Here is a 72089-nt window from a genome sequence, read left to right as displayed (position 1 = left end):
TCTAAGCAATATTCCACTTCAGCTCAGCCTCCGTAGGCTTCAGGGCCAGAACAGCCTAACGTCGAGTCTGGTGATTTAGCGTCAGTGTCTACTTTATTCATGATTATTCCGACAAGAAGTTGAGCGAGTTGTAGTGTCATATTCAAGAGGATTCATTAGCAATACCGACTTGGTTGCCAAAAAGCTGAAAGAAGATTCCAAAATCTCCGTCAGATTCGAGGGAAACAAGAAGCAGTTTTATTTCAACTCCAATCATGCAGAGAAGATGAAGTCGGCATCCAACACTCTCAGTAAACGGAAATTTGACTTATTAAAAAAGTTGCCTGGAAGAACGGGACTCTGACATAAAGAAGTGCAACAAACTTATCAGATTGGCGGATAAGTGCGCCGCTAGCTGGGATTTATTCAACAAGTATCTATCGAACGAATTGGCTAGCGGGTCGGAGGATGAAAAGTGCATACGTCGGGCCAAACAGAGGGCTCTTCGCAAACAGAATCAGCACCTTCATCGAAAAGCGAAGCCTACCAAACAAGGCCTTTTTGAGCCTCAGCCATCTACTACCTCAACCGCCGCGTTTGCTCGTTAGTCTCAGCCAAACGCCAGGTCTGATTCTCGCACCTTTGGCGCTTTCAGAAAACCAAGGCCAAGTGATATTTGTTTCGCCTGTGGTCAACAAGGCCATTGGAGATCCCATTGTCAAATTGTTACTCAAGCCAAATCGTCTGGCTCTAGTCTGTTCTTTTCTGGTTCTGGTTGTCCATCGGCCCTTGGATGTAAATAGGAGGCTGCATCTGAACTTGTAACGCAAGATTAGGTAATCTGTTAGCTTAACGTTCTATAAGTATTAGATATGTATCCTTCCAATTTAGAATCTTTTGGGGAAAGGGACTCTAGCTTATTAGTCGATTTTGATTTTGATCGCAATCTTTTTTAATTCGAACAGAATCATGCATTGCTTGTACTAAAGGCCAAATTGGAATATTGGCACACTGGCACACTACTGATGCCAATAAGTTGGTCATCGACACCATTAAATTCGGTCATCGGATTCCTTTCATTAGTACACCTTGTGAGGCAACAATAGATCTGCTTTGGATAATGTGTCTTTCGTGAAGTCGGCCATATATTAATTACTCCCGCCCACACGGTTGTCGACGTGCCCTTTGTTCCATATGTTGTTAAGCCGCTCTCTGTGTCTATACAATCTTCAAGAAAGAAAAGGCTTATTCTGGATTTGTGTCATGTCAATCGATGTATTTGGAAGCAGAAGTTTAAGTGTGAGGATTGGAGAGTTCTACCATCATATATTAACAAAAGCAATGACATTTGCAGTTTTGATCTTAAGGCTGGATATTATTATATTGATATTTTCCTGAATCACCAAGTTATTTTTTGGTTTTTCCTAGATTTTCTTAGGTACTGTTCGGTATTTTTGCTTTCCAGTACTTTCGCTTGGTCTTAGTTCAGCCCCATATGTTTTAACCATGTGCCTTGGACCGCTCGTGAAGTTTAGGAAGTTTAACCGTATAAAATAGTTGCGTTCCTTAGCGACGGCTGTGGCAAGGGAAATTATTTTTCTACTGCCAAGCGGCATTCATTGTTTGCACAATCATCCTGAAGCAGTGCAGGCTGTAGCTAACTCTATCAAATCACAATGAAACCCCACTCGTGCACTTGTTTGGCTGGGTTTAAACTGGGACTTAGTAATTGGCTATATTTCTATTACCGATAGATAGATCGCTAAGTTTTGGGTAACTTGACGTCTCAAAACTCGCTTTCTCTGCATGGTCATTGAATCCATTCCTAGTTAAGATTCTCATTTCAATATCGGACTTGATAACGATTGCCTTTCGGAAATATTTTTCCGGAAAAACAATATTGTTAAACTTAACTCGAGAGCTAATTTGCCTTATAAGGCTCCCCTTTTAATTAGCTATTCGGACGCCAGCAAAGTTGGCTATGGGGCTTTTGTCGTTGGTACTAATGAAGTGACTCATTGCATGTGGAGCACGCAAGAAATTGCTGAGAGCTCTATATGGAGAAAACTTAAGGCAATACAATTTTCTTTAAACTCATTTAAAGCTTTGGTTCGAGGAAAGTGCATCAAATGGCATTCCGACAACCGGAGGGCTGTTCGTATCATGGATACAGGGAGTCCTAATGCAAAATTGCATTTCATTGCATTTGATATTTTCGATTTTTGTCAAACTCACAATGTTACACTTATGCCTCAATGGATTCCCCCGGGAACTTAATGTTTGTGCTGATGCTATCAGTGATATTGTGGATTTCGATGACTGGTATACTACCCTGTGGTTCTTTGCATACTTGCCTCTGGGGCCCGCATACCATCGATAGGTATGTGAATGTTACCATTACCCATCTTCCCAGATTTAATTCCAGGTTTCGTGTGCCAGGTAGTGGAGCTGTTGACGCTTTTCAGTCTCGTGGAAGGGAGAGAATAATTGGCTTGGTCTAGCATCTCCTTGTATGCGGTGCTGTCGGTATTTTGGTCGCGCCTTATTGGCCGTCGAATGCGTTTTGGCCTTTCTTGTTTGCAAATGCAGTTGAAAGCCAACCATACGTTATTGCGTCCATCAATTTTTCCGACCCCTCAGGGATTTTTGCCCTCAGGTGTTATGAAGACTCGCTCCTAGGTTCAGACAGATTCAACAGTGCAGTACTGGCAGTCCGAACTGACGCTAGGAGCCTTAGGGCTGGAGGCTGAGTGGCTTAATTCTGGTTCACAAGTTCTCGACAGTTTTTTTCCTCATATTTCAAAGGAAACTATGCGACAGATACAACCGCGTCAAAATGGAAAATGAAGTCAATTCGCATCAACTAGTAAATGGAATACCTTTCAGAACGACCTCCCTCTGTGCGTAGCGACTGACATATCAATGTTTGTGGATGACCATCAAATGTATCATAGTGGTCATAATCAAGAAGAGGTCACATCTAAGCTAGGTGGGAGCGTGGATCAGGGAACTAAATGGTACAAGTCCAATCTGCTGGTAGAGAACCTTAAGGAATACCAGACGTTGAACATCGGCTACCAAATGGAAACAACTGGCTCGGAAAGAGCAAGTGGAGGGATCCGCCTAAATAATGAGTAAATTAAGACCGCGGAAACTCTCAAACTTTTTGGGGTAACAATAGATTCCAGATTAAGTTTCTCTGAACATGTAAACTCAGCGTGCAAGAAGGCTAGTCAAAGAATTGCTGTCCTCATGCGACTAAGAAATCGAATCCCTATTAAGGCCAAACTCCAACTGCACAAGGCAGCTGTGTTACCTTACCTTACATACTGCCACCTAGTGTGGCACTTTTGTGCAAATGATTCGCGCAAAACAAATGGTTGTTGACCTGTCAAGTCTGTCTCCTCTTCCGACTAATTTTGTGATTTTATCTAAAAGACCTTTCCAGGATTTTTTTCCATCTTTTGAGTTTGATCAGGTAGCGAAAATCTATCGACACTGCTAGAAATAGCACCTAAAAGCTGGTAAACATAATTAATGGCCAGGTTGAGAGAAAGTTTTACAGACATATCACTTGTGTGTGCTGGGGGGCACAAACCCCCCCTCACCACGAAAAAAATTTTTCGACTTTGCGATGCTATAACTTTGTGATTTTAAAGGATATAACTACAAAACTTAGCCATTTCTACAAATTTTAAGGTGCTCTTTCCAGCAGTGTAGAGAGATTTTCATTACATGGCCAATATCAAAAGTTAAAATAACCATGGAAAGGTCTATTTCATCAGACTCCATATCACGTTCAACTTAGGAGTCTGAGAGAATCTTGCAGAATTTTTCCTCAATGAGTTGTGATCGGCTATCAGTCTTCCATGTACAGACCTTTTACTGCCGCACTGAAAAATACTAACGTGTACTAAGACCTAATAAAATGGTCTTTGACGAAATAGAGTTGAGAAACTTTTCTAACCAAGTCAAGCACTCAGACTTGCTTATAATACGCGACAAACGTGCACTCGTCCTGCTTGACGTAACCACTGTAAAAGGGTTTACATTTTCGCCGAAAGTAACCCTCTTTCAGCCCAAGCGCGAATTTTCGTTTCCTCGATTGCTCAGAAGATGCTAAATACACGTCAAATAACATTTTTGGTTCATGTTTTCGACATTATTTTAACGTATTAATAAATGACAATGATTAGCGTTTTGCATTTCTCTCCCGCTTCCTGCCCTCTTAGAACTCCCACTTCCCGCCCTTTCCTCTCCTGCCTCCTGTACCCTTCCCACCCCTATTCTCCCGGGCTCCCGCCCCCTGTCCCCCCCTTCCCACTATTCACGGGAAATTGACTATAATAAGAAAAGTTGATTGTACCTGTGTCTCCAAAAAGGTCCAAAATGTTGACCTATCTTATTTGCCCAAGTGTGCACTGATTAGTTTTATATAAAATAAGAACATGTTTCAAATGTTAGGCTAAAGAGCATTGTACATTTCATGCATGGGCTGGGTGGGTGAGTGAGATCAAATATGGACTGATAGCGGCAGCCAGAGGCGCCTTTACAAGCTGACGTTCGATCTTACTCAATTAGAATTGTAAACCGCCTTGAGACAGTATGTGATATGTGCGGTATATAAATACACATTCATTCATTCATTCATTCATTCATTCATTAAAGAGGTTCTTGTAGAGAGGGGGTGTAATTAGCAAATTTCAGCCTAACATGTTCTTAAAAAGTAGGTTCTTACTTGTGAGTTTTTACCGTAAACCTACTCAAGTGTCTGCAATAATTACAAGCGTCTTATTAAAATGTTCTTTTCAGCACCGTATAATCAGTGGCCCATTTAACATGAAAGGTCTATTTGAAACTTCAGAATCTTCCTCCCCTCCCCTTTCAAATTTCTAAACATTTTATTTTCCGTAGTTCTTGGTATATCTTGCACCGCATTGCAGACTCCACTAATTTCAAAGAGGATTCTGCTCAGCAATATCTTGCAAAAGATGCTGAAAACATCCATTTGGGTGAGTATCACCATACCATCTCCTTCACATAAATTCATGAAGGTATTCTATCAGGAAGTTAGGGTTTGTATTACCCTTCATTTTTTTTAACTTTTCTTTTGTTGCCGACCAATTGCTTTCCGCGTGTTGTGTGTGTACCCCAGTGACCGTATCGATGAAATGCAAGGAATGATTGACTGTTATGTGATTCATTGTGTTATGTGAGTCTCCTCTTTTGTCTGAATCATCCAATGATTTACTTACGCTGCTTCACTTGTATAATTCGGAGTTATGTAGTGTTTTGGATAAGCATGCGCCATTAAAATCGCGCATGGTTACCATTCGTCCCGCTGCTCCATGGTTTAGTGAGGAGATTAAACTGGAGAGAAGAGTTCGTCGCCGACTGGAAAGGAGATGGCGTAGGACTAGATTGCCCGAAGATCGTCTGCGTCTTATTGAACAAAATCGTACTGTCAATGAGCTATTACTCTCTGTCCGCTCACAATATGACACCAAACTTATTGATGATAATTGCCTTAATCAGAGGAAACTGCAGCTGTTTGGCATTGTCGGTAAGTTGTTACATCGGAGTCCTGCATCGCAGTATCCATCTTGCTCTTCCGTGGCGGATCTTGCAAATAGATTCATTGGCTTTTTTGGTGAGAAGATTATTACTATTCGACATGAACTGGAATCGAACCCTATGCAGGGAACTTATTTATTTAATGAAGCCACAGTAGCAACAACTAGACTCCATCGTTTGAGCTGTCCTTCATATTCGACCTTACTTCAGATTGTGCACCCTTTGGCATCAAAGTCTTGTGAACTTGATCCTGTCCCATCTAGAATACTCCTTGGTTGTCTTGATCTCCTTTGCCCTGTGATCTGGAAAATTGTTAAGCTGTCTTTGGAGACCTCTGTCATGCCCACTGAACTTAAACAAGCTGTAATTCGTCCTTTGTTGAAAAAGCAGAGTCTTGATTATCAAGAATTTAAGAACTTTCGGCCGATCTCTAACCTCACCTTCTTGTCCAAAGTCATTGAGAAAGTAGTGGCTTTGCAGCTTGTTGACTACATTGACAACAATGGTCTGTGTGAAGTCTTTCAGTCTGCCTACCGTGCTCACCATAGCACCGAAACGGCTCTTCTCAGAGTCTACAATGACATTGCTATGTCCATTGACAATCAAAAATCTGTTGTTTTGGTTCTACTGGACCTGTCTGCTGCTTTTGATACAGTTGATCATTCTCTTCTCCTTGCTAGACTATCTACCCATTTTGGCATTTGTGACCAGGCACTGGACTGGTTTCGCTCATATCTATCTGATCGCACTCAGTATGTCAGAATCCAAGATGTCTCTTCTGATGTGCATGCCTTACCTTATGGTGTACCTCAGGGTTCCGTTTTGGGCCCCTTGTTGTATTCTTTGTACACTTCCCCTTTAGGTGATATTGCAAGATCTCATGGTCTATCTTATCACTTTTATGCTGATGATACACAGCTATATTTATCTTTTGAAACGTCATCGCCTGAGGATATGTCAACATGTACATCTGCTCTTGAAGATTGTGTTAAAGATATTGACCTTTGGATGTTAAATAACAAGCTGAAGCTGAACAGTGGGAAGACTGAAATTATAGTTTTTTCATCCTCCTATCGCCCACGTCCTGCGTTAACAAACCTGGTGATTGCCTCTGACACTGTTGACTGTTCAACTATGGCTAAAAATATTGGAGTTATTTTTAATAACTCTCTATCGATGTTGCCGCACGTTACTGCTGTTTGCAAGTCTTCGTTTTTTCATTTACGCAATATTTTTTAAGATTCGCAAGTTTCTTTCTTACGATACATGTAGAACTCTAATTCATGCCTTTGTTACTGCAAGGATCGACTATTGTAACTCACTGCTCTACGGTCAGCCTAAATGTATCTTGAAACGTTTACAGAGTGTCCTAAATAGTGCTGCTAGGCTTATTCACCTTACTAGTAGATATGAGCATGTTACGCCGTTGCTTATTCAACTTCATTGGCTACCAATTGAACAAAGAATAACTTTCAAAATTACAGTAATTACATTTAAGGCGCTTCATGGTGCTGCACCTAGCTATATCACTGATCTCATCAAGCCTTATACACCTGGTAGACTTCTTAGATCCTCCAATCAATTTTTACTTTCTACATCTAAATTTAATCTTAAAACTTATGGTGGCCGGTCTTTTACTATTGCCGCACCTTCTGTTTGGAATGCACTTCCATTCGAACTTAGATCTTGTAATTCCCTTTCTTCTTTTAAATCTAAGCTCAAGACGTGGCTTTTTAAAATTGGTTATGATGTTGTATAGAATGATGATGTTTTTATAGGATGACAATGTAGTTTTGTAGTTTTGTAGGTTTAGGATTTTGTTCTTATTTTTATTATGTAAAGCGCTTTTGGACCATTGGGAATTTTTATAGAATGACAATGTAGTTTTGTAGGTTTAGGATTTTGTTATTTTTATTATGTAAAGCGCTTTTGGACCATTGGGAATTAGCGCTCTATAAATACTGTATATTATTATTATTATTATTATTATTATTATTATTATTATTAAACTCAGTTGTCTCTGTATCTGGTGATATGCTGCCCACTGGTTGGTGTGCAAAATGGAACCGGGTTGTTCTTGGTGTTGTATAGCACCCAAAAGAGTGGCCTTAAGAGCTGTAGGTATGGACAGGCTGGCACGTACTGTGTATCGAACCAGCCAAGTACTCATTTTTCTCTTCTAGGGCGGCGTCCTCTATGAAACTGCGAAAGAAGTACAGTCCCATATGATCGACAAGATTTTTGGTAATGCACCACTTAACGATATCAGACAAGTGAATAATGCTTTTTTGAGGGAGCTATCAAATAATAGTGAACCGTTATGTTAAGAAGAAAGTACCGGACAGGCGTGTCGTGGAATTAGCGTGTGCGCGCTGAGACATTTAACGTTAATCAGTTCGTAAGCAAGTTACACGTACGATTCCTCGCGTGTGAATTTTTTCAGTTTTAGGCGCATTTAGGACATTTTCGTTATCGCTTCCGAACACGTTCTCTGTTTTAAAAATAAAACCACATGTAGTGTTATCCCTAACAATTAACAACCGTAGAATTTACTGGTTAATAGGCCATCTATCTGGCTGCCCGCTCCTTTTGTAAGACAATATATTTTGGTCCTTAAAAACAAATTAGTTATCATAATCATCGATACATAATTGTTCTGTTGTAGTTAACTGACGTGAAAATGCTCTGGTTGCTATAGTTAAGTGAAATGATAATACTACTACAGTAAACAAGAGCTTCTGAACAGAGCGAATTTTTATTATTGGGAATGAAAATTTGCCGGAGTTCCTACCCTTGCAACGTGATTTTCTTAGTTTGGGATTTGAAAGTTAGGAGAAATGTTTAAAGTTGATTAACACTTTTAATCTTACCATATTGTTTTCCCTTGATTTAGCCGGGGTCAATTTGTAGATCGGACAATCTCCTTTCACTTTTATTAATGGTGCGTTTTTAATCCTATAATTTTTTGGCATCAAAGTTTAGCAACAGTTTGGGATATTTTGATATGCGTTCAACCTATCAAATGAGCACTCTACAGTGGCAGTATTGGCTACTTACCGATGTATTCAAACCTTTTTTACTCATCTTTGACTTGTGGTTAAATTTTGACTCGTCAATTTGAATAATGACCCCTGGTCCACCAAGCCTTGGGATTGGGTGTAAGATTACAGCGTGCCCGGCTACTTCTATACATTTTCTCGCCATTTTGATAAGAACTTTGCGCGGCGCAATTCCCTCGAAAAACATGGCTCTCAAGGAATCTTTCTGAGCCCATTTCTAGAGAAACTGAACATGCCGCTGTAATGAGAGCCTGCTACCTTCAAAAAGCGATCTGCTCCGGGTGATTTCGTTGGTCCACATCAGTTGCATTTCCTGTCAATCCAATCATACCTGTGGTCACAAAACAACCCTTTTCATCTTTTTTATGGCTAGGAATAAATACCTTGCGAATTATCTGTTATCTACTGGCTTTTTACCTACCACTGATATCCACCGGGTTTCCGTCGGCAAATAATAATGTTCATCTGGTGTGCACATCTAGAGCAATTAACATTTCTTTTCAGTAGCCTTTTCCTCTGTAACCAATGTATGAGAACCAATTTCTTCCTTAAATCATTTGAGTAAATAAGAGGAGCAAGTCTCTCGCGGAAAAATTTTGGCATTTCCAAGTGAGTGATATGTCGACCGAGTGATCACCGCTAGTATCGATCGACACTAAATGGAGTGTCTGCAAAAAGTAGGATTCTATTCTATCGACCGACTGTCAACTGACATGTCGACCGAGTGTTGATCGACAGGTCGATCGAGTGTGGTTGACACTTGATTGACCTGTCGAGTGTCGATCGCTGGTATCGATCAACACTCGACCGCGGGTGCCTTTAGTAAACATGATCCAAAACCACAGAAGCTTTTGGAAAAGATTTTGCTTGTTACTCGCTTTCATTGTGCACCTGCATGTCGGCACTTTTGTCATTTATTACTGTTTTTTTGGTAAATATAAGTGTTGATGGTCTTTCTGGGAAAATTGGTTCTCATGGTAGTTAGCAGCTGCGTTTATACTCGTAACTTTAATTTCTTTTCATACGATAGTTTCCACACCAACCTTACATAGCTAAGCAGAAACTTTTAATTGCTTTTCCATTTTTATTTCCTAAGCTGCGCTACTGCAATTAAGATAGGTATATTTTCTATACCAGAGCTGTGAATTTGCAGCTAAGTTTTCTATTTTTAATGGCCTCGAGTTTATTGTACCCGTCTTTTTAATTTTGAAATTCCTTTCATCGTAGAAACAGATGGAATATTTAAGTAGTTTCCGTTTCACTTCAAAGAGACTTTTTTCTGTCCCTTTGTGTCCTTATTCAAATATTTTGATTTGGGTAACAATAGCACCTTACACCAGTTAGTATTTAAGCAAGTACTTGGAAAAGCTTTTTCGATTACATACACGACGGCGTGCCGATTACACAGACAACCACATGACGATTTCAGATCGGCAGAGGGCAGGAACTGCAAACCTCTCTACATCAAGATGATTTGCAAGTTAGTTGTCTAGGTAGTTAGTTATCCTATTTGTTATAGAATTAATCTTTTTATTATAATTATTTATTAATGTAGTTTGCTCAAAGATATTAGCACCCGAGTGCTACACTGTAAATTCGATCCATCGAGCTGATTCAGCGCTACAGTTATCAGTACAACATAAAGATCGTCGCTCTCCCTGAAATAAAGGCAAGTGAGTAAGCCTCCGACATAAATATATTATGTCTTAGCCTCTGTCAAGCTGCAGGAATTGAAATTTCTATTCAAGATAGCAATATTGCTCATCGTACTCCCACCAGAGACGCCACTCTTGGCCCGAGACCAGTCGTTTGCAAGTTCACAAGAAGGATTGCTGTAGAGAAGGTTATGAATGTACGGAAAGATGCATGCAAAATTACAGCTTCTTCAATTGGTTTACCTGCCGATTGCACACTAGAGAACCTGAAGCTTTTTTGTTAGGAACCACAGCTGTAAGAATACAGTGATAAAACTTAAAGAAGACTGGAAACTAACTGTGGATGAAAAGCGATATGTAGGAGTCCTCTCTACAGACATGAGCAAAGCATTTGACTCCTTGAACCCACCACTCATGATAAATAACCTCAAGGAATGTGATGTCTCTACAGAATCACTTCAATTGATTATATCATACTTTGCCAACAGATTGAATCGCGTTAAGCTAGATTCTGCTGTTAGTACCTGGAAAAATATAACTAGAGGTTGCCCACAAGGGTAATCATTTGGCCCTCTTTTGTGGAATATCTTTCAGAGTGACTTAACGTACAAATTAGAGGATACAACATTAGGGAATAAGACATGCCTGTTAATGTATGCTGGTGATTACCAATTATCAGTCAAAGAAATTCTGTAAAAGGTGTCGAACAAATACTGAATGAGGGAGGAAAGAAAATATCCACATGGTACAAGGACAACTTTCTGTCAGGTAATTATGAAAAACACAAAGCAATGCTTCTAGGAAGAACAAGATAAACAGTTTAACAGACAGAAATCAATATTGGCATTGATGGAAACACTATACGACGATCCAAGAAGATAAAAGAAGAAATTTTGCGAATTTCATAGAGAGTATCCTGAGTCAGAGTTGTGCTATACTGCTAAGTTCTTTGCAGAAATTAATGGGAAAGTGTATATCTTTCTCCTTGGCGTTCCCAGGTGCAAAGTTATACATTCGTAAACTGGCGAACGCGATCGGAATAGTGTCAAAAAAAGGGCAGATCCAAATGCTATCCGCCCTTCGCAAAAAGATTGAGTTCTGGCGGCTCCTTTATCCCCTTTTCTTTCATGGTGGCCCACATTAAAGGTAATGTCGTCCAAGGAATTACTGTTAGCAAGGCGAGGCTCTTAAGGGGCTTCCCTCTGCCCAATGAAGCACAGTTTTCTACCATCAGCGTTCTTGTGGGATCTCTGGGCCTTCTGCATTGATCGATTTTAAATGAATCCAATCCAAGTTTTCGGTCATTTAATTTAATTAACAGCCATCACCATTTGTCACGAGATTGTTCATACCTGCGGTAAGCTGTCTTCAGTGTCATTATCCAAACGAAAAAGATTTTCGCTTTTGCCAAAGATGTGGGTACAAGCATCGGGAGGCTTCAGCGTCGAAGCTCCTACCACTAAAGGTGCCAGTAGATATGGGCCATATCGAGAAAAGGAAAAAAGAACTTCGTGATAAACATTTGGCGATCCCCTGCATGAAACAGAAGTCAGGTCCAAAGAAGGAAAGGAGTTGGCGAGTTTTTCGGATAACTCGGCGCCAACCCGGGATGTAATTTCAGCGATGCCACAAGACATAATAAGCTACCTGATTTGGAAGGATAACTTTGGGACAACAAAGATTCATCAGGACGGATGCCAGTTTTTCGGCACCAAAGTCAAGTCAGCTTGTTCTTGTCCGAAAAGATTAGCCCTCTAGGGGAAACTGCACTCGATATTCTCTGCAGCTGGGAGAGGCGGGGACGACTCTACTATTCTGGGATACGGGAAGCCAGTGGAATTGGGGGTAGTGTAGGACTACTTAGCGGCTATGAGTGACACATCTTCAAAAAGACACTGTGTGGGGCAATGGGAACAAAGTCGTGTGGTGAACCTACGTCTTCCGCCAGCAATCCAGCTACGCCAAAAGGCCAAAAAGGAAGGGGAAGACCTCGAAAATCTTTAACAAAGGAGGCCAGGCTCCTTGTTGTGGTACTTGAGGGTGGCAAGACGGTCGAACGAAATGAATGACAATCAAAGGATCTGGAAAACTTAAAAGCAGGTGCGTATAATGAAACTTTGCAGGCCTCGGCATAACTATATTTTAAGTAATTAAAATTAATAATTACTTAGTTACTTTAATTAATTTACGTCCCTCCTTATTCCGCATGCTTAGATTTGTTATCGTTTCTCAGAATTGCAGAAACATGGTAACGCCTATGATATTAATTAAATCAGTGCAAGGTGTGGCACCTGTAAAAGCGTCATTTCCTTACCCGCTGATCGGCAAGTTAGAATTGTTATGTTTTGGTGAATATCATTAGCCGTATACTGTGACATACGCTGATAAAAAAGCTAAAACATTAAAATTACTATTAGAAATTAAATTATAGCAATGTATACTGGTGACAACTGCTACTTTGTTTGAACTTTAAGAACATTTTGATATTTGTGAAAAGAGGAATAAAAAAGACCAAAAGCGGAAGTCACAAGCAGACTTAGGGTCCTTTCTTACAAAAAAAAAACCAAGGACCCAGCCAAGGCGCAGTGACAGTTGCACAACTGCGAAAACGCCTACAGAAGGTCTCCAGAATGCCCAAGATACAGCCATTGACTAGGATAAAGATGCTGAACTTCTTATTACAACGGGACAATCCCAGGACATGTAAGGGTCAAGAGTACCTCATTGCAGTTTACGTCAACTATACAGTCCCATGTTTTACGCCACAAAGTCGTTTAAAATTATTGAGCCTAGATGAATTGAACTAGTGTTAAAACCAGTGTAGTTACTTTCCATAATAAGACTGATATCGGCAGAATAAGACAGTCCTTCTCAATGTCCCAAAAAAATTGTATTTGCTTCAAAACTGAAATACAAAACATATGATGATCTGTTATCTCAATAAGATTGATGTAGTCTAATTGTTACTCGGAATTTGCCTTTTTGTTTGACCAAAATGAAAGGTTGTAAGAGCCATTCTCGAAGTTTTAATTTTTTTTAAATACTTTTGCTGATATAAATATAAGAACACAATTCCAATCTATAGGGATTCTGATAACAAACCAAGCAGTGACGTCCAGGATGAGGCAGAAGTCAGGAGTGACCCTCAGAGTGTAAGCTCCATTAATTCTGATACTGAAACCAGTGAAGACGACCAGCAAACAGAAGATTCAGACATGAGTAGAGATTGCCTTGTTTTGCCTATAAATTTAGAGGCTGGTGATGATGTCTGTGTCAAACTCGACCATTTAGTAAGAAATGAAATGTTATCTAAGGACGATATATTTTATAATTACATCAAAGATGTTGTACACTTTTACAGTAATCTACGAAAGCATCAGTATGACGAAGAAGTGGTTAAGTTCTTCAATACCATTCGATACCTTGGTGGTGAAAGTACCGCTAACTTTTTGAGAGGACCAGCTTGTCACAGGCAAGGAAGAAGAGGCAAAGGTCATTTTGAGAGGAAAACAAAAAGGGGAAACTTTCATGGTCCATCTTCAGCTACATGTGCAAAACGGCAGGGGGGTTACACAGTAAAAAGAGGCGTCATCCGAGATCTTGTCACAACAATTATCACCCTTGCCAACAAATCCACTAAAGTGAAACCCATGGTGCAAACTCCCAGTAACATTAGCGAATGATGGTACTGCTTTAAAGGCCAGACTTTAGATATGGACCCTAACAGTTGTGATTATTTTTGCAAGGGGTGTTGGGATAACAAAAGAGTGACAACATGCTTGGAGAAAGGTGAAACATGTAAAATTAGCAGCGTTTGTATATACAAGGAATTGTGAAGAGGGCAACAAGAAAGTCTTGGACAACTTAAATCAACACATAGAAGGAACTATTGAAGTAGAGCTTGCTTTAATGGTTAGATTACCTGATGCTATCCATGTAGGAAAGAGCCTGCAGTGTTCCTTTGCTAATTGGTATATTGTCCTCAAACGGCAGAGGTCAAATTTAGCTTTTCTTAGAACATTGCAAGGTGAAAGCAATCCTGAAACAAAAACTTTGTGCAGAAAACTCCTTACCGACAGTGAAACTGTAAGAAACAAATTTCGCATGGCAGTTGACCCCATACTTGACTTGACAGCTGACAGTGTCATCAGCGCTGTCATTAATGTTAGGGCAGTTGTCCACACTCTCGTACCTGAGCGATTCAAGTTCAAAGAAGATAAGATGTGTTGAACCATGCTCCTTTGAATAACCAGAGTAAAGTTGTGAAACTTCAGCTGCATAATCCAGTTCACGCAACAGTTGTGAAAGAAAAGCTACTAAAGGCTAAGTCATTGTGTACCTCAAATGTATTTGTGTTTATTAGAACTACAGACAGCATTGTTGTGATTGAACACTCTAAAAAAGCAGCTATTCAATTCAGTCTCTCAGAAAAGCAGAGCTTATTACCGAGCTGACAAAGAAGGGGATCCAAGCCACTGGAAATGTCGACGAGCTGAGGGGAAAGTTGAAGGCAGAAGTTGGAAAACTAAAAGCAAAATATTCCACCGAGCAGAAGCAAATGGATGTTGTTCAGTTCAATGAAGTCACCACTTTCAACTCAGTGTGTTCAGCATCAGATGAAATCCTGTTGGGGAGTAGTAACATGGAATGAAAAGTTTACCAGGTTTTGATTGAAAAAGATGGCGTCGGTCTTGTCGGCAGTGTCACTCAGTTGTTTACCTATTCTGACAACGCAGCCAAAGTCACCAGCATGACTACTTTTCATGGAAACCTCTATTTCTCTTCAGAGGGACCACAAGGAGGCCTTTTCCAAGCGAACCTCGACTCCAAGGGGGTCATCTGTCTGGTCAGAGCTTTAGCAAATTGTGAAGTGCATGGAAATGCTCTATTCAACAAAGGGATAGCCTTTTCTGACCCCAAGACACATCAAGTGAAGCACTACACCTGTTCTGCAGGTGTATCCATTCTAGCAGGAAATGGCAAGAAGGAGACAGGAAAAAGGGAGAACCAAATTTGCTAGCTTCGTGCAGCCATCTGATCTTTGTTCAGAGCTGGATAGCAACTTAATGCTGTGCGATTCCCAACTTGGAGAAGTTTCTATAATCACAGGACTACAAGGCACAGCTGAATTCCTTTCATCTGTTGGAAAAATGTACCGATCTTTTGGTATCCATAAGAAACACAGTTCTATGGTACCTTTGCCCACTGACAAGTATGAAGCAAATATCAAGTTGGTTACCGATTACGTCAAGTCTTCAGTTGATGAGGTCAAAGGGTCACTGTAAAGAACACCACAACTGGCCCGGATGGAACCATATCTTCCAAGACAGCCTCCTCGGTTCAAATGCTTTCTGATGGTAGCAAGAAGTTGAATACCAACATTCAATTGGTGAATGGAGATTTCTAAGGAGATTTGAAAAGTTGCATGACTGGACAAGTAGAATCTCTTCATGCTACCCATCATCACAAACATGAAGCAGGTGCTCATGTCATTGACTACGCCAGAGGATTTGGCACAGAGTAAAAGAAGGCCTGAAAAGAACAACTCAGTGGGCTGCCCATTACTTCACAAACAAGAAGTCTTATTATCCTGTGCCATCCAATTCGATCAGATTTTGGAATATCTCATTTCTCCCACCTCTACCAATTGTTCAAATGGACGAGAAGGACCAAGAGCGCATGAAGGAATGGGCGCACAACAACAAAAAAAGTGTACGTCAGAGACCTGTTCGACAAGAAACCACCAGGTACAAGGCAGCCACCCTTAACATGTATGAGAGAAAGCAAACAATCGGTGAAAAAAAATACAGTTTGCGATCCCTTCTGCCCATGATCTTGATGAAACCCAGTTAGACAAAAATTGTCCAATTCTGCTGGAGACCACGATGAAAACCAGGTTGATGAGTACTGTGACAGAAGCGATTCAAGCGATTCGGAGATTGACATTGATAACGAATGTGAGAACATCTTGACCTTCTCGAGAACTACCTTTTCTGGACGCAGCAGAAACATGTGAAGGTCCAGTTTGTTGGAGAATCAGCAATTGATGAAGGTGGACAAAGGCGTGAGCTTTTCTGCTTTGTGGATCATATGGTATCAAATTAGTCAATGCAAGGAGAAGATGACCAAAAAACTTTCCTTTACAACAAGGTTCTTCTTCAGAACAATGAGTACCATCTGTATGGAAAGTGTGTGGTAATGGCATTGCTACGAGGTTCACTAGGTCCTCTAGTTTTTTTCCAGAACTGTAACTGAGTACATTTTGTTTGGAGATTTGAACCCGGTACACCCATCAGGAAGTAAAGTTCCTGATTATGAAGTTAGAAGAACTTGAACCAATCACTAACCCTGAAATGTCTGTACAGGAGGCATCTTTCAATTTCCCAGTGAGATTTTCTGCTGGATATTGTAAATTAGTTGTCAATGGTAAAGATAAGGAAGAATTGATAAGATATGTGTACTATGCTGTTTCTTGCTGTCAAGTAAAGTTGGGTCAGTTTATAGAGGGTCTGGGTGCATGGAATTCTCAATCTCTTTTGAGCATATCCTAATCAAGCAGAGAGAGTGCTACAAGGCAATCTGAAGTTATTGAGTGCAAAACTGATTGATGAGATTTTTAACCTGTCCTTTCTCCTGTGGGAAATATCAAGAGAGACCACGAGGAAGCAATCTTGGTACATTTTCTCCATTTTTCGAAGTAGAGAATAGACTTGTACACTATGTTAGTGACAAAAGTGACTTGCTTTTAACCCATGGAAGTGTTTTCAGCCTCTTTACTTGAGCAACAAACATCCTCACCGTGGGTTTCAGCACTGTTCCTAAAATTGTCTTTGATTATGAAGCAACAGCAGGAAGAAAGATGACAGCAAATACCTGTGCCAATGTTATACCATTTCCTGTTAATAACATATACACAGAATATGAGTCATCCAAGGATGAAGTGATTACCTGCATTTAAGACTGTCAGGGATTTGGAATGGTGTAGGTGAGTAAGAGAGTAATTAACATTGACGGTCAAATGCTGTAAGACTGGTTTCCATAAACGTGCACAACAGAAACTAGATCTTTGTCATTCATGTAACAGGGAAGCCATATTAGTGTACCAACAGTAGAACAGTTTTGCATATTTAAGATCAAACCTTAAAGTTTGTAATGTATTGATAGCATTGTTTACCAGAAGTTGTGTTAGCGGAAGTTGTTGGACATCGAAAACGTGCAAAGGATCGTGGATAGTTGTGCGGGCCATGCTTTCCGGGTGTCATGGCGGCCAAATAAAGTAGAATTTCTTTCTATAGTTAAATCTGGTTTATTATACGGCCATCCGGGCGACATCGTTACATTGGCGACGAGGATTCAATTCGTTTTGTGAGGTAGTGGATGCTTTAGAAGTCATTTGTGCGGAAAGTCCTAGCATTTTGTCAGAAAGGTGATGGACAGTGGAACCAATTCGAGTACAACTTCAAGTTCACAAGCTTCGCCAGCTGCGACGTTTGTTCCTCTTCTTGATGTGGCCAGCATTTCCCCCTTCAATCCAAAGGAAGATCCGAACACCCTTACAGTTTGCTGGAAGTTGTGGAAACACTTGTTTAATCTGTATTTGGTGGCAAAAGGTATTACGAAAGATGAACAGAAAACTGCATTGCCGTTGCATACCGGAGGGTTGAATTTTCAGGAGCTTTATTACATGTTTTTGACTGGTATGGATATCAAGCCATTCGCTGAGAGTGTGGTGTTGTTGGATAACTATTTTGCACCGCAGTCAAACGTTCCATTCAAAACACATCAGTTTAGGCAAATGGAGAAGCGTTAGGAGAGGTGGTGGATCAGTTTGTTTCTCGGTTGAGGCAGAAAGCGATCTCCTGCAAGTTTAAAAATGTCGATGAGGCAATAAGGGATCAGCTTATTGAGAGATGCAGGGATCCTAGACTTTGCCATAAGGTCCTTAAGAAAACAAATGCTACTCTGAAGGATTTACAAGATTTGGCTTGTGTGTAGGAAGCAGTGAACATGCAGGTCAAGGCTATGGATCAGTCGTCCGGTCAGGTGAATGCTGTCTCTGGCAAACCTCACAGCAAAGGAAAGAAAACAGCACCGGGTAGAGGCAGAGGAAATAAGCCTGGTAAACCGTCTACTGGTTCTCAGGAGACAAAAGTGAGAGGCTGTTTTTCGCTGTAATTACACTGAACATATGGCACAAGATCAAAATTGTCCTGCCCATAGCAAGGGATGTAATGCATGCAGCGAGATTGGACAAAAAGTTGTTCGCTTATGGGCAGAAAGACCCTATTGAGGTGATCGGGACATTTGTACCCGAGATTGTGTGCGAGATCAGTGGCAACGGTTGTGTGGACGAATTCACAGTGGTTAAAGGACCAGGAAGGCCTCTACTCGGAAAGAACACTGCAGAAAACTTGGGCGTGTTAAGGGTTGGTCCAGATGTGCGTTCATTAACTGCTGAAGGAAGTGATGCTGACATCCGTGAGAAGTATATAGAGGTTTTTACAGGGGTCAGGAAGCTAAAGGATTTCCACTGACATTTTTCGGTCATGAACTGAGCAGGCAAGGTGTTGCACCCAGTGAAGAGAAAGTAAGTGCCATCTTAAAGGCAAGCCCTCCAAAAGATGCTTCACAGGTCAGAACATTTGTTCAGCTTATACAGTATTCTGCAAAGTTTCATCCCAACTTCGCGCAAGAAGCAGAACCACTCAGGAGCCTCCTGAGAAAGAATGAGCCTTTCATCTGGGGTGAAACACAAGAAAGGTCCTTCCAGAAGTTGAAACAGCTAGTTACACAGGCCACTACACTTGCATATTACAGAGGAGACTGTAACATGTGTGTAAGAGACAGAAAATAAACGTTATATGGTGTGGTCTTCGGTGACCGCACACAAAATATCGCGGGCGCTCTTTCCCACGAAAAGCACATGTTTTGTTATGGAGTTATACTGTCGTTTCGTTAGGACAAGTTTTCCTTTCTATTTAGAAGGCACAATAACTTGTAAGTATGCAGTATTTCGGTTATTCGGTCAATATCATCTTTGTAATAGTCGCGTTGTTGTTATTTCAGCGAATCTTTCTCTTTCACGTGCAATTTGTGAATGGAATGAATACAAGTTGTGCAGATTAGAAACGAACTAGCAAGTGAACAACTGATTAAAGTACAGTTTCAAGTAGCTATGAGTGGACGCTACAATGTGTATTATTGCCGATGCAAGTCCACAGGGGTTAGCTGCAGTGCTGACTCAACTTCAAGACGGCGAGTGGTGAGCAATCTCGTACACGTCCAGAAACCTCACTGAAGTGGAATGTAGATACGGTCAGACTGAGAAAGAGGCCCTTGCCCCAGTATGGGCTTGTGAGAGGTTCAACATTTATGTGTACGGACACAAATTTGAACTTGAAACTGATCACAAGCCACTTGAGTGTATTTTTGGCAGGCTTTGAAAACCATCAGCACGTATCGAACGTTGGGTTCTGAGGTTGCAGGGGTATGACTACAGAGTTGTTTATGGCAAAGCGAACATCGGGGACGCTCTTGAGACTCAATCAATGTGAACTTAATGACACAAGTGGGGAGGAATTTGATTTTTTCAAGGCGGTCGCTGAAACATGGCGGACTCTTGTGAATTTGAAGATTTGAAAGATTCATTGATACGTGACCGCATCGTGTTTGGAATCGCTGATAACAACGTGAGGGAGTGTTTGCTGCAAGTCCCAGATTTGACGCTGAACAAAGCTCTAGAAATTGCACGAGCTGCCGAAACAACCCAAAGCCAGTTGAAACAAATGCAAAACCTTCACGAGGTAAATACAGTGGGGAAGAGGAAAGAAAATTTTTCCAGAAAGAAAGACGAAGAAAAAAAAGAAATCAGCAAACGGAAATACCTAGCAGATCAACCGCAAGTTTTGCGGCAGAAAACATGTACCAGACAGATTAAAGTGCCCTGCATATGGCCAACAGTGTAAAACGTGTGGAAAACGCAACCATTTTGCCGCGAAGTGCACAGGAGGAAAGCAGTCCAGTCGTAACTTACATGCCAATCAACATTTGAATTATGTTCAATAAGATTCAGATGAGAGTCAATTTGAAGAGTATACTATCGATGTAATAACGTATCAAGTCAGTGCTGTTGAAGAAAAGAAACACCCAAAACAGTTGTTTACATCAGTCAAAGTAAATGATGCTAAGGATGTTACATTTCAGTTGGACTGTGAAGCAACTTGTAATTTGTTATCACTAAAAGAATTCTCAAGCATTATGGGGAACCCCAAAGATCTCTATTAGAATAAAACATCTGCAATACTCAAGATGTACAATGGAACCACTATGACTCCCCTTGGAAAGTGCACTCTCAAATGTGTCAAAGGTGAGATGAGTAGAGATGCAGATTTCTTTATAACTGACGAGGATGTCAGACCTCTATTAGGTGCCGAAACATGTCAGGAACTAAACTTAATCAGGGTCATGACAAGTGACATTTCAGAACCAGAAACTGTGAATGCAGTTAATGACAAGGTTCAAACTGCCCACACTGTTCTAACCAGAGATCAAATTTTGAAAGAGTACAGTGATGTTTTTGAGGGATTAGGATGCATGGATGGCCCGTACCATATGGAACTTGATGAAACTGTAAAACCTGTTGTTCAACCCCCTAGGAAAGTACCTGTAGCACTGAGAGACCGTCTAAAGGAAGAACTGGACAAGTTAGTCAGAGAGAAAGTTATCACCCCCGTTACAGAACCTACTAATTGGGTGTCTAGTTTGGTCTTAGTCAACAAGCCAGAGAAGTTAAGAATTTGTATTGACCCACAAGATTTAAACAAAGCCCTGCTGAGAGCCCATTATCCTCTCCCCACCATTGAAGACGTGGCCACAAGGCTATGCAAGGCTAAAGTCTTCTCGGTATTGGATGCAAAGAATGGATTCTGGCAAGTTCAGCTAGACAAACCGTCGTCACTCTTGACCACGTTCAATACACCTTTTGGTCGTTATCGTTGGCTTCGCTTACCGTTTGGAATCAGCACAGCCCCAGCAAGAGTACCAGCGAAGAATCCATGAAAGCCTACAAGGTCTCAAAGGTATAGAAGACATTGTAGATGACATACTCTGTGTTGGCGAGGGTGACACCTATGAAAGTGCGGTTAAGGATCATGAGAGAAACCTAATTGCACTCCTGGAGAGATGTCGTGAGAATAACATCAAGTTGAATTCAAAGAAGTTACAGTTGAGAAAGCAAGAAGTGCCCTACATCGGTCATGTATTAACCCCTGATGGCCTCAAACCGGATCCAAGTAAAGTCAAGGCAATTGTAGCAATGCCTACCCCTTCAGGCAAGAAGGCCCTGCAAAGGCTGCTTGGAATGATTACATATCTTGCAAAATTTCTGCCTAACGTGTCTGATGTGACAGAACCGTTGAGACGTCTTTTAGATAAAGATGTGCAATGGCATTGGAACGATACACAAGAGAAATCATGGAAACAAGTGAAACAGTTGATCACAAGGGAACCAGTGCTGAAGTATTTCGACCCCAGTAAAGAAGTAACTCTGCAGTGCGATGCATCAGAATCAGGACTTGGTGCTATCATCCTGCAAGAGGGTCAGCCTATTGCATTTTCGTCAAGAGCACTTACGAGTACTGAAAGAAATTACGCTCAAATAGAGAAAGAGCCACTCAGCATAGTTCACGGGTGCACACGTTTTGACCAGTACGTTTATGGTAGATCAATTACAGTACAGACAGATCACAAGCCATTAGAGACCATCTTCAAGAAATCTCTCCTTTCAGCACCTAAAAGGCTCCAAAGAATGTTACTACAGCTCCAGAGGTATAGTTTGAATATAGTGTACAAGCCTGGAAAGAAACTGTTCATTGCCGATACACTCAGTCGAGCATTTCTTCCCAATAAGCCGAGTACAGAAGAGTTGAACTCGGAGGTGTTAGCAGTCAGGCAGGAAGAGTATCTAATCAAATCCATTGAAGAAATCAGCATGGTAGAGTTTCTGCCAATCACGAGTGAACACCTTATTGACCTCAGAAAAAAAAATGAATTTGACGAGGGTCTTCAGCAGTTTAAGCATATTATCAAGAATGGTTGGCCAGAAACAAAAGAAGAAGTCCCATCAGAAATTAGGGGATATTTCAACTTCAAAGAAGAGCTCAGCATCCATCGAGTCATTGTACCTATAGCCTTAAGGCCCCACATGATAACGCAGGTACACTCAAGCCACCTTGGTATTGCAAGCTGTTTAAATAAAGCAAGAGATGTCCTGTTTTGGCCAGGCATGACTGCCGAGATCAAGGACTGTGTTTCTAAATGTGAAACATGCAACACTTATCAGACAAACCAGCAGAAAGAAATGCTCATACCTCATGATCCACCTAAACGCCCTTGGTCTCACGTTGCAACAGACCTTTTTGGTTTTGACAACAAAGAGTGGTTCATCATCGTTGGTCAGATTATTTTGGACTGAACCAATTATCCAGTACCAACTCAAGTTCTGTTATCAAGTCTCTCAAGAATCAGTTCGCACGCCATGGCATACCTGATACTCTGTATTCTGACAACGGCCCACAGTTTGCTTGCAGACAATTCAAAGAATTTGCATCCGCTTGGCATTTTGACCACCCAACGTCCTCGCCACACTATCCACAATCAAATGGCAAAATTGAAAATGCTGTAAAGATAGCCAAGAAGTTACTAACCAAAGCAAAGGCAAGTGGACAAGATCCATACCTAGCCATTTTCGACTAGTGCAACACACCTTCACCCAGTATTGGATCATCACCAGTACAAAGATTGTTTGGACGACGCACAAAGACATTGTTACCTAAGCAGGAAAATTGCTACAACCAAGGATCATGGTGGGAACAGAAGACAAGCTCAGAGAAAGAAAGATGAAACAAGCACTTTTTTACAACAAAGGAACAAAAGAGCTTTCTGAGCTTCAATCTGGAGACACAGTGCACATAAAACCGCTGCCGTCAGACAAAGAAAAGCAGTGGAGAAAGGGGACAGTTGCCAAGCAAGTAGCACCTCGCTCCTACGAGGTAGATCTCCAAGGAACTATATTCAGGAGAATTAGAAGACACTTGGTTAAGACCAAGGAACCATCGCCACAGTTGGATTTGGAATCCCAAGCAAACATGTCAGCTAGTAGTAACCCTTTGCCAGTGGAAGGACCACCTGTGATTCAAACAAGATCTGGTAGAATAATTTATAGACCGGGACGACTACGAGACTTTGTTTAAGGACGTTGTTTAGGACTTTGAACTGTCGTCGTCTGACTGATTGTTTGGTTGTTTCATTGCAAACAAGTTTTTTTTTAATGAGAAGGGAGATGTGATGTTATTTATGAAGTAGTAGCCAATACCGCTAATATATAATATTGCGTTTTCAGAAAAAACGTTGCGTTGACGTTCTTGTCAGTTGGTTGAGGTTGATCTGTTTACTTGATTAAAAAAACTGTTTGGTTGAGTTTCTTGTTTGTGCTCATTCGGAGTTTAGGACCAACACAATTGGAATCACAAGTTGATCCACAAGGAACATGCTGACAACAAGCGAGGTGCCACCGAAAGCCCTGTAGCGCCTGAGGATCTGGTTTTACTGAAGAACACAAAAATGGAAAATTTCGAGAGTGAGCCATACACAGTGCAGACTAAGGAAGGTAGTGAGGTGACTGTTAGGTCCAAGGAGGGTGTGGAATATAGGCTCAATGCGAGCAGAACAGTTTTCATGCAGATTTATAATTTTCTTTTGCTGTTATCTGTTTGTTTCTAAAGAAAGGAAAGGATGTAATGTATTGATAGTATTGTTTGCCGGAAGTTGTGTTTGCTTCGATTAGATTCGATTAGATTCGTGTTCCATAACTGTGGGCAATAATCGTATCAGTCCAAGCCCATGTGTTAGAAATCTTGGATCCTGGTTAGACAGCAACTTAAGCATGACTGATCATATAAACAAGGCTTGTAATGCGGCATTTTATCATTTACATGACTTGAGACGTATTAAGAAATACCTGTCGAGAGATTCTTTAACTACTTTGGCTCATGCTTTTATAACCAGCCGTCTTGACTATTGTAATGGTTTATTTTTTGGCTTACCAAATGTGCAGATCGCTAAATTACAGCGTGAACAAAATGCAGCAGCAAGACTTATTCCTGGCTTTGGAAAGTTTTCTCACATTACACCGGCGCTTTATGAGCTGCACTGGCTGCCAGTTTCTTTGCGTATTGACTATAAGATTTTACTTTTGCCTTTCAAATGTATTTATGGCCTAGCGCCAACTTATCTTAGCGATCTTATTAGTATAAAATCGAATTCATTATATAATCTTAGGTCTACTGGTAAGCTCTTATTGGACCATCCCAAGGGAAAGATGCTTACAACATTGGGAGCAAGATCATTCTCAGCAGCAGCTCCGAAACTCTGGAATGAGCTACCTGTGGAGCTTCGTCAAGCAACATCACTTAACAGTTTTAAATCTCGACTTAAAACCTATCTTTTTAAGAAGTATTTTTTTATAGTTTGTAACTTAGCTTATTTTATTCTCACGGTAATGTATTTTCGTTTTCTTTTAAACATATGATTGTAAAGCGCTATTGATCAGCACATGTAAATACGCGCTATATAAATTGGTAAATTATTATTATATTATTATTTGCGGAAGTTCTTGGACATTGAAAACGTGCAAAGGATCGTGGATAGTTTTTTGGGCCATGCTTTCCGGGTGTCATGGTGGCCAAATAAAGTGTAGTTTCTTTCTATAGTTAAATCTAGTTTATTATACGGCCATCCAGGTAACATCGTTACAAAGTCAAATTCCTGGAGGGTAGAAAAGGTGTTGTTAAGGTACAACTGCGTTACGGCTGAAAAATGGTGGATTACAAGAAAACTTATGGGAGTACGATGGGGGATTCACACTCCTAGGAGGTAGTTCACACTAGCAATATGTGCACATGCCACAAACACTGATTCAGAGGTGCAATGCTTATTTGTTAAATTTGCTTGTCTGTTTGATGGGCATATGAAAAAAAAGTTCATCATTAAGAGAAAATATGTGATGGTTTATTAGCACTTAAGTAAAAACAGTCTTTAAGAAGTGTACATTTTACATTTGATAGGTTCCTGTTCATGTAATAGAACTAATACATGATTTCTAAATACCAATTAAAATTCACTATTTTGAAGCATTTGTATCTGTTAGTCATATCCTTGCTTCATTACAGTTACACGGGTACTACAAGCTAGTAAATTTAAAAGATGACATATTAAACACCATACCGAATTGTCGTAATATAACTAAACAATCAGTTTCAATTATGAATTCACTGTCCTCTACCTCACCAATCGATACTGCAGAATCACGTGAGATTGAGCATGTGACTGGCAAACCATACATGAGCAACTAGCAAACCCTTCTATGCAGTGAGGTAATTTGTTCTTCGGGGAGGAATTTACTCTCAACAGTGCGCTGTGGAGGAAAACTCGAATCTTGTACTAGAAGGAGAAACTTCCCTGTCTCCAGCATCTATCCGGCAGGAATCCAGAAACAGGAAACAACCTCATTCATCACAAGACGATTTCGAAGAAGCTGAGGAAGAACCAAGATGGCATTCCCACCGAAACAGACACCAACCTTGGAAACAAAAACAAGCCAGCTGAAGACTCCACTAAAAATTTGTGGGACGAAGACAAATCACCTCAGAGGTATACTTCAACACAACTTGGATCAAAGATTGAAGCTTTAATGGCAAAATTGTTGGGAACAATGCAAACATCCCCCCAACAACAATCAAACGGGCAATCAGAATTGAATACCACACTTGAGGCTATGGGAAAAAGTCTTACATTTCTCAAGGAAGTAGTGTCAGCAAGTTACTTGAACGCTGCCTCTGACAGCACAGACAAAATGTCTGAGTCTGAAATATCACAGGAAGGTGATGATTTATCAGACAACATCACTCAAATACTAGCAGCAAAAACGAGTGTGAAAACCAGACAGACTAAAATGAAGTATTTAATTGGATGCATATACAGGGCTCCAGACGAATCCCTTGAGGTCTTTGATTATTTGAACGATGTTATGAAGCATGCGACTAATAATAGTTTAGAAGTCATTGTTATCGGTGATCTCAACTGTGACATTAGTAGCACCTCAAGGCAGACAGAGAGGCTGCTGGAATGCACCATGGCCAACAAACTTGAACAATTGATTAGAGAACCAACCCATGTGACTTCAACAACATGCACTCTTACTGATGTGTTAATCATCTCAATGGTTGTTTAGGAAGGCAGATGCAATCAAAATCGCTTTTAACGACCATTATCCCATCTACAGTGTCATTCATGGCTCAGTGATGCATGCAAACAAACATTAGATCATAACAACGCGCTCCTGGAAAGAAAAAAAATGTAAACAGTTTTATAGCAGATCTGAAGCGAGTGCCATGGAACATGATCAACTCTCACTGACGTTGACAACATGTGTTCACCCTGGGAATTGCTGATGAAATCCTTGATTGACCAACTTTTTCTGCCAAAGAAGAAGCATATTCGAAGACAGGCGCACCCTTGGCTTGACAGTATTGTTCTTAAACTCATGAAAACACGCGATCAAGTATACAGGAGGGAAAAAAAGTCACAACTATCCTTGGATTGGAATGAATAGAAATCCCTTTGAAACAGAGTCATCGCTATGAACAGAAAAGCAAGGAAGAATTATTTTAGAAATAAGCTCAAGGAAAACTGCGGTAAGCCCAAGGCCTTTTGGGACACATTACGTCAAGTCTTGCCCTCCAAGAAAAACCGCACTGAGATCAACAAGTTAGTGGTTGATGGTGAAGAGCTAATCGACAAGCGTGACATCGCAAATTCACTGAATGAGTTTTTCACAACAATTGCTTTCTTGCTGTTAGCTAGTCAGAAATCCAACAGCTATTCATTTGAGCTACAACAGGTGAGCCCTTTAACAGTTCCCAGTCACAGCTTCATCTTTTGTGCCATGAGTGAAACAACGTCTTCAAGGCTCTATGAACCATGGAGATATCTAAGGCCACGGGTGTACACACCATTCCGCCCAAAGTCATTAGAACTGCTGCACCATACATCAGCAATGTTGTAGCTAAGTTATTCAACACATCCTTCACATGCGGCCGCTTTCTGTCCACCTGTAAAACGGCTAGGGTGACTGCCTTGTTTAAAGGAGGGCCCCAGACTGAATATAATAATTACAGAACAATCTTCATTCCTCCCTGTATCTCAAAAGTGCATGAATCGTTTGCCAACACTGATCTTCAAGGATCTGCAGCAGACACCGGCCTTATCAGTGACCACCAATTTGCATATGCTTATCTTAGCCATTGTCTGTACTTTCTTGGACCTAGGACACTTTTGATGTAATCGAACACAACATCTTGATCAGCAATTGTCAAAACACGGAGTGACTGGAAACGAACTTGAATGATTCAAAAGTTACTTACAGGGGAGAAACCAATTCGTGTCCTATGGAAGTGTCAAGTCTAAACGTCGTTTAATCATGCACAGAGTTCCGCAAGGTTCAGTTCTTGGACCTACTCTATTAAACCTCCATATAAACGACATCACCTACACCTGTACAGATCGTGAAGTAGTGCTATACACTGATGACATGAAAATTCACGTCAGTGCAAAAGATGTTAGTGCAGCAGAAAAACAAGTCAACAAAGACCTAGAAAGTACTGTCACATGGTGGAATAAGAACGGTTGGATAAGTAATCACAAGAAATGTGAGGCCATGCTGGTATCTAAGTACACTGTTAAAAACACCCGAGTGTTACAGAGTATCCTTGACGGTAAACCAATAAAACAGTCAGATTGCTTTAAGTACTTAGGAATTTACAACGATCATTGTCTGACCTTGAGCAAACATGTAGCCAATATACAATCTAGGGTTTACCCTAAACCGAAATTGCTCAATAGGATTTAATATTTCCTCAGTAGCAATATTTTTCTCAGAATTTACAAGCAGACTGCGCTACCTTTGTTAGACCATTTTACAACATGAACAACATTTTTATTTTTATTTGTTTTACACACTTTACACACTTTATTTTTCTTTTTCTTACAAAATAATTTAGATTATGTTGACCCGCAGATAGCAAATTTGCTATTCGAGGCGGGTCAATCATCAACAAGCATTATTTACAATATATAAAGAAAATTAAAAACTAAATAGTTAGATATTGTTAAATTATAAAAAGAAGCATAACTGGCAAATACATCAATAGTTGTTCAATAAAGTATAGAAGCAAATAAATTAGTACTGAAAGGAATCGGATCAATTTGTTTTAATTATGCAGTCCTTAAGTTTAGAGGAGATCTTTTCAACATCAAGATAAGAATCTTCATTATCTAGTATCTGAAATAAAGACGTTTTAATTTGTTTATTAAAGGAATGTTTTGATAACGTTTTGAATTCTTTCTTTCTTTCTTTCTTTCTTTCTTTTTTGGTTGTAATGTATAGGGCAAATGTAGCGAAGTGAATTTCCAATGCTTAGAGCGCTTGCAAAACCAAGCAATGCACATAATGTTGCATGCTGACCACAAGATGTACTCAGGAGATGCGTGCTAAATTTCAATTATTGTCATCAAGCTACAGTATGTTACAAGATTATTAACAACATTAATTGCCCTAAGCAGTTGACAGGTTACTTAATGAAACGATCACAAAGACATTGTCTATCCTTCAGAGATCAAACATTAATAGATCTACTGCACGTTAAGACTAAATATGGACAGACCTCGTTGAAGTTCTCAACTGCAAGTGCCTGGGACAGACTGCCAAGAGATATATGTGAGCTCACAACACTTGCACAGTTTTAGGGCAAAACATGGACAACTCCCATCACATTTGTACGAGTTAAACGTAGACTTTATTTAATAATTCTTACATAAATTTTACGGTAAAAACGAACGATAAAATCCGACGTTTCGGAGTAGTCATGACTCCATTATCAAGGTAAAAGTTTAAAACATGCAAATAACAGTATTTAAGCGATGTGGCGCGAAAAATTAACATAATAGGTGCGAAGATTATACAAATACTTTCGCACGAATAGAGTCCGATTGCACGTTCAGGTTTGGCTTTAAAGTTCTTATATGAAGCATTTCGTACAATAAGCAGTCAAATTTGTTCCTGCACTTCTTAAGAACTTCGAAGCATTTCAGTAGGTCCTGAGGGATCGTCCCGTGTACGTTCTTGCAATGTTTTGAATGAATAAGTCCGAATATCTGCGACTATTATCCGAAGCTTCCATCAATGATTCCAGTAAATTTCAAGCTGTTCCCCTGGAAAGGCCCTCGAGTAAAGGTAGACCGCCAACATATTACCACCCCCTCCTAAAGAAAGAGAAAGATTTAGACGCCATTGTTCGTAGAATTATGCCTAAGTCCATAGCAGATACTGTTCTTCCTACAGGTTCCAGATTAGCGCATTTGTACGGCTTACCGAAAACACACAAGGAGCGCTTGGCGATGCGCCCTATACTATCAGCAACGCAAACTTACAACTATGCACTGGCGAAATGGCTCGACACTAAACTTAAGCCTCTCTCTCTGAATCGCTACACAGTAACTGACATTTTTTAATTTGCCGACGAAATTCGCGAATTGGAAATATCAAACGGCGACATTCTGGTTTCTTACGACGTGTCCTCCCTCTTTACCAACGTACCCTTGGATGAAACAATTGAGATACTCGCGAACAGAGCTTTTGACAACGACTGGTTTAATTCAACCTATGACCTGAACCTGACCAAAACGGACCTTGTTGACCTTCTCAGTGTAGCTACAAAAGGACAACTCTTCCAGTATAATGTAGCACTTTACGAACAGACGGATGGCGTGGCTATGGGTTCCCTTGGTCCCCTGCTAGCTAATGTGTTCATGTCTTCAATTGAAGAAAACCTCGAGCGAGAGGGTAAACTTCCTTCCTTCTATCAAAGGTACGTTGATGATACACTTACTATCATGCCAAATATCGCAACAGCATCTAACTTCCTGGACACTCTTAACAAGGCACATTCTTCCGTAAAATTTACGATGGAAACCGAATGCAATGGCATGCTCCCTTTTTTGGGCATCCAGTTACTGAACCGATCGCCCCAAATGGAGACAAAGGTGTACGTAAAACCCACGAATTCAAGTCTCCTCTTACATTACCAAAGTCACGTTGACAATCGGTACAAACAGGGTTTACTCCGAACTATGCTGGGTCGAGCACATCGTTTATCTTCTTCTTGGTCACACTTCTCAGACGAATGTGACCGATTGAAGACAGTATTCTCGCGTTTAAAGTACCCCAAACACCTCATCGACTCTGCCACCAAAAATTTCGTTGACTCAAAGGTTTGTGACCAGCAGCGACCATTATTACCAACTAAAGAGACGGATGACACAATTCGAGTGGTTCTACCATTTTAAAGACCAAACCTCAGCAAATTTTGTGAAAGGACAACTCAAGGATCTGAGCCTAAAAGTGAACACCAACATCCAGCCCGTATTTGTCAGCCGAAAAATTGATCAAGAACTGAATGTGAAAGAAGCAAAGCCATCGATCGTAAATGAACAGTGTGTTGTTTATAAATACCAATGTGACCTGTGCGATGCAGGTTATATAGGATACACACGCGGACATTTACACAATCGTGTAAAAGGACATAAACAACAGTCCTCAGCCTTTGCCAAACATTGCAAGAACGTACACGGGACGATCCCTCAGGACCTACTGAAATGCTTCGAAGTTCTTAAGAAGTGCAGGAACAAATTTGACTGCTTATTGTACGAAATGCTTCATATAAGAACTTTAAAGCCAACCCTGAACGTGCAATCGGACTCTATTCGTGCGAAAGTATTTGTATAATCTTCGCACCTATTATGTTAATTTTTCGCGCCACATCGCTTAAATACTGTTATTTGCATGTTTTAAACTTTTACCTTGATAATGGAGTCATGACTACTCCGAAACGTCGGATTTTATCGTTCGTTTTTACCTTTTTATCTTTTAAGAAATCTCTTAATACATAGATTTTGTTACTCAATTGTAAACTGCATGCTTTTTATTTTTATTGACTTTTATGTATTTTTTTATTGGTCACCAATTGATACCAGTCAATCACTATTGATTGACTGACTAGTCTTTAATCAGGATAAATTAAGTTATCATTACTATTAGTACAATATAGAAGCAGGAAAGGAGAAAACCTCACCAAACTACTGAGCAGGAAGACAATCTCCTAGCTAAAATCGCTGAAGGGTTCACTCTGGATACAAATGTGAGTCCTGATACAAATTCAAAACAAGCTGATATTATAAATGACTCAGTCTCCAAGAAATTGACTGGAGAAAAAGTCAAAGCACTGCTAGGAAAATATCCCAGGCCAAAGAACTGTAACTCTCAGGTGCCCAAGATATATCCTGAGATCTGGGCAAAACTCCCTTGGCCTTCTAAATTACGTGATATAAGAATGCAAAAGAAATATTTATGTCAGTAGCCTGTTTGGCTAACCACATCTCATCTGCAAAGCTGAAAAAAACTTGGAGAAGAACTTGTTCATCAGAGCCAACACGCTCACTGACACTCAACAGAAAGCCGTCGGGCAACTCCAGCACCACTTACCCCACTACCACCAGACGGTTCATTGCTGGACTGCCGCCCAATCGACCATCAGGTATATACACAGGTGACTCTGGATGAGCATGACAGAGTTTGAGAATTCTGAGCTAGTGATGGGGGGCTTTAAGATCTTGGGTTCCACAATGGAGGAATTGTCCAACTCCAAGAGGGAGTTCTTGCAGATCCAGGACTCTTTATTTACCACCTGCCTCCTTCAGAATGCAAGACGTCCTGTACCACTCGAAAATGCCCTAGTGCAGTGCTTTGAACAGGCTGTCTTCTGTTGGGCCACAAACACACGGATGTTGCTTGTGGATCACCACAAGACAACGTGCCAACAGGGTTCAGCAAAGATAGTCCTGGACAAGGTGCTGCATTGATGGATCACCATCTATGTCAAACACATTCAGCCTCAATTTGCTGGCATAGACTAGGACCACCTTTTTGTAAAAGACAATGAAATGCAGTTTAGTGCTGGCACTATTGGGAAGCGAGTTACCGAGATCTTTAGAGCAGTAGGGATGTTTCCTGACCAAAGGGTCGTTGCAGGCGTACTCACAGTGCATATGCAGGGTCACCATAAATAGTCATGGGCTGGCCTCTCGGGGAAAAGGCATTTCTGTCCAGTTCTAGGAGAAGGTTGGAGTCCACCAACATGCTTGCATTGCGTTTTCTTCCTTCTGAATTCAAAAACATTTGACTCGAAGGTTAACAAATTAAAAGCAAATGAGTTAGCTTATTTATGGCCTACTAGACAACATAACTTATTAGCAGGTCCAAAGATACTTCCGATAAGTCCATTTAGAAGGGCAACCAACAGAGACTTCAGAGAAAGAACACGTTTATGACCATTGCATACAACTCTTTGGTATTGACCAGGGCGAGATATGGGCCTGATTGTTCCATCAACAAATCCAAAGCAGGTGTCTAGAGGTGCACCTTTTGCATGAATAACAGCTGCATATTCTTGTAACATTGCTGGACTCTGAATATCAAAATTCCATCATGAAATTCGATGATCATGGGTGAAAAAAATAAGATCCATCACTGTGTTTGTAATCATGCTTATTTTGGGTGCTGGTCTTGCAAAACGATGAATCATGTCTAAATAGCAGCATGTATGCGAGAAGCACTTCAGATGCATGAAAAGCCCCTCAATTCTACCACAGATTGTTCTTTGCCAAGAACGGTTAGTGATTGGTAACTGGAGTACATTTGCCAGTGATGGAATGTCCTCCTCCAGTCTTAATTATCTGATGAAACAATGTTTAACTCCAGTGTCTGGATGATCCGAGATTCAAAGTCTTACATTAAATTGTCTTGCAAACTTTATATCTTTGAAAGGTGTAAGTATTTAACCTTCAAAAGTATATATTATCATGCCCACGATCTAGATGATTGCGAACTATTTAGTAAGAAAACACCAGAACTTAAGTGGGTATTCTTGGGAGAAAAGAATAAGTGCCTTGGATGTGGACGAATGCCACTCTCACCATATTAAGCAGGAGATTGAAAACACAGTAAACAATGCTTGCACTTATCCTCAAAATGCCTCATCTCATGCCACCAAGCAGCAGAAATCAGTCATTTTACATGCGATCCTGCCTGTGCGAGTCAAAGGGAAAGGCAGTATTGAAACTGTCACTACCTATGCTTTTTATAGTAATGGCAGCGTTGGCTGTTTCTCTAACAACAGTTTGGCATGGACGAAGAAAAGACAGAGCTACAGTAGAGGTCGTAGGTTGTGGGTGTGGGTCGTGGGGAAAAATAGAAGTATGGTTGTAAAATTACAAGAGTCGCCTTATTTTTATGAAATATTTCAATTACTTACCAACCACCTTCCCCACCTGCACAGTCAGTTAGAAGGTGGATCCACAGAACACAGGATCACCAGAAAGGCTTTTAGGCACTTCACAAGATTTTTTTTCACCTTGACGGGTATTGTTGGCCATTTGTTCCAAAATTCAACAACTCGTATAATTATATTTAACAAGATATATTTGCATTCAACAACACTTTCTTGTTCAACTTCAATCTTTCCTCTTTACATTCAACACCTATATTTATTCAACTTCACTGAAATATATTTGTACTCAAAGCTACATTTATTTTCATATTGAGCTCTAACACATAATCTACTTTGCTGCTATGCCATTTGCATTCAACTTCTACCTACGTATTTTGCTTCAAGATTTTAATGCATACATTCATATTCAACTTCAAGGAAGTTTATTGGCATCCAACAACAGGGTTCAACTGTATTAATATTTTGGTTTTGATGGGAAAAAATAGGTTTGGTACTGCTGCAAATACTTCTGAAAACAAATCCAAAATAACCATCTGGAAGTGGTTCCAATGTTGAAGTATTGAATAGTGAGCCCAAAGATTAGAGTTTGCACAATTTATGCGGGTTTTACATTATATATAACACGCACTTCTCCTGGGTGTTTTGCTGTTCACACCCTTGCTGGAATGGAAATTGTACTGTAATGTTTAGCATAAAACTAGTTCCCTACATCAATCTTGTTAAAATCACTGATGAAGTCTGTTTTATTAGACGAAACGGCGCAGATCATAAAGTTAACCAGATCAATTGCTCTTACATGATTAGTGTGACTAACGCACACATCACCAGGGAGCTTAAAAGTACAACTGCATTAGTCACCTGCAAGCAAGCTCTCTTGGGTGCTGGGGGTGAAGGTGGGGGTGGGGAAGACAGGAAAAAATGGAAAGAGCTTGCACTGAATTAAGATCGCAAAACCTCTTTCCTTTTCCCCTGCTACCCCCCTCCTGCCCCCTTCCCAAGAACCTACTCACAGGCTACTGCATATGCCTGTATTTATACCTAAAAACGAATTTTACATTTTATGAAATACACACCTATGGATTTGCGTACATGGACTACAAACTTTGCGGTTATACTCAGCATGCATCAGACAAACAGCAGCAAGTCACCCAAAATTTGCTTTTACTCCTACTTTCATAGTTTGTAGCCCAGTACGTCCTAATAATTGTGGTGTAGTTTTTTTTTGTGAAAATATTTTTTTCAAGAAATGAATTTTTCTGTTCAACCGCTCAAATACGTAAATTTTCACCGCGAATATTACCCAAGTTATGTGACCTCCTGTAATGAATAGACTTGACCTCTGGTATTTCTGTCGCATAATCCTTCGTTTTATCATCTAAACTTAATACCCTGTCATTACTGAAGCTGGCAAAGAAATACTTAATTTTTGGTGAATATTTTTGTGACATACTTTTCCTATGTCAATAAGTAGCATCAAAACAGACAGTTTTAACAATGACCAATGTGACAGAATCTATTGAGCTTCAACCTTTTAAAAGAAAAAAAGGATGGTTATAAAGTTACTGTAAAAATTTCCTTGTGTATCGTAAAAACCCGCAGATAAGCCGCATCTTTTTTCCAAAAATCGTTGCTAGAAACTGGGGGTGCAGTTTATCTGTGGGAACTTTTGAAAAAGGTGTTGTGAATGTCGATGTCAATGGGAAAACGTCACACAGCACGGAATTTCCCTTCCCCTGCAAACCTGTTTGCAGCGTTCACAACAGCCTGTAACTTCAACAGTAATCAATTCTCCACGCACGAAAAAGGATGAATGAATGAAGATTTATCAAAAGACTGGTTGGAAACGGTTTGGAGCAGAGTTGGTGGTTTAAGTTGCCAAAAGTTGATGCTTGTATGGGACTCATTTCATTTGCATCTGTCACCACCAGTCCGGAGGACACTGCAGTCGTAGAACATGGAATACACAGTTATTCCTGGAGGGATGACAGGTTTACTCCAACCTCTTGATGTCTGCATCAACAAGCCATTCAAAGATCACTTAAGAAGCAAGTGGCAGGAGTGGATGATTTTTGGGGAAAACACCTTGACTGCTAGTGGCTGTACACACAAAGCTAAGTTGAATGTGATCTGCGATTGAATTAAGCAAGCATGGGATGATATCCGAACCATGATGACTCAAAAATCCTTCCGCAAGTGTTACATCACTAATGCATTTGACGGAGAGGAAAGTAAGGATCCCTTTGAGGATGTGGATGACGTAGAGCCAATCCATGATGAACTGTACTATGCTGACACTACTATGTTTGGAAGCAGTGATGATGAGGAGGACTTCTATGGCTTCTAATAGTCTTGTACTGAATCTGGTTGAATTACAGAGTTTCATTCCAGAACTTTTAAATTGGCATGAAAATACCCGGCGGTTACTGAACTTTTTATATTTAATATTAAACTGCAAAGAAATTATTCTTCTTGACAAATGTTCCTTCTGGTACTATTATAGATTGTGTCAATAAATAAATGCATTTTGTATTTTAATAAATAGTCTTTTTCCAACTACTGATGAACAAAGAAATAAAGACTCCGCTACACTGGGCAATGTTTCATGCAGTTTATCCATTTGTGTAAACTCTTAAAACATCATAGTGCTTCCAGTCCCAGTTTTCCATTTTCCGAAAGTTCCACTCACTTTCTTGTTGTAATGCAAAAATCTATGTAAAACTGTGTTGAATGAAGTAATTCCTGACAACAAATACCAGAAGATCAGTCATATGTCAAAGTTGGTAGAAACGATGCTCGTTTCATTACAGTGCTAAAACTATGGGTAAGACTTAAGCATTCTCCATTGAAATGTTAATAGTGAGTTTACGTTCAATGAACAGAGGCTGAAGAAGACTTGTCAAGACTCGACTTTGGATTTCTTTTGATTTCTTTCAAAAAACTTTTTTTCCAAAATTTGAGCTGCTCAATTCAGGGTGCGGCTTATCTGCGGGTTTGGCTTATCAGTGGGTTTTTATGGTATTTGTGTTGTTCTTGAGACGAACTCAAAGTCTGGCAAAATTTATTTTCTAGTGACCATGAAATACACATGGTGTGTCTACTTGTCGCCACCGTTTACTGGCATAAATCACTACAATTTGTAAAAAAATCTAACAAACACTCTTACCTTGTTTACTCATGATTTTATTAGCTGTTTTAATGATCATGTTATGCTCTACCACATTGTAGCCAGATTTCAGTTCCAGTTTATGAATCAACCTCCGAAATGCCAAGAGATAGGTTTTTCCTTCCTCTCTGCTTGATATCTAGCAAAACTTTTCAGAAATTACTGCATTCAGAAAAATAAAATGTCCAGATCATGGAACCCATACATTGACTACGATGTATCCAAGGCCAACAGAATGCTTGGCTTAATTAAAAGAACTTGTAAAGGTCTAGATGACCCTATGACCTTGTGAACTCTTTATTGCTCACTGGTTCGCTCAAACCTGGAATACAGTTCGGTGGTGTGGTCTCCCAATACAAAAAGAAATATTGATAAGCTGGAAAGGGTACAGAGAAGAGCAACTAAATTTATCTTAAAGAGCAATGATCCCTATGACATTCGTTTGAAGAAGTTAAACCTCATGTCACTGGAGAAGAGCAGACTACTAACTAAGTAAATAATGACAACATAAATATTGACATCAGTGAAAATTTTAGATTTCCACTCTGACGCAGACCGCTTTTCACTTAGGTCAAAGGACTTTTTTAACATTAAAGAAGAAATATGCCAGAACTAATGTCTTGAAGTATAGTTTTTTTCCATCGAATAATTGACATGTGGAATCAATTACCTTTCAATATTTGTTATTCTAATAATGTAAGTATTTTTAAGTCTAGAGTTAAGAAATTTATTGGTGATTCTTGAGTATTTTTCCTTTTCATAAATGCATTTATTGAATTTATCATCTTCAGTGTATTTATATTAGTCCATAGGTGATCTGTTTTTATTCTGATAATGTAAATATTTTCAAGTCAAGAGTTAAGAAATTGAGCTTAACCCAAACTGCAAACGTTCACAGTGGGAGCTGGTGCTGATTACCGATGTCTTCCCTGTTCATAGTTGCGTTAAGCTCTGTGCTTGTTTATCGTTGTTCAATTCAGGCTCTAATTTCCGCACTGGGGCTGAGTGTTTTGCACTTCATCAACAGATGTTTTTTAATCAAGCATTTTTTGTTTATTTAAGATACAGCATTTTTTTTGTTTAGCTTTTTTTGTCATGTCTGTTTTTGTTACACCTGATATAGGCGATCCTCATGTGTATTTTTTTGCTTTCAGTTGACTAGCTAGCACGTGTGCAAGAGAAAACTTGCTGAATGAACTAGTTCAAAAAATTGGTAGACCCCAAGGACTTTATTTTCCTGGTGAATCTTCAAAACTAGTAGTACCCAAACCTGTGGTGCGACACATTGTCTTTCATTTCATCCATGGGCTTTCACCAGCTGTGGCTTCAAGTACAGGTTGGCTGCTGCAAGTTGATCGTTATTTGCACAGTGTATTGACTGCCTCACTCTGATTTAAATCATTTTGATGCTGAGTTCAGCGATGCTCTTATCTCGGCATTATCACTAAGCCCCGATGTCTACGTCCCAAGAGACCTAAATTGTAACTTGCCGCCAAGATCATGGATCTCTGGTGGTCACAAATTTTGTTCAATTTTCAATCTGACCCAAGTAATTAACAGCCTACAAGGATAACAGAGACATCAGAGACTTTAATCAACGTTATCCTCGCTTCAAGAACAAGTCTCATAAGAGAAGCAAAGGTTGTACCTGTTCCATTTAGCCATCACAATCTGGTCTTCATTTCGCTGGGGTTAAAGAAAAAGCGTTCCAGGCCAGTTTACGTTACTAATAAAAGTTATAAAAATTTCGACCCTGACTCCTTTCTGGACAATTTGAATTGCGCTCCATGGTCAGCTAGCGATTGTTTTGAGGACATAGACAATAAGCTAAATGCGTTCAAGCTATTGTTCAACCCACTCCTAGACTACCATTTGCCTACTAAGAAAATTAAATTGCGAAGCCAACCAAACCCATGTGTCACCGATGAGATCTGCTCCTTAATTAGAACTAAAGATTACTAGAGAAAGATCGCAAGGAAGTCTTTCGATCCTCTGGACTGGGCTGCCTACAAGAATTTTAAGCGGGAAGGTAACTGTGAATTGAGATTAGCTGAATGGAAAGACGTTGAAAACCAGATTAGAAACAATCCCAATAAACCAAGGTGCATCTGGAGAACGATACGATCATGTCTTCCCAGAAAATCTGTGAAGAAAAAGCCTTAGTGACAGTGATGATGCAGTGGCCAAAGAGTTTAATGAATTCTTGAACTCTATGGGTCAAAACACAGTTGAAGAAATTTATTTTATATGCAACTAGTATCTTGATAGTTAATGATAATTTTTGAGTATTTTTTAATTGTCTTAAATCAATTTGTAATGTCATTAATTTTTTAATCAAATTGCGTGGGAAGTCACTGCCGTGGCTAACACCCAAAATAAAGACCCTGATGCAAGAGAGAGAATACTACCACAAAAAGGCCAGCAAAACAAATAACAAGGTTCACTGAAGTGGATGCAAATGGTTATGTAATGCAGTAAACCTCAAACCCCATAAAGAGAAAAACAAGTATTATTCCACTTGCCTCTCTGATGAACAGGACTTGAAAGAAATGTTTAAAACAGTCAATCAGATCCAGCCAGGGAAATCAAAAACAACAAACAAAACTGAGAACCTATCAGCAACCAACTTAAATGAGTTCTTCACAACCATTGCTAGTGGGCAATTTTTCTCCTCCATAAATTAGAGCATAATGGAGTATGAGGCCCAAGCTATAAGTGTTTCCAGTACTATCTCTTCACCTGCTAACAGAGAGTAAAATTTGGGAAGGAATTATCATCTAGCCCTCCCCTGGATTATGGTGTACCTCAGGGTTCACTATTAGGCCCCGTACTCTCTATGCTACTTATTAACGACCTTCCACTGTGCTTATTGCAATCCAACATCGTGTATGCGGATGATACCATCATAAATACCACTGAATCAGAGTGAGACTGCATCGTGACGGAAATCCAAGAAGACCTCAAAAGAGTTGATCAGTGGGTGAAAAACAGCAACCCTGTTCTATATCATGACGACCAAATGTATGCTCTTTGGTACTGAACAGAAACTTGAGAAAGCCTCATTCAAGATCCAGCTTCATGGAAGTGACATTGAAGGGGTGAGCAATTTTTGCTTCTTAGAGTTCACCCTTGACAAACACCTCTCATAGAAAGAGCATGTTAGTAGTTTTCTCTAAGTTTAGCAAGTGCGTGGGAAAGTGTGGGTCTGCCTGGCCACATCCAATCATGTTTGTCTGACAAGATCAGGGTTTTTAGTAGAAGCCAGGTCCTGGGTACCAGCCCCCGTCTACTATGAACAGAGTACCTGCCTACTTAAAGTAGGAAATTAAAAAAAGAATCGTCAAGAAAAAAGTTATCAACCTCAACTACATATTAACTCTTCCCTATTAGTAAAAATTTGACATCACATGGCTTGTACCCTCCAGTCCAGTCAGCGTATGGTAAGTGCCATAGCACTGAGAGTGCTCTTTTAAAAGTGCAAAATGACATCCTAATGGACTTGGATTCTGAACATGTTACCATTCTTGTGTTACTTGATATGAGTGCTGCGTTTGACACAGTTGACCACGGAGTGTTATTGAATCACCTCAGCACAAGCTTTAGAGTTGGGGGATCGGCATTGCAGGGGTTTACATCCTACCTTCTCAACAGATCACAGCGTGTGTCTTTTGACCAAAATTTATTGGAGAAGTTCAATTTGCACTGCAGCGTTCTTCAAGGATCATGCCCAGGTCCATTGCTGTTCACCATCTATGCCAGTAAGCTTTTTCAGGTTATTAAGAACTATCTACCACAAGCGCACAAATATGCAGACGATACTCAGCTGTATCTATCATTCAATGCTGACTCGGCTTTTTCGTAAAATGATACAGTTGAGTCAATGGAGCAATGCATACAGGCTATACGACCATGGATGATCAAGGATAAACTACGCCTGAATGATAATAAGATGGAGTTCATGATTATAGGAACCAGAAAGCAAGTGGCTAAAGTGAACATTGATGGTCTTAGTGTCGGTGAGAGCATTATAGCTCCCTTGACTTCAGTTAGGAACTTGGGATAAAATCCTATTGTTCTCTCTCTGCATTACATCGACGATTTCAGTCGCCCCTTCATATTGATGTTTTGGTACACCAACAATGCAACTGGCAAGCATTGTCCAGTAATAATACAAATTGCATAATCCTTTTTCATTCCCCAATTCAGCCATTGTTAACTACTTGCAAAGATGATATAATCATTGACTCTCATGAAATCCTACTATTTTCTCTCTCCAACAATGCAATTAGCACGTATTGTCTAGTAGTTATACAAATTACATAACCCTTTTCATTTCCCGGAATTTAGTCATTGTTAAATCCTTGTAAAGATTATGTAACTTTCCACATCTTTCAGGTGTGTGATTGAATTTCATGCAAACGTAATTTGCATTGTATATTAACGCAATGCACTTGGTTATTTGAGTTGTTTGTTGGAAGGCAAAGAGTTGCTACTGTTTTGAAGCTTGATGGAGGATTCTTCGGAAGACGAATCTGCCATTTTCATAACGCAGAGCCAGAGGTCGGAAAATGCCGCTGCCGTTGAAGGTAATTACGCTTTAACTTTTTGGGGGTCATTTTTAAACGACTAAGAAAAGCTTTCCTTGTATTTTGTTATTGTTTATAGAAGAGCAAAGATTCAGAAAACCAATTACGTCTGTTGAGTGTGAAAAATTTGAAGAAAGTTGGGTGTCAGACTCAAGTCGTCGAAAATGGGCGTGGGTGCTGAAAGTCTTTGATCAGTGGATGGTTGAGAGAAATAAAGCCGTAAATGAAATGAGTTATAGTGGTGAACCGTTGATAAACGAGAATCTAGATGAAATGTCTGAAGAGCAGCTGGATTTTGTCTTGGCTCGATTTATTGCCGAAGTTAGAAAAGAAGATGGACAAGAATATCCAGGAAAGACTTTATATGAAATGATAAGTAGTATTCAAACGTTTTTACGTGTGAAATGTAAGAGAAATGTAACTTTGATTGACAAAACAGGTTGTAAATTTAGAAGTTTGAATTCAGCTTTGAATTTTCAAATGAAAGAAAAAGCTGGGCAAGGAATAGGCTTAGTTGTCAACAAGGCTAATCTTATTACGGAGGAACAAGGAAACTATTTGTGGGAAAACGGGTTTTTAGGGAGCGACAACGCAGAGCTGCTTTGCCACACTTTGGTCTGGGTTTTTGGCATTCAGTTTGCTCTAAGGGCTGGGCAGGAACACAGGAATTTGAGATTTAAAAACTCACAGTTATCGCTACAAAGTGACGAATCGGGTAATGAATTCTTACAGTATATGGAGGATATCAGTAAAACTAATAATGGCGGTTTGAGCCATTTGCGTATCAAAAGGAAAGTTGTTCGGGCATATAAGAACTTAACCAATGTAGAGCGTTGCCCAGTTGAGCTGTATAAGAAATACGTATCTCACGTGCCGAAAGAAATCAGTGACAACGCATTCTATTTGCGGGCTTTGCCAAAGCCAAAAGGGGACGTATGGTATTATAATAAAGCTATGGGGAGGGAAACGTTAGGGAACGTAGTTAAGAATATTATGCGAAGAGCAGGTTTTGAGGGGCACTTTACAAATCATTCCCTTCGACGAAGTTGCGCCACACGATTGTACGAAGGTGGTGTACCAGAACAAGTTATTGTAGAAACCACTGGTCACCGATCATGTGATGGGGTTAGGGAGTATAAGTGTACCTCATGAACACTTAAAAGGAAAGCAAGTGAAATCTTGCAGGGAGCGACTCCTAAGAGGGCAGAAATAGACGTCAAGGAAAAAAATGAAAAACTGTTTAACAATGATGTTGAGCAAAAATATGATGGACAAAGGGAAGAAACAGGGTTACAGGGGTTAAGCGAAAGGGTTTTAGACGAAAACCAGAGCGAAGATTATAATCAGTCAGTTGTAATTAGTACTCACAGTACGAAAATTGTTATTTCTTACAAGTGAGAAAGACTGTCATTGTCAGATGTGCCCTAAATAAACTGTAAAATGTTTTCGTCTGTACGTCTCCTGGAATGGTACTTCTCATGGTGTATTCATTTACTTTTTAACTTCAGATCTTCATCATAAATTATGCGCGGACATTCGCGAATTTTCAAAAATTACTGAGTGGAAAAGTAACGAAGTAAATACCACAGTCATGCAGCAATATTAAAAATATTGCTGGAAGCAGGCTGCATTATTAAAAATATTGCAGTGCAGCCAGTCCACTGCAATATTGAACGTTTTAGCGCGTTTAGGATTACCCCTGATAATTTCCCTGCTACCAAAAAGGACCGCCACCGTTTTCCTCAGACAGTTGGACTTGACTGAATATGAATACTTTCTCAGGCTGAAATCGCCGATATAATGCTGAGAGAGAACAATAGGATTTTATGAGGGTCAGTAATTATTCTTCTTTATAAAGTTCCCACAGTACACATGAGTAAGTTACAATGCATTCAGAATAGTGCTGCCTGGCTTGTATGCTCAACTCGAAGGTTTAATCATATTATACCCCTCTTATTTTCTTTGCATTGGCTACCTGTTGCCTACCATATTAAGTTTAAAATCCTAATTTTAACGTTTAAAGCAATATATCAACTTGCACCGTCCTATATCTGCAATCTAGTTCCATTAAAGGAGAAATGTAAATACCAGCTTTGTTCTTCTGAAGTTGCAGTTGCCCATGGGAAAAACAAAGAAAACTCTGGGTGACAGATCATCCCAAATAGCTGTCCCTACGCTGTGGAACAGTCTGCCTGCAAGTGTCAGAGACATCGATAACTTTTTGGTTTTTAAACAAACAATAAAGACTTACATATTTAGGAAGGCTTTCGGCTGTTATAGTTAGATTGATTAATTTTAGATTGTAAATTTTAGGTATTCTTAAATATACTTTATTGTAATTATTACAAGTAGTTATAGTTGTAAGGCACATTTGATCATATTCAGATGTCAATTTGCGAATAATAAGAAATAAATAATATTCAATCCAATTTTAATTGGATTACAGCCATTGAAATGGTTTTTTTGAAAAATGAGAAATGCTTTCCATTATTTAAACTGTTCATAAAACGCCTTGTTTTTTTCTGAAATACATCTCAGAATAAAGAGATGAATGTCAGTGTAAAAGATGCTTATCAGATGACACTGCTCAAGCCTGAGAAACAAAACTCGGCAATAGCCAGCATGCCAAAATCTGAAGTGGCAAAGGCAGTACCAGATGATGTGACGTTTGCCCCAATAGAACAAATGGAGTCAGCCGACCTCCATAACTTCTATAACTGCAAACATTAAAGCTGTTAAGAGCATTCTTAAAGGAAGAGGCCAGACGAAAGTTATTAGAGAAGAGGAGGATGCATCACAACTGGCTAGAAGAGAAAGATCTTGCATACTGCAAAACCTCAGGGATTTGGTGGTTGCTGTTCTCAGAAAACCAAGCCATTTTCTGTTTTCTTGTTCAAAAACACAAGTCCCTTAATACCCAGAACATTGCTGCAGTATTTAGCAGCAGCTCAGGTACAAGATACTGGAAAGAGGCATTACGGGAACATGCAGCAACAAAGATGCACAAAGCTGCTATTGAACATTAACCAAGGGTGTCCCTGTTTCAATCACAATATGAAGAAAAGCAAGCTGTTTGCAACAATGTTGTTTTCAATGCCTTTGCTACCTTGTGCTGGCTCACTAAAGAGGCATTGGCCAATGCTAAGTCCTTTTCATTGTTGAAGCTGTTTCATGTCGTGTGTGTAGATAAGATGCAATACTTTAACCACAAGTCGCCTGGTGCCATAAGAGAAATATTCCTGCACATTGGGACTGTATTGAGTTCCATCAAACATAAATCAAAGAAATCAGGGTTCTTTAGGCTGTTGATTAATGAGGTGACTGATATTTCTGTCACGGATTAATTAGAAAATTTAGTGTAGTTTTGGAACGCAACTTCCAGTAAGGAAAGAAATCAAGTTTCTGAGTGCAAATGATTTGCTAGCAGAATCTGATTCTCTGAATGCAGAAACTATCTTCAACTGTCTTTTGACAGAACTAAATAACTGAATTGCCCTTTGCACCAATGGGGTATCAGTGATGACTGGGAAAAACAGTGGGGTTGCAGCAAAGCTGAAAGACCTAAACAGGAATCTTTTCAGCATCCATCGCATCTGTCAAAAGCAATCACTTTCTTGTTGCAACACAAATGAGGGCCTTGCCTATGTGCAAGAAGTGGAGAGGTGGCTCTTTCAGGTTATTGTACTTGATGTTGGTGTACAGGGAACTAATGATGACACCCAGTTATTCAATTCTGTTGAGGAAAAAGTAGAGAAAACCTCCAAAGCCTTGGAGCTGCCAGATTTTGATGCTAAGGAGTCTGATTACAGCTCTGACTTTGAGTTTTCATAAACTACAAAAAAGTGCTGTCAGTTTCACTCTTTATCTGTTTATAAGTTAAAGTTAACTTGTAACTGTAAGAAGGAAGGAGGTTCTGAGAAAAACAACAGTCTTTTGATGTAGCTATGTAGTACCATTCTTTTTCACTATAATTAGATTAAGTACACACCATTGCAAGATCTCTCTTCCAGATTGCAGGAAAATGTGCTTCTCCAAGACTTAACTTTAAAACTTTCCTGAGGAAAGCATGTTCCTGGACCCCCCTTGAGGTTCAGGCCTTGAGTCCTCAATTTTATAAGGTACCTGTCTACTCACAGGGCAGCGCCCTTCTACTTCAAAAGTTAATGAAAACCCTACGAGATAGCACCAGCCAAGCTCTCAAGATACTAGGATGGTCTAAGTCAGAAACTATCAAGAAAAGGAACAGGTCTATTTTGGTCTCCAAATGTCTCGATAATTTAGTGCTCCAGTATCTTTGGATTATTTCAGAAGAAACCATAGTTTCCATAGTTGCAATACACAAAGACATGACGACATTCATCCTTTAAGACTAAGCCTTAGGAAGAGAACTTTTAGATACTCTGGAGCAATTTTATATCCCTCGTTACCTGAGATATACAAAAAAGCAGCCTCTTTGAAGGCTTTTGAGTGACTAGTGAGAAAGCACAATTTTACAAAGTGCCAATGTTTAAATATTTTCTATCTTGTAACATAGATCAGTTCTACATGCGTATTTGTTAGCTTTTTTTTTAATATTATAAGTTCTTAGCCTACGAGTGTTTATTAGAATCCGATTATAAATGTTGCAGCTTTTTTTTTTAGTTTTTCTTAGACCACAAGTTTTTAAGACTACAAGTGTGTATTGTAATTGATTATAATATTGTGATGATTTTAGGTATATTCAGCACCCCTATGGACGACTGCCTCATCGCTGAATGTGCCACCCTGTTATAAATAAAGTTCACTCGTTCACTACTGACGGACAACAAACCTCTTTCGAGCATGTTTGATCCCTTGTCTAGTAAGGTCCTGCCACTGAGTATTCAAAGTTTTCGCCTAGAGACTACATCAGTAGTTTCAATATTCAACATATTTCAGGAAAGGCTAACACAGCAGATTCACTATCTCAATCACCTTTAACGTGTGATAATAGCTTCAATAGTGGTACTGTTTGTGAGAAAAATGTGCAATTTGTGTACACTCATACACCCACCGTGCCTTTTGTGTGCTACTGGGTACCTGATTAGCACACCCATGGCTTACAAGACTGATCACTTGGGAGGGAAGTGCTTCTCTCAATTGACTTATTTTATGGATGACTTGGTAGAATCCCAATCAAACTTCGACTTCAGGTAAGTCTCATTTCATTTTTGATTTATTTTTAAAAAGTATTTCATTGTTTGCAAAGAATAAGCATGACAGAGTTACGAGTACTCTGTGTACTGTGGTCCTATTCCTTGCTTTTCAAAAGTGAAGAAGAACTGCTTTACATTAAATGATCCAAAAGAATTGCCACAATAAGAAATTTCTTCACACTTAGACCCTGTTATCATACAGACAAATCACACTGAACTGTGTGGATTTATTTGATAGCTGTTTGTTGCTAAGGAGTTCCATCTGGTTGCAACATCTCTCACTAGTTTATGTTTGGGCAACTCTAATAATTGTAGTTGCAACACAGCATCTGTGGAAATAATGTACCACTAGTATTATTTTTGCAGGAAGATTGAATACTGAACTGATTTGTAAGGCTTTACTACGTGTTGGTTCCAAATATCAACAATTTACTAGTCAAAGTTTTAAAGGGTGTAATTAACAAAGGAAAGACCTCTAAATAAATACAAATCTTTCGTCCCTGAATGATGATCTTCAACATCAACTTCCACAATAGCAACTCCAATGCTCAAGTATGTGTGCACATAATTCTAAAGCTAGAGAAAACAAATGTGACAACGCAATACTCAAAGCTGCATTCAATATTTTTCCCTTCAGAATTTTAATTGGGGTCTGTACTTCAAACTTCACATACAACTGTCCAAAAAAAGTAGAAATTGAGCAATCAAAACTGTTCAAATGAGGATATCTGTGAGGCAGAAGTTTCACTCTACCAGAAAGAGCCTTCGATACATGCCAGTGAGAATCCCCCCACTTAGTGAAGTTAATATTATTACAGTGTATGAGTTTCCATCATTGGCTTTTGTTGCAAAGAAGTACTTAATATGCACTCCAACAACATCTGTCCCAACTGAAAGTGTAGACAAGCTGGAAACCAAATCAGTAAAACCATACAAAAAGGCATACATTGCTATAGACTGATAAACTATGTGCCCCATGGCTACTTATAGAAGTGACTGTGAATAGATGAAAAACAAATATGTGAAAGGCAGATAAAGAAGTGAATATGAAAGCCATCTTCACAGAAATGAACACCACTACATTATGTTCACACCAACAAAATGATCAGCTCCCAGTTGTCTCGTTAGCTCAGTTGGTAGAGCATTGCACCGGTATCACAAACGTCACGGGTTTAGATCCTGTACAGGCCTAAGCTTTTTTTCAGGCCTTATTTTAATTACTGCTCAAAAGGTGTTAATTACTACAAAGATAGCTTACATATTCAGTTGTAGAAGTGTTATTTATAGAATATTGATAGAATAATGGTACTTATTGTAGTTTTGCATGCTTTAAGATTTTTCTTGAACTTCTACATTTTTTATTTTGTTGTTAAAAACAAACACGTCCAACTACAGTTTGATTGTTTGAGTGTTTGTTCGACATTTTATTCGGTTTTACCCCAAACTGTTTAAATTCTACTGCAGTGTTCCAGTGCTCATGAATCTACTACAACACTAACAACAGTGATGTCTTTTAAACATTTTATTGTATTTAGTTTCTCAATAAACGGATTAAATTCCACTGCATTGTGTTTCACAGTATCCGAATAAGAATAACTAAGAAGATCGAATTAGTTGTCATACAATACGTTATATGACAAATAATTCTTACTTCTTAGTTTTTCTAATTCTTTTAGTATTTGTTTTAAATATAAAATATCAGAACTATTGCAATACTTCTGCAAGGCTACCTCCTCTATCACAATACTATCACAATATCATTGACACCTATTGCAGAAGTTAAAATTTCCTCAATAGTCACCCTCTCAATTGGCAAGGACTCTCTTCAATGCTTAAACTACAGTACAAGAGCCAGGTAAAAACAGCAAAACTACTGCTACCTGATATAGGGTCAACCATCTTCAAGCCAACCTCAGCAAATACCAAGTAATGGTAATGTCAAGAGATAGCAATCAAAGTGGAAATTCATAACAAAATTATACTCCATGCAGAACCTAGAGCTCCTTGGAACAACACTGGACAGCGGACTCAACTTCTCAGACCAGATTGCTACCAACAGCAAGGATACCAGCAGAATGATAAGGGTGCTGATGAGATCACAGAAATTAACACCAACCAAGGTAAAACTTCAGGCTTACAGGACAGCAGTTCTTCCCTTACAGTACAATAGCACTGAGTAGCACCTCTACAGAGCTAGTGACAAGAACAAAATAAAACAAATTAACTAAACAGGTCATAGGGTAGTCCACTTTGATTGGAACTACCCCTATAAAGAACCTCTTAGGAGGGCGAAGCTCAGAGTCCTTCTTAATAGGTACTTACAGGTCAATATAGCCTATTTTAACCTGCCCACTTTAAAACTGTGAAGCATGGGAGAAGGTTACTAAAGGTACTTTGGATCCTATTTATGGTCAAAACACAAGGTGCACACCTACCAACCTTGTGTAGTTTCATGAAAGGCATTAGAAAAAAAGGAACCTGAGGAGCTTGCCAATTAATTCTAGTCTCAGCAGCTACTCATTAATGCATATGCTAGACTCCAAATTTGTTAATTTTCATATTCCACAGAATTTCCATAAAAGTTCAAGTTTTTGTTATAATTTCTACATATTATTATGTACATTTTTCAATTATGGTTGTATATATGGGTCTCCCCAATTAGTTAAGCTTTATGCTCAGCTATAAGACTGAGACTCAAATAGAGTTATTATTATAATTATTATTACTAACTACTTTCTAAACCTTTTGTTTATCAGTTATGCATAGATGCATGATATATTGCAACCAGTCCCAATGTATGCTCATATCTTAAACTTTGCTGATATGGTATCCAATACAGTATAGGACACTAAGTAGTTTCAAGAAAGGCATTAGAAAAAAGGACACTGGGGAGCTTGCCAATTAGTTTTAGTTTTAACTACTCATTAACGCATCTGCTAGACTCCAACTAGACTACAAGTTGCCCCCGTAGGGCTTTGGCCCCAAGGCCAAAGCCCAAAGAGGCATTATAGTGGTCCCCACGTGATATATAGATTGAGCCAAGCCTAAAAGGGGAGCTCTTGATAGTTTATTGGAATGATATCAGAATCAATTTGAAAGCAATCATAAACCAAAAAGGATCTCTAAAAATATTTTGGACTTTGTCTTGTGCTGATTTTTATTGGCCAGAATTCCATGAACTCTTTGATCCTGTGAAAAAACTATCTGATACACAAAAAAGAGAAAATGTAATTAATAACCATCATTTACTTGACTGGTTATTCACTAGGCATACTGAAGCATTTGTCAAATACTGGCTAAAAAAAAACTCTTGGTACAACTTGGCACTAGTTTAGGTATGAATATGCTGTTCAGAGAGAAACAATCCATTGTCATGGTGTTACAAAAACTTAAAAGTGATCCAGATCTTTTGGCCCAATCTCAAAAAGCACCAAGGGGTTACCTCACAAGCAAATCATTGGAAACTAGTGGCCCGGCCACACAGCTTTTCAGAGGAGGAGCCATTGCAAAAGAAATGGTTAATTAAACAAGGCAACAAAGCACAAACTGCTATTTGTAACTTTGCAGTTTACCTTATGTCAACCCAGCATCCTCATAATCCTGATCATACCGATTGGATAAAGCCAACACTTCCTCTATGCAAAAAGCATCATGAAGATGTCTAACAGGAAGAACTGGATGAAGATTATAAAAACTTTCTAAATTTAATTCAAAGGCATACACAATGTTCAACTGCTCTATTGTATGCATAAGAAACAACAGAGTGACACATACTCTTGTAGATTTGGCTTTCCAAAAGATTGCTGTGAAAAAACTCATTTAGAATTTAAAGAAATTCACACTAAAGATGAAACAATGAAACACACGGTAAAAGAAGTCACAAAACAAAATGATACTCATCTCAGTAATCATCAGCGCTTCCAGTTACAAGGTTGGAGAGCAAACTGCAACATACAGGTCATAATAGACTACCATTCTTGCTTAGAGTAAATTGCCAAATATGCCTCTAAGGGTGAGAAAATATTATCAGTTGATAGAGATGTTTTTATTTCAATGCTGAATGAAACCTCATGTGTCAGTGATAATAGTGGAATTATCAAAAGTTAGTGATGAAAGCTGTTGGACAAAGAGATATGGGTATTCAAGAAGTTATGCACCAACTCCTTTCAATAAAATTTGTGAGTTCATCATTCCAGGTAATTAACCCTTCCCTGATTGGTTTGTGAAAAATTACAGTTGAAACAATTCACTTAAAACAGAACCATCCCTTCTTGACTTGCTTGCAAGTAGAAAGGTGAATGAATGTGATTTTCCTGGCATATCAGCATTGAATTTTGTACAATTTGCATCTAACTTCTGTAAGGGTAAACATGGTGTAACACAAGAAAATTATCTATTGAAATTAAAACATACCCAAGTTATCCATCAAATCCAAAAAGACCTTCATATGATTTGTTCTGTAAAAACCAGTTACTGAAGCATAAACCTTGGCATACTTTCATGAACAATTCTTGGGGAGACCAAGATGGGTCTGATTCTGTTTACATTCAGGAGTATCATTGTTTTCTAAAGAAAACTGAAGCAAAAATATTCGTTCCAAATTGGTCTATTCAGCTAGATTTAATTTCACAACACATTAAACAGACTATTTTAAATGAAGATGATGTAAATGAGAGACACACTGGCGAGAGAGAAAAATGGATGTGTCTTGCTGACCTTACATCAAACTGTGATTCAAAAAATGACAAAACTACTACTGTTCCAGATGAATACTGGAAAATAGGTTGAGCAAAATACACATCACAAGATTGGAGATATACCTTATTGGATTAGTAATCAGAAAGGACTGAGAAGGAGAAACTTAGATGTTAAGGACAGAGATCTAGAAATAGAGAAGGGTCAAGCAGGGCTTCCCTAGACTCAACAGCTATATATGTGTATATATATATATATATATATATATATATATATATATATATATATATATATATATATATATATATATATACCCGGCCTCTCAAATACAAAAATTTCAGTTAAAAAAAAAAAACCCTATATATATATAGGAACATGTCTTTTTTTAACAGGAAAAATAGTTCAACTGTTTAGATAACACTAGTTAAATCTTCTACCTCATGTTGTACATTGATAGATAAGTCAGACCCTGGTGGATTAGCATGAAGTCTTTTACTTAAACTGTAAGAAAGTAAGAAACACATATTTAATGATGTAAAATTGTTGCTTTTATTTGAGTTTGTCTTTTTAACAGAATGTATTTTTGTAAATATTGTTTGTAAATGAGTAAATAAAGGAACGCTATGTCTAAAGTATTATTAAATGACAAAAATACACGAGATTTTTTATTTTTAAGCAATCAGAAAGGTGTTTTTTCATAGGGAAGTAAAAATACTAATGATTATCACTGGAATAGTTGGGTCTGGAAAAAGCTATGTAATAGATTCAATCAGTGATTTGCAAAAGAATTCATTCAAAGTCTCCACCTTCTTTGGAATTGAAGCATTTAATGTTGCATTCAATCTAATAACTGCCTACAAAAAGAGAGAAAAATGGCCCATTAAAGTCGTCAGCATTGTCAAAATTGCAAAATAACTTAAATGGTGTTCAATATCTATTTAATGATTAATTTTCAGTAATTGGGCCAAAAAATGTTCTCTTGGATAAAAAGAAGATGGAAAGAAGCAAATGGCCTTAATACACACCCTTTTGGAGGATTATTAGTGATATTACTAATATTGGTTGGAGATGTTGCTCAACTTCCTCCAGTAACAGACCAGGTCCTTCACCAAAACAAGCCAAAAAATGACATGGCTGTTGAGAGTTATTCAAGTTTCAAACAGTTGTCAAGTTGCAAAGTTGCATAAAAATGTTAGAGCTGAGGGCAATGACAGTAAACAAAACTTATTTAGGCAACTACAGATGTGAGTAAGAGATGGTCACTCATCTTTAGAAGATTGGGAATTACTTTTATCAAGAAACCCTATTAAAGTTGAAAACTTGCAAAATTTTGAAAATTGTTCTGTAAAACTTTCATTTGGAAATGAGAAAGTTGCCAGAGATCTGCCAATAATCCATATAGATGCTTAACATAACAACAACCAAGCAAAATGTTTAAGTGCAGAAGACATGGGAGGCTTAAAGCCTAGAATTTACCTGTCAAAAAATGCTGGAGTTATGCTTACATGCAATCTGTGGACTGAAGTAGGTCTTTGTAATGGTGAAGTTAGAACAGTTCTTGATGTAATTAATACTGATGGATGTAAACCACCAACTTTGCCAGTTGTAATCATTGTTCAGTTTGATGAGAAGGATTATTCAAGACCAAGTTTTTGTACTGACATTCTAAACTGTGTTCCATTGTATCGAGTGACAAATTGCTCTGATGCTCTCAGACTAAAATTGGAAAGGCAGCAGACTACCCTCTTAAGCTTGCATGATCAATAACCATTCATAAAGCACAAGGTCTTACACTAAATGATGTATGGATAGATTTAGGTCCTTCTGAAAGAGCAGTAAGACTTACATACACATTAACCAGATTTTGTGAAATTTTTAATCTTGTTATAGAACCAGTGACCTTTGATGGACTGAAATCCCTTATAAAAACTTCAAATTATAAATTCAAGGTGTTAGAGAAAACAAGATTAAATAATTTGAGCAAAACACAGTAGCATCTTTAAGGCAATGATATATGGAGTGTGTTCCTCCCCATTGTCCCCTGCATCACTGTCTAAAACAGGTGAGTGGCACAAGTTAGTAAAACTGAAATAACACAATTTTGTATGCAAATGATGGTGAAAAAATCTTGGCATCTACCATGGATTGTTATAGCAACTGCTGACAAATCAACACAATTTACAACACTTCACAATGGAAATCTCCAATCAACTGCAAAAAAAATCTGTTTTCTACAGCATAAGCATGTCTTTATGTTCTCCATTTCATACACGTCCCCTTGACACTTACACACATCTCTTCTAATATCAACAGTCTTCATTGACAACTGTACATACAACATGTCACTACAGACCAACAAAGCAAAGCAAGTTCTAACCTCTATTTTGATGTAACCGTTCAAATTTCAATTGATAAGTTCAAGGTGGTTTGAGTAATGCACCAAAGAGGAGAAGGGTCGAAACGTCAGCTATTTGTTGACAAGTTGCATAACCAACCTGTCAAGCTATCAAACCTTCAGTCAGCATCTTCCAGAGCAATATTCTTCAACAAATGCACATCAATTGAAAACATTCCATTCCACAAAGTCAACCTCAGATTCTCTCTAAAACAAGCATGTGAAGTCACCAAGATTGACACACCAGACATAAAATGTTTCCTTTCCCAGAATCAAAATAAATATTTATGACTCTGTTGCCATTCACATAGCAACAAGAGAAAATTAGGATAGCATTCTTATGCACGATCAATTAATAATGTCAGTAAGAATGTTACAGTTCACTGTTTTTACATATTGTTGGAAATTGTTTCACAGCAAAGAATATCATAAGAGTTTCAAGTACCAAATTGTACAACTCAAAATGTTTCAGTCAATAAAATATCACCTTTTCCAGCTACTTAACTAAAGTTTAGTCACAAAAATGTACCATTTGCCAGTACTTTACTAATACAAATATCTTGATCATTTTGTTGCCATTTTCACTTCACAACAACAGATGTATACAACACTTTTGTTAGTAACAATGTTGCAGTTAAAATGTTTTTTCAATATGGTAGGAAACATTTCATCATTTCCTCACAACAAGAATATAAATATAGTTTCATGTTTCAAAAAATGCTACAGTTAAGAAACATCATTCTTTTACAATAAAATTAAGCTATCATCAAACTGAAATTTAAAATTTCAAAAGAAGCTCAGTGGTTTGATTTCTTTTAAAATTTACTATAGTATCTCTAGAATGCACACCTAGAAAAAGGTGATTTTTGTAGCAAAAAAACTTGTTATCTTGAGAACAAGGTTTGTTTCTCATGTTTTTTGTGTAAATATTTAGTAGTTTTTGAACAACTGATTAAATTGTGCAGTAATGTGAATGTGTGGTTCATGGCTGATTTGCCTTGGGCAGGAGGGGGGGTCCCTTGCATATGACTCCCTTGGGCAGGAAAGGGTTAAGAAGAAACTGTCTGTGGAAAAACCCATAGTGAAAGGTTACAACTTTTATAAGTCTGGTAAAGTATTTGGGTTATAAAGCAAAAGTGAGAATGGACTGTTCTTCATCAAAAGCCAAGTATTACCTTCACATTCCAAGGCTGGACCAGCATATACTGTAAAAATCATGATAGGCTCCATACTCTTAAATTCAGAGAGTGTTTTGCCCTTGTCCAACTGGGAATGATAGATGCTGTAACCACCTAGCTGCCACTTTATTTGGTATGGAAGACATCTTCAACAAATCAGCCAACAATAAACAGACTCTAAGTGACCAGCTTCCTTGCATATCAAAACCATGTACTTGGAATGTCTCAAGTAAGAGAAAGCATGAACCAACAGTTATTTAAGAAGTTAAGTTTGAAAAGCATGTTTATGGTAAAAAAAGGAAAGATGACAAGGCTTCAACTAACATTACTCCTAGTGAACTGGGTGCTTCTCACAAACAACAGCACAGTACAGATTTCAAATTTATTTTTGAAAAGATTAAAAACATGGAAGAAAAAACAGGAAAAAAAATTGGACTCTCTTGTATCATTCCACATGCCCTTCCTCAAAATGCTATACCTCTGGATGAAGTTGAAAGCACTGACAGTGAGATGCCATCTAAGTGGGATATAGTATCCCCTACTAAGTGTGCTCCACTTTCAATGATAGACATAAAGCAAAGGACACTCAGATCCAGAGAGAGGTTATATAACTCTGTCAAGGAAAGAAATGTAACTGCTGAGGAAACAAAAGGTCAACATGAAACAAGAACATGGTTTGATGTACCAAAACCATGCAGAACTGCTTCACAGTGCAACAGATGTTTGTTAAAGCCAACAACAAGCCCAACTAAAGCTGTTTCAGAGGTGCTTTTTTATTCTAAGCAAGTACAAACTAAAGCCATTAGAGACGGTATTGAATCAGAATCAAGTATCACCCAAACATTCGAAAATGAGACTGTCCAGAAGGTACACAAGTCAGGTTTTTTTCTATTAGGTGTGTCTCCTGAGAGAGTCATGAATGACAGCCAGATTGTTGAAGTCAAGAAGATTGTATTGAAGGAGGGAGAGTCTCTTAATGATGGAATGAGCAGGTTTGGAATTTACAAGAAAAATGGCAGTAAATTGAGAATCAACAAGAATCATAAATATCATTACCAGATACAACAGGGCAATTCCACTGTCATGGACGTTACATTCACACTCAGTTTTGAATTTTTAATTTGACACAGACAAAGGATAAATAAGGAGTTGTCCAGTATTCCATTAATGAACATGTTTGTGCCTACTGACATATTATCTAGTGCATTAGCATTAAGTCAAAATTCCTGTGAAGCATCAGGGTTTTTTATATGAACTGTTCCAAATATCTGCAGTTAAGTGGTTGTGTGAACTAAAAATCTTTATTTCATTTAAACTGACATTCACAGTTTTACCAGGCTACTTGAACTTCAGCATCAAAGATGTTACAACCAATGTTGCAGACATTACATTGTGTGAATTATTGTTAAGTATAGAAGATAAATCAGCTATTCTATATTGTTCTTGGTCACAACATGGTTTTTACATGAAATACCACCTACATTTGAGCATGCTCGATCTTTGCATTCTGAGCCAGCAACCATCTGCTGGTCCTTAAGGTCCTTTCCTGGAAAACACATGTATACCTGAGCCTTTTTTGAAATCTTAAATCTAAAAAAATGCCTTTAACTGGAGTGGAAGAAGCAAAAGTAACAGAAAACTCGAAGCAAATGCAGAGATGTATGGAGCATACAAAGAGAAAGAAAGAGTTTGGAAAAGGGAAAGTAGAATGAAAGCTCCCAGTCCAAGGAAAGCTGTTGCAGAGAGAAGGAAATGTAGGGAAAGAGTGAGATTACACAGGCTAAGAAAAAAGTTGTCCGCCTCACAAGATGCTAATGGCACTGATCTAGAATTTGCATACAAATCTCCCCAAGCTTCAGGTAAAGCAGTACACAAAGATTCCCCCTTTCTTCCAAACAGCCCAAGGAAACAAAAAGCAGTTATTACAAAGATTGCAAAGTCAAGTGGACTTTCTGTATCAAGTAAACACTAGAAGTCAAATGGTAATACATGCATTGCCAAGTCCACAGTAGATTCTGTTCAAGAATTGTACTTCCATGATTCTATTTCTCATCAAGCACCAAGACGCAGAGACTTTGTGATTGTTAAAGACAATGGAAAGAAGTCTAAGCTCTAAAAGAGGCCCTTAATATGGTCATTGAAAGAGACATTTGGAATGTTTCAAAAGGAAAAATCCCATGTCAAAATGGGGTTCAGTAAATTCTACTCTTTGAGGCCAAAAAATGTTTTGCTGCAAGCAGCCATGCCACAACAAGTTTGCCTCTGCCAGTACCATGACAATGTGAAGATGCTCTGTGAATGTCTTTTGAATGCAAAGAAGTACCAAGTTTTCTTTGGTATTCTGGGTCATTTGTTGATCACTTTGTCTGTGACAGCACTAAAGAAAAATGCACGATGAACAAATGTGATAAATGCCCTGCCTGGCTTGACATTGTCATGAAAGATGCTCTTTTTGATGAAGTTGTGCAGTGGCAACAGTGGGAAAGAGTGTCTCATCCAGTTCAGTCAAAACAAGGCAAGTTGAAAGTGGTAAAGAAGATGGAGAAAGTGATCGAAGAGGGAACTGTTGAAGAAGCCTTACATTGTCTTCAACATAAAATACCTTCTTTCTTGGAGCATGTATTTGTAAAGAGAAAACAAGCTGCATTTTTTGAAGAGTGCAAAGCACAGCTGCAACCAGATGAAGCAGTTGTCCAGGTTGACTTTGCTGAAAATTACACCTGTCAGCACCAAGATTAAATTCAAGCAGCCCATTGGAGTCAACAAAAAGTCACACTCTTTACTGTTGCAATTTGGGCCAAAGGTTCTGCCAACAATACAACGTGCAATTTGCATGTTTTAGCGAGTGATGACCTCAGCCATGACAAGAAATCAGTGGCTGTTTTTATGAATACTGCGGTTAACAATTTTGTCAGGAAAAGTTTTCCACAGGTCCGAGTTGTCAACATCTTTTCTGATGGGCCCAGCTCCCAATTTAAAAACAAGTTCATGGCTGGCTTCTACCACACTCTTCAGAAGAAGGGGTTAAGAATTAAGTGGCCCTTTTTTGCCACTTCCCATGGTAAAGGAGTGATTGATGGCTTGGGAGGAACTGTGAAAAGGATGGTGTGGGGTGCAATGTCCACCAGGAAAGTGTCAAATGTGCAAGATGCAGTGACCTGCAAGACAAGATGCAGTTTTCTTTCCCTGCAATGATATTCAGAGCAAACATTGGTTCGTTGGAGTGATGTTTCCCCAGGAAATGTGCATTGTGGTGCTTGACAGCCTGTCAGGGAAATTCATAAAGCCAACTGTGTTAAATGAGTGGAAAAGATGGTGTCACTTCTTGTGAAAGTTGACCAGTCGATTGACATCAACCAGTGGTCTTTCTTTTCAAACAGGCCTGGTGAGATTCCACAACAGGACAATAATATGACTGTGGTATTTTCACTTGTCTGTATGCAAGATGTTTGGCCACCAGATGCCAAATGATCCCTAAAACTGAAGTTCCAACATACAGGCAACTACTGATCCAAGAATTGCACCAGAAAGGGCTATGCCCAATCCCACAACCAACTATTCAACCAGGGGAATAATATGCAGTTGATTACATAAAAACTATTATTTTGGCTGAGTAATAGACAAAAATGACAGTTTTGTTCAATTCAAGTCCCTGCACAGAGTCAGCGCAACTACTTATCATTGGCCTAGGCGAGACGATATGGACAGATTCCACCTTTCAAATATTTTTGCTGGTCCTATAACTGTTCCTCACTTTATTAGCAGACCATTCAAATTCCAGTGCAACCAGCTGTGGAAAAACTCTTCAGAGTAATTAGGAAACATACAAGGGTTTCAAAGCTATGAGAAATGACTATGTTCATCAAATTTTGGTAGAACCTCTTCTATTCTTGAAATGTCAAAATAGTAACCTTGAAAGCTGTTGTTTGTTTCAAAATGTTTGTCAGGTGAAACTAAAGCATATCTAGAAGAACCTATGGACTTGTGGTGTAATATTTTGACTTTTTAAAACCATTTCAAGTGTTTTAACTTATGTTCAAGAAGTGTAACATCCACAATGTAATGTCCGAAACGAAGTTTTGCTGTCATTATTTTGAAAATGTTGCAGTTTACTAGAGATTCCTTCTTACTAAAGTGTTTCTATTGGATATCTAGCTGTGTGACAAGAATGTCTTTAAAATCTTTCACATAGTTATCTTAGGAAAGAAAAAGGATTGTTTAAATACTGTGGACATTACATAACGTCCGCGATGGGACTTGCCTTTGTTATATCTACTTTAAAAGAAAGTTCAGGTGAAATTTATATCCCATATGTATTTACTCCATTAAAGGATTTTTCCTGATACAAGTGTTTGCAGCCCTTCATATTTTTGAGGTTTGATGTAGCAGGTTAAAATGTGCCCTCTTGCCCATTGTCTGTCGTAAAAAAATAGACACTTAATTTGGAGACCCCCCCTGAATACATGGTTGTCACAAGGGAGCTGGAATTTACTTTTTCCGTGTGGTGTAACTTATTAGCATTGTAGCACAGAGTATAATTTCAAGTTCAACTTGTTTTTAAAACCCTGGATTCTGACACCACTTGCGTGGAATTTCCCAACAACAGCTTTATTGTTCCAATAGAAGCACTTGCTATTTTATTGCTTAAAGTGAAAAAGGAAGTCACACAAAAAAATTCCTTTTAACACTGTATTTTGGGAGAATGTGCTACCAAAACTGAACAAATTCTATTTTGATAATTCCCTGAACTTGTTTATCCACATATTCTACATAGAGAATCAAGATGGAACAAAGACCTACAGTTTCCAAGGGTAACAGAAAGTTAAAAAGTAAGAGAAAGAAAATAAACAGGCCCAACTAAAGCTATTTCAGAAGTCTTAAAATTCCTTTTTGAATTGTTAATGTTAATACAGTAGTATTGCCTGGAATGATGGAGCTTTACTTAGCTGGCCATTCCATTACCCCTCCTAAAATAATAGATAAACCTGCATGTATTGCTGTAGTGGTTTCTTCTGTGGGGATATTTATTACAGCAAGACCCATACCAAATAAACTCACTTTCAAAAGAACTGTATTTATAATGATTACAATCAAGGGTAGCACAATGTACTAACCAAAAAAGTACTCATGAATATCTCGCATTGTTCATTTGTACTCTGACCTGACATAAAAAAATATTCTTTTCCTCACATGTAGGAAATTAGCCAACAATCAGTGAAAGAAAATTTGAGAAACATGCAACCACAATCCAAGCATCCGAAGCTATATCAGACATAGTTATTGGGAGTGGTCTGTCAAAGAAATGCCAGTTTTTCAGTCTCTCCATATACCTTTCCACATGATCTCTCAAACTTGCTATCTTATTGTTTTTATCAGATTCTTCTTTTGTAAACTGTTTCTTTCCATTCATGGAATGAGGTAAGGTAAGCTTGGCCTCTGCAGAGGCGAGTTCATCTTGTATTACAAACCCTGTGTCAGCCATAATAAGGTCTCCTTTGTCTAAATGTGTCAAGTACCTCCACTTCTTTACAATGTCAGGGTCACTAATAGATCCACAATACAGACCACCACAAAATGATACAACTCAATACAATTAGGGGTAATGCAAGATTTCATTGTTGTTCGAGACTCATAGCTTGAGTAGCATAATGATTTTTTATTCAGACTGGAAGGTGATTCCATCTGCAGTTCAGTGCAGTCAATCATGGAATAGAATGGTTTGAAAACAGGAGGCATGTAATACAAAACCTGTTCCTTGGATGGCCATTGAATGCATATGGGCTGAAGTTCATTTCTTATGAACTTAATCCAGGTCCTTCAAACAGTTAAAACAGTGAACACTGATACTCAAAACCTTTCAGCTAAATCCTTTTCAAATAGCTCAAGTCTTAACCTCAATAATAGCATTGTAAATTCTTACCAGACAGTCAGCTTCTGTTTGCTTCCTGGCTTCTTATATTGAGAAGCAAAGTGTGTCTTCCCATTGTCACTGTAACATAGATTTGCAGCCTTTACTTTCAACAAATCAAAACATAATAGCAAAGTCTCATATTTGGGAAAGCCAGTGAAAACAAAATATCCTTATTGCTGTGTTTAAAATCATCAATGTCAAATTTGGTTTTGTGCTTTTTTTATTGATGGCCTTCCTTAGTGATCCAATCTCTTGTTTTAAAGAAGCAATTTCATCTTTCAGATCTTGATTCATAGAGACCTACTTGACAAGCTTGGTCTTCAGAACAAACTTCAGTTTAGGAAGCTTGGTCTTTCTAAATTGTATTATCAGTGTTTACATCAACAGCATTATTTTCAAATTGCTCATGGTTCTCATATTCGATACTGTCAACTATTGAGTCTTTGTGTCAAGGTTTTGAGTGCTTGTTTTCACCTTTTGGAGACAGCTGCGATTTCTGTATAATACTACATTTCTTTGAGATGATATTGCAGGGAAATTAATTCATAGATCATAAGATTCTACTTTACTGTTGAAATGTAACCTGTTTTTATCGGCTATATTTTTATCTGTAAATTTTTTTCTTTTGCTCTGTAACTTGATATTTTAATATTCATGTATGGCAGAAGGGCCTCCAAGGGGGAGCTATGCAATAAAGTATGTATGTATGTATTGTGAATGAGACCATCTGGTTCAAACACCAAAAATCCCAACTTGATAATAATTTGTGAGGTCATCTCCACAATTTGACTGTTCCAGAGCTGAAGGCATGGCTTCATCTCACCTTAGCAGAGGGCTTAGTGAAAAAACCCAACTACAAGTTTTACTGGTCTAGTAATTCAGGAATCAAAATTACATTGTTTCCCCACACAGAGTTGAGAGATTGCTACCTCCAAATTCTGCACTTTGTTGACACAATGCTCCAGGCCTGCTGATTTTAATGGAGATAAACTTAGGAAAACCAGGCCATTTTTGAATGCCTTGCTGCCCAGATTTGCAATAATTTATGCACCATTGCAATAATTGTCTCTTGATGAGACTCTGATCGTGTACAAGGGATGATTCCAATTTAGGCAGTTTTTGCCTTTGAAAAGAAGTTGATTTGGGCTGAAAGGTTTTGTCATGGCAAATTCTGCAACTGGTTATGTCCTCTACACTATGATTTGCACTGGCAAGGAGGGTTCTGTGAGCAGCAGAGACTTGGTCATGCCTGTTGTTCTCTAGCTGATGTAACCCCATTTTCATAAGAGAGACAGATTGTTTGTTGACAACTGGTATACCAGAGTACCACTTTTTAAGGAGTTGGAAAGAAAAGGAATACTAGCTTGGGGTACTATGTGGAGAACCAGGAAATTCCTTCCAGAAGACATTGGTGATCCCAGCACAGAGGTGATCAAGATGAATATTTATGGCTCCTTGCATACACAGTAAAGCCATGTTTCTTATGTTATAATAATAGAGGATTTAACTGAACCTTGTAATGAGAATGTAATCGTTAATTAATTTCTGGTCTATGTTATGTCATGAATGCCATGGTAACTGGGAGACCACGCTTTCCGTTTTTACGCTTTTCAACCTGTGTGTGTGTGTGTGTTGAATAAGCAACACAGTCATAAACTGTTTCTGCTTTCTTGTTCTACATCTAAACAACTTTACATGATGTCAGGACTGGCGAAATCCTCAACTCTACTAGTATTTCTTCCCAAGAAATCATCTTGAGTTGCCTTTTGCCATAACCATGAACCTTGTGGTTATGGCCAGGAATAAACAAAGACACTGAGAACTGCTTAACCAAATGTGTTGTCTGTAACAGCCAGCCAGTGGAACAAACTAAAGAGCCAATGATCTGTCATGAGATACCAACCAGACCATGGGAGAAGATTGCAGTAGACCTGTTTGAGCTGAATGGTAGAGACTACATGATCACTGCTGATTACTTCTCTAGCTTCTTTGAAGTTGATAGTCTAACTACCAAGACAGCTGATGAAGTCATCAGGAAACTCAAAGCTCATTTAGCCAGACATGGCATACCAGACCAACTTGTATCTGACAACAGACAGCCATTTGTGCCAGACAAGTTCGGTGAGTTTGCTAGCACTTACAGCTTTGAACACATGACAAGCTCCCCTACATGTGCCCAGTCAAACAGGAAAGTAGAAAACACCGTCATGACTGCTAAGTCTCTCCTCAAGAAGGCCCTATAGGACTTAACCCTTTCTTCTAGCCAAGTCCAGACGAGACCCATATCTAGCCCTGCTAGACTGGAGAAACCCTTCAACAGAAACCCTCAACTCTTCGCCAGCACAGCATCTGTTTGGGAGGAGAACCAAGACTCTCCTACCCACCTCTAACCAACTACCGAAGCCAAAACTTCAGAAAAATGTTGAGGAGGAACTAGATGAGTTGCACCCAGGAGACAGAGTCTGTATCCAGCTGCAATGCTCTTAGCTAGGAAAGAAGGAGTAGACTCCTGCAAAAGTTGAAGGAAAAGTTGACATCTGATTTTACCAGGTCCGACCAGAGGATGGATGAGTGTACACAAGAAACAGACTAGTAGTCCAACCCCCACTGTGTTTTGCAGACTGCTAGTCATAAACAGTGTACTGTTGAAAGTCAATGGACAGAACCAGTCATAAACAGTGTATGATCAAGAGTAAATGAACAAGGCTAGTTGCTTCTTTAGTTTATTTTATTTATTTTATCTTTATTTTGTATAAGACTGTGACATTGAGATTTTTTTGTTTTTTTGTAAGAAGGGGAGATGTAATAATATGGATGTAATCATTAATTCATTTCCGATCTATGTTACGTCACTGATGCCTTGATAACTGGGAGACCATGCTTTCTGTTTTTACGTTCAACCAGTGTGTGTGTGCATTGAATAAACAACACAATTGTAAACCGTTTCTGCCTTCTTGTTCTACATCTGAACAACTTTACAAACCATGAACTTGTGTTTAAACTTTTTTATGAAATTTAAGTTTACAAGAACATACTGCCTCAAATTTTAGTAATTAGTAACCACATTTCCTTTCGGAGGACTTTTTGTGTGAAACTCAGGTAGCAGGCTTGCAAGCAGCAAATGGAAGATTTTGTGAAGAAACAATCAGTTAACAGTTGTCACAAAGGAGACTAATATTTAAGATCGTTTACCAAAATTCAACACACAAAACTCTGTTTGAAGCCATTTTATTATGATGGAAATAATGGACCAACGAGAGCGAAATTGTTTTTCATACAATTCTCCAGCGGGTGCTTTACCGAGGTAGCCAACTACTTCAAACGTTATTGAAAGCACTATTCTCCCAACTAGAAGCTGTCATTTTATCTTTGGAAAGATAGTGTTTCTATAAAAAAGAACTAGACCACAATATTATTACAAAGAATGAGAAATTACCTCAAACTAACATATCCCTGGCGTTGTCATCCATATGGACTTGAATGAATGCTTGACGGGTTTCGGTTTCACAAAGCTGTGAAGGGTAAGCTGAAGGAATCACATACAACATTGACCAAAGAGGACATCACTAGTACTTAGGACCACCTTCCGCCTGAAGCATTGAATTCTGATAACGGCAAGTTCTCAAGTCTCTACACTTGTGAAGTTTGGGACAACATTAGCCAATCTGTTGGGTCAAATTAAACATACAATCAGATGGTCAGTTTTCGCCCTTTGAAAGCTATATCATAGCCATTGATAACTGTATCTTAGCTATCTCCTAGGTTTCCTTTGAAAAAATCAAAACCATTCCAATAATTTCACTTCATTTGGGATGTAGTTAGAACTGAGAGTAAGCCCGGTGAGTTTCAAACTGGGCTCGAAATTGCGCCCGTATCGAGCTCATTCGCAACTAAACATTTCGCTTTTACGTCTGAAATTCGACTGTTTGTCGCAATTTGCGACTGTCTTACGGCATAGCCAATAACATAATTAAATTTAACAGTCTTGTGTCTTACTTGTGACTAGTGGTGGTAGTGTTACCCAAAAAATTCGGTTGTGTCCTCGTGTACCGGTACACAAAGGAACGAAACATTAACGAATACGTCACAACTCCATGTATGGATATGAAAAAATAGGAATTCCCCCGTGTACCGGTACACCAGGACAGCCCCGAAAATGCTTCCAAATTCTTATGGATGTCGATTTCACGCGCCTTTAATGCAGATTACCCCGTTCTCGAGCCCAGTGTTATTTTGCTTCCTTGTCAGCGGTATAGTTGACAAATAATGACTTATTTGACCTACACATGACGTACTTACCCATGGCGACCATACCGCTGACAAGGAGTCAAGACCCTGGATTCGAGATTTATTTATCCAAGAAGTGTATCACGGGCGTACTATTGCAGAATATGTGTCGTGTAACGCACATAAAATGTCTCGAGACACGCAATCTTCACTGAAACTGATCACAAATTAACCGCCCTCCATCTCTTAGAATGAAAACAGTAACGAACCAAGAAGGTCCTTTCTCGGCTTCAACGCGTTACTGTTTGTATGTTTTTGCACTAACTCGCGCATATGGCTCTAGATGTTCTGTTTAGCAGTATCCGGTCAACACTTCAACAAACTCGCCACCTCTGAAAGTCAAATCGCTGCTGGTGGCGATCTGACTCAGACGTTATGTCAGAGGCGGATCCAGGAATTTTTGATTCGGGGGGGGTCCAAACTTTGGTTCAGAAAGGACTGTTGGACTCTTTTGAGGCAAATCACTTCTCCCCCACACACCCCATACCCCCACAGCCCCTCCCACCTGCCGCGGTTGCACGTTATAATTCCTTGCCGGCTTACCGTTTACTTGGATTCTACTTGTAAAGGATGCACCCTTGGAACATCCTCCTCTTGTGTTTGGTTACAAAGACTGTATAGATTTCGTCGACATCAATGTCAAGGTCATGATGTAAGTACATGAGTGCAAGTCCTGACAACCGCTCATCAGACATCCTGTTTCTGAGATATGACTTGATTCGTCGCAAGCCAGAGAATGAACGCTCAGCTTCGGCAGAACTTACAGGAAGGGTACAACCAATAATAAGCAAAACTCGTACGTCGGGGTACATATCCTCATCAGCATATTTTACACACTCGATAAGATTTCCCGGTAGCTGTAAAGTGGGTGTGTACTGTTTCCAATAGAATTGCCATTCCTTTAACTCAGAATGAAGAGAGGACGGTGTAGATAAGTCCTGTTACCAAAATTGCAGCTTTTCTGCTAAATTACGAAGACTGTCATACTTCACCACGGCAGATGGAACCAAGGAAAAAATTTCGGCCCCAGCCCTGTTGTCTTCGCTGAAACTTGAACTTATTTCTTCCAATAAATGATCCATAAAAGGTATGGCAACGTTAACACGATAATGCGATTCCGGGTTTACGCTAGGTGCATTGTTCCTATGTTCCTGCCTCCCAGTGATTCTTGGCACTGAGACTGAAGCCCCAATCTTGTCAGCCAGTCTAGATGCGTCTTCAAAACCATTCATGACATTCCTCTTCTATGTTTGACCTCACCCTGGCAACTGCTTCAATAGTGTCGTCAATCATAGAATACGCTTGGAAGACATCTTGTTCTTTCTTCTGAAGCTTAGCTGCATTAGGTTTGAGTGTTCCAAGGCTATTCTTTGTGACAAAAAAGGTGAAAATGAATCCGAATGTCTTTGATTTGCCAGAAGACCTTGTGCCTTGGTTTTAGTCTCCCTGTCCCACGTGAACGATAACAAGGAATAAACATGAGGATGCGACTCATGATCAGCTATCGCTTTCAAGCTTATGCAAACGTACTCGTAAAGTTCGTAGAAAGTCTCGTAACATTCATGCTTTTCCACCCATAGGGTTTTGCATAAGCCTTTTAACTTCTCCTTTCTGGAAGTAAAACCACACTTCTCCAAAACTTGTTTTAGAAATCGCTGTCTTTTAGGTGAAAAATGAAAGAAAAGGAAAGTTTCATTTAAGGTTCCAATCATGTTTCTGACTGAAGTTAACCTGCATGCGGCTGCAACACTGAGATTCAAAACGTGACTGTTGCAATGAGTGTACAGTGCCATCGGTGCTATTCTCCTCATTCTTCCTTGCACACCACATGCTTCTGAGGACATGGCACTAGCACCATCATAGGCCTGTCCTCTTGCAAACGCCACATCGATGGTGTTCTTGGCCAAACTTGACAAAATAGCGTTTGCTATGCTCTCACCAGTTTTTTCTCAAGGTTGACACGGTCAAAAAATACTACTCTGATTTTAGGTGAAACGTCGTTGTTTAGATTTAAAAACTTAAGGCAAACACTTAATATTTCTTGGTTTGCGTATTTATCTGTTACCTCATCGCCAATGATTGAGAAAAAAAAACGTCTTCCTTCTGAATCGGCTGTGTAACTTTCGCCCGAATATAATCTCCAGTGATGCGAATGACTTCCTTCTGTACAGTTTTTGAGGTGCTTGTAACATTTCTCCTACCAGTAAGTAAGTGTTCTTGAAGATTTTTATCAGAGTTTCCCAATAGCATAAGAATGGCATGAAAGTTGCCTTTGTTGGATGCCGTGCTTGTGCTGTCATCTCGATGGCCTCTAAGAGAGATGTTCTGTTTGCCACACAATATTATGGTAGTTATGATTACTCTAAGTGCGTTCATGTTTTTTTCAAACATCTCTTGGTTTTGCGTGGAAATCCTGTTTGGCAAGGTTTCCTTTGGTTTTTGAAAACTTCGGATTATGGCAATGCCGGCTTCAAGTGCCAACTGGTGACATTGCATTTTCTAATGACGCTCAAGTGCCCCATTTTTTCCAGTGGCTTTTTTTAGCTTTTGGAATGGAGCAGTTACTAGAGGCCTTTTCTGTGCTCGAGGATCTGATGGATTATTATGCATCACACAATATTTGCGAAAACCTCCCACTTGTGAAGGACTATATACAAGCCACGTATACTTTTCCAACCATGAGGGCTGAAACACAAGCTTCGTGGTACGTTTGTCTTTTCTCTTAACCACAGTCTTGGAGAAAAAGCCTGTATATGAAGGAGGCGGAGTGAAATGGTTCTTAAGGTATTTAATTTTTTCGTGGGACTGAGGAGTTCTTGGATCAACTTTGCCACTTACGATGTCCCCGACATCAAAGTAGAATACAACATGCTGATCAGTGGAAGAAAAACTGGGAAACACCTATAAACCAAGGAAGTCGTATATTGATAAATCGTCAAATTCGTCATTTTTAACAGACTGTGATATGAAAACTGAACACTGACAAGCTAAATGTTTACTTCATCTGATAAATGTTTCTTAACTGAGTCAACGTACTGCATCCTTTAATCAAGCATTGTTGACAGTGATATCAAACTCGCTTATTAAGGATAAAAAATTCTGATTGATTTACTATATTAAGGTCTAAGTTGAGAACGGAAAGCTTGCAAAGTGTTTTGCACATTTCTTTAAGTGACTCTAAAGATAGCTCGTTTCCCTTTACACCTAGGAAAAACAGATTTGACAGCGGCAGTACAGACTGCAAGAGCTCACCCTCGTGAATAACTGCCCTTTTAAGCGAAAAGAAAGTTAAATTTTTACAAAAAGAAATCGGGGATATGTCCTTCAATACAGTGCAATAATTTAGGATCAAATACTCCAACTGGCGCGTGCCTTGCAAGAAGGTCAGATTAGATACCAACTGGCCACTCAAATTTAAATAATAAAGTCCATGAGACAAACATAGACTTTTACAAATATTATGAGCTGTAGATTGTGTCTCCTTGAATCGATGTTTGTTGACATCAATATAGGCTACTGAGAAATTTCTGAAACCCCGTGCGTGCTTTATGATTGTCTTTAACTGATCCTCGCTGAAATGAGTGATGCCCCATTCATCAAGGCAAACATTGGTCCACAACATGTCACTTTCAGAGATACGTCTCCATCTTCTGCATACGAGCCTTAGCTTGTTTATTATCTCTTTAGGACTGAAATACTTGAATACGACACATAGAAGCTCATCTGGTGACGCTGTGATGAGAAAAATCAAAATTGTCAAATTATGGGGCTAAAGCTTTGTTGAAAACTGAAAATTAATTTTAGATGATACGCTGTCGGTATGAAGAGTGAGAGAAATGCTTTGAAAAGATTACGAAATAGATTGGCTTCGATCACAAAACTTAACTGAGATCGTCGTGTTCTTTGACCAAAGTAAAAATAACAGAAATCATGAGAAATTAAAAGTGGATTTCCACTGTCGCGTAATTTTACGCACGTCATTCACAGCGTGAATTTAACTGGCTTTTCGTGTGTGATGGCTGGCGTCTGCGGAAACTAAGAGTTGAACCACATTCAATTTTTTCTGCAGACGCAAGCCGTCCGTACACTTTTTCTATTTATTTTCTATTTTGTTTCGTTTTGGACGCGATTTTTACGTGTATTGAGACCGATGAAATGCACGTTTGACAAACTTTCGTAAAGCAAGCGCAAGCCCGAGCGGCACTACAAAATGCCGCGTTTGGATCTTAAGTCTGAAGTGAAAATGTAAACATTTTCGATAAACCGCACAAGAATGATAAAATAATAATAAGGTAAACATGATGCTGATATTCAACTATAAAGTAGCGAAAAGTACCTAACTAATAGCGTTATTTGTTCCTATAAGCAGTAAAATAAGTTAAAATGTATTTTAATACTGAATTCTTCTCAGACGCCGAGTCTGTAAATAATTGGCTGCGTCGGTTTTGTTTTCCTCAGGCTTGTTTAGATATTTAATTTTTACGTACCCTCACCGAAAAAAAAAACAAAACGAATTTCAATGTAGCATTTACCTTCGATAACACCACTTGAAACTGGACCTTCCGCTAAAACTTCGGCATCAAAATCATGTTAAACGATAAAAATAGAACTATATTTAATCTGAAATATTGTAAGGGTTTCCATATGTTGGTGTTGGGAAAAAAGAATGGAAATATCATATTACTTTAAGCCATTCGATACAAAAATTATAATAAGACAGGTTGATTATTTCTTATTCCTTTTGGCGATCTCATCTAAGTACAATTTCTTTCACCTTTTTCTTATTGTGGTTGTGAATTTGGTACGGAAACAGTTGCTCCGTTTCTACGGTGATTAGATGTGTTTAATTATGTCAATTTGCTAGTTGTAAATCTCTCTGGTAAAAGTTAACCTCGCACAGGAATTCCTGGAAACTCTTGCTTCTTATACTATTGATTACTATCAGACTTTTTTTTTTTGGTCAAATGCTAAAGTCAAATTCACGATTCCAGAATATTTCTAAAATTTCAAATTAACACCTTCAACACCTCTTTTTAAAAAAGGTGACTCTGATTATAAATAGCTTATGCTTTTTCATCTCCGCACTGAATTTGTAATTATATAACTTATGCGAATAGCACGTAGTTTTCTTAGGGGCGGTACCTTGGGTACGCCTCTTCTTCTCCGAATTTTCTGTTTACTCTGTTGTTATATAACAATCCTCTAAGGCTATTTTCTCGTAAAATATCTTTTCAAGCGTAATTTCAATTCTGCCAATAGATTAATTATAATTTTTATATTATCAATCTTGCCTTCGTTCTGGCCGGTCTTAACCGTAAAATTAAGAAATTTAAGGTAGAAGATAATTTTGTGATTCAGTAAACAATTCGAAGGTGCATACTTAGTATGCAGGAACTGTCGTACGTACTCTAACGTGATTCGCTGGCTGAAACGGAGCGATCGCGATGTAAGAAGATTGACAGCTTAAAAGTGTCATCTTTGGTGTCACCTTTATAAACTGGTGATACTGATAATAACTGATAATACTTTATAAACACAGCATCTTTCAATCAGAGAATATAGCAAAGTAGAACAGTGTGGACTTATGTCGAAAGAAATAAGTTGAACTGCGGTGAATAAGGTCAATACTGGGCTAGTTCCCGAGAGTAAGAATTGTACCAGGAGCTCAACCAGGAAGTAAAGAAAATTCAACCGAGTGTTAGGGAGTAATTCTTCTAACAATCAGAAAGCTCAACTAAAACGACAAACGTACAAATATTTACTTCTAAACCATATTCACCAATATTTCTCAGGAAATGGAATAAAAGCATAAAACAACTTACCGTTTTCAAATTCCATTGCTTCAGTTTCAGCTTCTTCACCGTTAACTGTTTCATTTTCAATTTCACTGGATTTGACTGGTTGAAAGAACGTGGTAATCAGCCGAGTTGTCGCCATAATTTTCGACCAGCTGAGAAAGCAGAGACGACCACGTGTTTCTCAATCTGTGAACGCCGGTCGCCGTTGGCGCGGGAAATACTGCTTTGCGAGCAGAGGCGAACAGATCATAAGAGGGTACCCAAAAACAATTACATTTTTTAATATCCCTGGAATTTAGTTTAGTGGAAACATGTCACGCGCGCTTCATTGTAAAAATCGTCCAGTTAAAAAGTGATATAAGATCCTGTCGATGTAAGAATTTCAGTCTCAAAGTTGTAAGCGTTAGGTCTGATATGGGGGTCCGGATCCCCCGGACCCTCCCCCTGGATCCGCCACTGTATGTGTAGCCTGTTAAACGAAAGCTAAGATGTAGTAGCATATTGCGAAAAGAAAAAGGGACTCAGAAGTTATGTGAACCATTTCAATCGTGGAACCTTAACCGTTAAATGACATAAAACATGTTGATATCACGAAGAGTATAATCAGTTTGCATACAGCGAAACCAGAGTGAGTTTCGCCCAGTGATTTTCGCTGCTGTTTATGAAGTCGTATGAGTTTTACATCAAATGAAGTATAAGATGTGGTGCTACATAACGACATATGCATTAAAAGTGCGTACAAATACAGCGAAGTTTACAGAAAAGGAGTTAGTCCGTATTCTTTGTTTTAAGTACAAAGAAAGTCGACGTGACCTTTAACATAAGTTTCGTTCTTATGGACACAACTCTGAATCAAATCTGATGAAACTTATATCATATGAAAGCCTAGATCTTGAGGTTTATTCATATTTTTTTTCCAGAAAGCGACTTGGCGTCCCTCTCTGAAGGACAAACGGATCAAACTTTGAATTTATTAAAACAACAAGTAGTATGTCAAGTATGTCAGTCATGTTCCCTCCGATAACCGCATCCGTTAAATTATTTGATAAATTTCGCTGCAGAGCGAAATTTAATTTTTCATTCTCGATTCCTGGGCTCTGCGGTACACAGTCTTCATACAACGGTCGAATAACTAAACCTAGAGAAAGTGAATTCGAAGCGCATTTTGGGAAATTT

The 72089-nt window shown here is 38.9% G+C and overlaps 2 protein-coding genes, 2 long non-coding RNA genes and 7 pseudogenes across 12 annotated transcripts; 8 read left to right on the top strand and 3 right to left on the bottom strand.

Moving 5' to 3' along the window:
• Positions 1–4362: 4362 nt before the first annotated feature.
• On the bottom strand, positions 4363–9466 carry LOC149038818 (uncharacterized; annotated as a pseudogene). The gene is made up of 4 exons (XR_016180304.1): positions 9034–9466; positions 8611–8925; positions 7564–7755; positions 4363–5197 (listed from the first exon to the last, which is right to left on the bottom strand). The product of XR_016180304.1 is annotated as an uncharacterized LOC149038818 (transcript).
• Positions 9467–26922: 17456 nt separating this feature from the next.
• Positions 26923–28064, top strand: LOC149038817 (uncharacterized). Its single transcript, XM_089185696.1, has 2 exons — positions 26923–27224; positions 27320–28064. Exons 1-2 carry the CDS (start codon positions 26964–26966, stop codon positions 27665–27667), a joined length of 609 nt encoding a protein of 202 aa, XP_089041822.1. The 5' UTR covers positions 26923–26963; the 3' UTR covers positions 27668–28064.
• A 1150-nt stretch (positions 28065–29214) lies between these two features.
• On the top strand, positions 29215–31166 carry LOC149038816 (uncharacterized; annotated as a pseudogene).
• Positions 31167–37070: 5904 nt separating this feature from the next.
• On the top strand, positions 37071–37711 carry LOC149038815 (uncharacterized; annotated as a pseudogene).
• A 3539-nt stretch (positions 37712–41250) lies between these two features.
• LOC149038814 (zinc finger MYM-type protein 2-like) lies at positions 41251–43019 on the top strand (annotated as a pseudogene). Its single transcript, XR_016180529.1, has 2 exons — positions 41251–41475; positions 41555–43019. The product of XR_016180529.1 is annotated as a zinc finger MYM-type protein 2-like (transcript).
• Positions 43020–43166: 147 nt separating this feature from the next.
• Positions 43167–43924, top strand: LOC149038813 (uncharacterized). The gene is made up of 2 exons (XR_016180537.1): positions 43167–43307; positions 43583–43924. It is a non-coding gene; the product is annotated as an uncharacterized LOC149038813 (long non-coding RNA).
• Positions 43925–48156: 4232 nt separating this feature from the next.
• LOC113675736 (uncharacterized) lies at positions 48157–64964 on the bottom strand. Of its 7 annotated transcripts, XR_016180533.1 has the most exons (8): positions 64825–64964; positions 64265–64493; positions 52370–52478; positions 52151–52198; positions 51782–51845; positions 51063–51225; positions 50222–50655; positions 48157–49853 (listed from the first exon to the last, which is right to left on the bottom strand). It is a non-coding gene; the product is annotated as an uncharacterized LOC113675736 (long non-coding RNA). The 7 variants fall into 7 exon arrangements; XR_016180532.1 differs by lacking the exon at positions 52151–52198; XR_016180536.1 differs by lacking the exon at positions 52151–52198 and having other exon boundaries at positions 48157–48842.
• LOC113678641 (uncharacterized) lies at positions 54713–56175 on the top strand (annotated as a pseudogene).
• Positions 56515–58241, top strand: LOC149038812 (uncharacterized; annotated as a pseudogene).
• Positions 58144–58770, top strand: LOC113675732 (sentrin-specific protease 2-like; annotated as a pseudogene).
• LOC149038811 (uncharacterized) lies at positions 59999–62106 on the bottom strand. Its single transcript, XM_089184041.1, is given in 4 exon segments — positions 59999–60504; positions 60507–60732; positions 60838–60931; positions 61758–62106. Coding segments are annotated over 4 exon segments (1056 nt in total). The 3' UTR covers positions 59999–60117.
• Positions 64965–72089: the final 7125 nt, after the last annotated feature.

Source organism: Pocillopora damicornis, chromosome 10 (genome assembly GCF_964200805.1).
Source record: "Pocillopora damicornis chromosome 10, jaPocDami1.2, whole genome shotgun sequence".
In the NCBI taxonomy this organism is placed as follows: Eukaryota; Metazoa; Cnidaria; class Anthozoa; order Scleractinia; family Pocilloporidae; genus Pocillopora; species Pocillopora damicornis.
Note: the sequence above shows the minus strand (reverse complement) of the source record. Positions and strands in the feature narration are given on the sequence as shown.

Coding starts and splice junctions, on each gene's coding strand:
- LOC149038817 (XM_089185696.1), top strand. CDS start 26,964: ATGAACAGAAAAGCAAGGAAGAATTATTTTAGAAATAAGCTCAAGGAA. Junction 27,225..27,319: donor ATTCATTTGAGCTACAACAG/GTGAGCCCTTTA, acceptor GAGATATCTAAG/GCCACGGGTGTACACACCAT.